This window comes from Pantherophis guttatus, chromosome 4, assembly GCF_059756535.1.
Source record: "Pantherophis guttatus breed Tessera chromosome 4, ASM5975653v1, whole genome shotgun sequence".
Lineage (NCBI taxonomy): Eukaryota > Metazoa > Chordata > Lepidosauria > Squamata > Colubridae > Pantherophis > Pantherophis guttatus.
This window is the reverse complement of record NC_142066.1, coordinates 48994462-49066550: the sequence shown is the minus strand read 5'-3', so window position 1 is coordinate 49066550 and position 72089 is coordinate 48994462. Positions and strand designations below refer to the sequence as shown.

The following is a 72089-nucleotide window of genomic DNA, read 5'->3' as shown; positions in this document are numbered from 1 at the left end:
TTCAGAAAATCCCACCCTCTCTCTTTCATTGGTCAATTCAAGGAGCGAAAAACACCTGCCCTTTTTACATCTGTCTGTCACAGCAAACTTTTTGCTCTAATTGGCCGAATCTGTTGAGAAGAAAGCTTCAAATGCAGAAACACAGGAAATTTTTACAGCAACTCAAATTCACCCCATATTAAAACAGCTCTTATAGTCTTTTAAAAGCTGGTGGGGAGATATTCAGACTGGAATTCTTCTGTCATTTCCCCTCCATTTTAGAATTCATTAAGAACAGGAGATGGCAGTGTTTAGTTCAGATCTCCCAGCATTTTTTTATCAAAATGCTAACTCATCAGTTTTCATAATTACAATAGTGTAGAGAGGCAAGTAAAATAAAGGCCAGCCATACTCACACCAAGATTCATTGAAGGACTGTGAAGAAAACAATTTGCTTCCTTTTGAGACCTAAAAAATTAATATGAGGAGGAGATGTATTCTTTTAATTAGCATTTTTAAATCACTAAGAAGGGCAAATCATGATCACTTTAAACACTCAGAAATCAGGCCCTATTCAAAATGGAAGAGCCTAGCTTTCCTTTTTCATCTAATTGTGCCTAATGCTGAGGAAAATAATATTTTAGGTCCAGCCTGAAGCCAAGCAAAGGAGCAGCTGATTCATAGCTCACACTTACCTCATGCTGTCCCAGACAATGTATGATAGCACTTATACATATTTTATGAAAGATAACTGCCATACTCTATAAACATACAATAAAACAAAATGTATGTAAATATATTCAATGACTGGCCATAAATCATATACTGTATTCTAAAAATGTTAAATGCAAATAGAAATGTTTTGGGTATGTCTTTTAGCGCAATTCAGAGCTGCCACTGCTAACAAGCAAAGAGAAGCAAGCACCACAGACAAGGAATAAGGAAAAAAATGATGGCGCAGCTGGGGAAATTTATATTCTGGAGTGAAGTATCTCAGTTGTTAGTCACCCATATAGACCAGAGTTTCTCAACTTTGGCAACTGTAAGATGTGTGAACTTCAACTCCCAGAATTCCGCAGCAAGCATGCTGTCTAGGAAATTTAAGGACTTGAAGTTTACATATCTTCCAGCTACAAAGGATAAGAAACACTGATGTAGAGGACTATTCCTTTCAAGATGAAGGATACAATTGGCACTGTTCACATCATGTCCCACCCCCACCCATCCCCAAACAGTTCTGTGCTTTATTATTGTTACACTCTAATTTGCAAATATGATTTCTGCACACTATTTCCTGTTTGAAATTTATTTAAAACAAGTACCATCACTCCAACAGGAATAAAACCAGAGTTTACTTTTGCTTTCAAATATTTTTTTCTCAGAAATAAAAAGTTTTGTTGCAGGAAGTGCAATTATTCTTTTAAAGGAATAATTGTTGGACAGAATGATGTAACAGCCTTGTAGTCTGTGCCAGATTGGAGTTGGTTCAGGTGCAAAAGCTGGAGACTTGTTTCTCCTAGGATCCAGATCTGTTCTTCTGGGGAAGATTGAGGGATTTTACTGGACTTTGCTATAACTATGCCACTGGGCAGTCATGCCCCATTGTCAACTTTCCAGCCTCAAAACTCTTGAATCCGTGCAAATAAAATACAACCTTCCATTCCAAACTCACCCTATCCCTCAGCATCTCAATATCAGTGGAAGACATTGTTGCTTTAAGAACAATATCACTCTGATTAGCATCTATATATAGATGGGGTGAGCTGATAAATTTCTCTTCCAACAGCAAAGGATCTTGGTTCACTCTGATAACCCTAGGCTCCAGGACTTTTTTTCTATACATATGTGCTACAAAACACTAGGCATAGAAGAGGGAAAATAAATATAGCAACAGAAAAAGTTGCCCAAAAGAACTTATCCTTAGGAGATGAGCAAAATAATACAAAGATAAAGGTATCTTTGCTGGAAAGCATGTAGGAACAGGTGGACATAACACACGAGACAAATCCAGCCTTAGAGATTTACATTTTGAATCCCTATTCCAGATCCATGTCTACCTATTTTTGGAAGCAGAATGTGTGGACACAAAGAGCAAGATTTTTCCCCCTTTTGCAGCACCAAGACCACTCTGTGGAATAGGGCTGCTATTTAACATGTTTAAGGTTCATTTAAGGCTATTTTAGATGAAAGTTTTCTGTAATACCATATGTATTGCCTTCAGTATTTTTATAGAAAACCTAGAAAACCTATTCTAATTTGTAGTGATAATACTAGAATTCTGAGCCAGGATGAGGAAGCATAGTATGTTTGTTGAATGCTTTGGGTTGGGGTACCCTACATGCAGCGAATAGCCTACAGGTTTAGTTAATACATACCTCAAATATTGTGCTTGGTGCAGTACAATAACAGAATCTGCAGAGAAAAGATGCAATTGCAATACATGAGCAATAGATGGCAGCAAAATCAGACAACTAGCACTTCCTTAAGAAACAAGGCAGTGAAACTGCTGAGCAGGATATCTGAATCCTTTCCAACCCTTTTACCAGCAGAGGCCAGAGAAGGCATCTGTATTTTCCTTTGGGAGATGTTGGGGTGTGTGCATTTTCTCCTCATGAAACAACCAGGGTGTGGCATACAGCCTGTCTCTGTGTATACCATGGTATGTAGACACCATTAAAGTGTGTACTGTGAGGTTGCTTCCAAGTGTATGAATTATAGGAAGTATAATCAGGGTGTGTAAATATGAATTTTGTCTGTATTCTTCTGTTTTCACTAGTGCTGTATCTATGTGTGCAAGTATGTGTAAAGGACAAACTGCATTTGCTCGACTCTGTGTGCTCTAACAGATGGGAAAGGGGCTTAGAAATTAACAAGCTGCTCTCCAACTGCTTCTCCCATAGAGAAGTATTGAACTTTTTTTTTCCAATTTTCTCTGTAGTCTCCAGTCAGATCTGCTCTGTCTTTGATCTTGATTGTCCTTTTACCAGCTTTGCTTAAATTTGGTGCTGTTCTCATTTCACAGTTATTACTGGGATGAAGAGAAGTTAAACTCCTCCAACATCATTTCTTTCCAACTTCCCATTGGGTTGGAAATAATTTTAAAGGTGCAAAGGAAATAAAATGACACTCTCAAATCAGGCTCAATATTTATTGATTATATACATGCATCCTGCTGAGCAGTGTGGCCTTCCAGTCCCAATGTATTCTAGTTGCAGCCCTGGAATTCCCCCACCTCATCCCAATGCTAAAATAGTCCCTGCTCGCTTTCTTTCTCACCAGCTAAGGTCAACTAAGTACAATCAAGCTGAGGCTGAACAAATTAGGCCAGTAATTAATAGCTTGATCATACTCCATGATTGGTTGATGAATGGCACAACTGTCTAAAATAGATGATGACATTTGCTCTGAAAGTGTTCAGGTTTTTTATTTCTTTTCCTCAAGGCTCTTTTCTGGAGAGATTTAACTCATTAAACCTGTTAGAATTCTTTTTGGAAGCTTCTCTCTTAGCAAGAAACGCAGCCCTTTTATTGTGTGTACCCATGTGAACTTAGAGAAGCACAAAAAGTTGTCCATAGAAAGATTGCATGCATGTTAAACATGCTTGTCTATCACTCTTAGATCAGAAAATATGAATACAAATTGGCTAATATTGATAACATGCTTGTCCTCTCACATTTATAATACCACTCAAACCTGTCACTACTCAGCAGAAAGTTTATATTTGTTTTTAAATATTAGCCTCATGACCAATAGCTTTTGTTGAGGAATATAATACTGAAGGGTTTATTGGTTTTCAGAAGCTTCATTGTGGCCTAATAATCAACATTTAGTAATTTATGAGCATACAAACAAATGGTGTTCATTGGTTTTGCTGGTACATTTTACATTAAGATTATAGCCTGACAAGCTATAGGGCAGGATGGCAGATATGACTAAGTTCAAATTATTAGTAATATTTAGTATGTCCAAGTATTATGTTTATGGATAGGAAAATTCTATTTGTATTATTTTTACATTATTATTTAATAAATAATTTCTATCCATTTGATTGATTTTCTCATAATAAACTAAGTTTACACAATAAAAATACAATTCCAATTCAAAAACAGTTGTATAGCCTTCCTAAAAGTCAGTAAGGAAGATGTAGGCAGAGGCATTCTAGACACATAATGTCATAGAAAAAGCCATGTCTTGTCATGGGAATATAATTCAGTGATGTAATGCCTGCCTTATTTGATTCAATGTATCCACAGCAATGGCTCTGATGTTATCTGGCTAATGTTATTATTTTCATGCTTTCTTACATCTGTCACAAAAATGTAAATCATGGTATTTGCACACATCTCTCTCCTCCCCTCTCCCCCCCCCTCTCTCACACACACCCCATGGATACATGTTTTCACTTTTATCTTTTGTAATACTAATCCTTATTTATTTAATAGCAGAAGAAGACGAGCAAGCAAGGAAGAAGTCAAGTCAAATTTTCTAATGTTATTTTGAACAATATGAGCTCTCAGATTTTTATCCTTAAAAAAAGGTTGATATTTGTTTCATCAACTATTAAAAAATTAAAATATTGTGCACCACCTAAAGTCTCACAATGGAGGTAATCAACCAATATTTTAAATAAATAAATAAAAACTGTGCTGGACTAAATTACAAACTCAGTGTTCCGGAATGCTGATTCCATAATAGCCAACAGAAGCAGAACATGCATGTAATAGCAATAGCACTTAGATTTATATGCCGCTTCACAGTGCTTTACAGTCCTCCCTAAGCAGTTTACAGAATCAGCATGTTGCCCCCAATAATCTGGGTCCTGATTTTATCAATCTCAGAAGGGGAGAAGGGTGAGTCAATCTTGAGTTGGTGAGAATTGAAATGCCGAACTGCTGGCAATTGGCAGTCAGCAGAATTAGCCTGCAATACTGCATTCTAACCACTGCACCACCACAGTTCATCCTTAGCAACAGATACTTTAGTGCATATTTTAATGATGGAGAAAACATCCTACTCAGTTTCTTCACCTAATATAATGTTATGCATCTCTGCTTCAGGCCAATGGCAGAATTAGAACTCACAGTCTCCTGGTTTCTTGCCTGATGTCTTAACTACTAGTTTGTTCTCAGAGCATCTTATAGTTTTATTTTTTTTTTCCACTACTTTCCAAGGCACGTTTCATTTTCAAACACAACTCTTTTTTTGATCTTCCAACGTATCAACTTTCTCCCATTCTGTTCTATTTTCAGCACACTGTCTTGCTGAAAGTGAGAAGACAGACAAGCAAATGGAGAAAATCGTGAGCCCCCTTTTTTTTCAGCTGAAAATCATAAAAAAAGAATATCAAGCTGGCTGATTGGAATTTTAAAGCAGATACTGTAGCAAGATACTTATAACAATAGTTTAAAAGTATATCAGTGTTAATATCCCCTTATATGCAGTATTTTGATGCCAAGTTCTTTAAAAGTTTTACTTTACAAAATGTTTGTAATTGAATGGCATGGATGGTTCCTATTCACATTTACTATTGGAATAGTGTACCAAACCTGACCTGTTTTATTTTGTAGACGGTATTATGATTAATCAAATACATTCCCTTAATCCTCCCCCAATTATCAAAACATGTTGAAACGTAGCAGGGCTTTAGGGCTACACCCCGTTAGATTTGATTTTAGGGAGAAAAGCATTGGCTTTCCCATTGTTGATGTTAACAAAATGCACAATAATACAATGAGTAACTTTCCCAAACCTGGCTGAGTGTGGGCAAGCAGGAATTTTAACAAAATACAGAGACAACAATATAAGTATGAGGAATCCAATCCTGTGGTAGTCTGGAGATGAACAGAGTTGCCCAAAGCCTTTTTGTCTGCTCAGAAGAACCCACATATATGGGTCCCCATACATATGCATCTGCTGCAACCCCCTTCAACTGGCCCTGGCAAGTACCATTTTAAGATCTTTTTATCCATTATTTGGTGACTCGATTTTTAATCTTTCATTCTCTAAGGAATAATAAAAATAACGCTGCCACAACAGAGGGATTTCATAGTGTCAAATAATATATTAAATGTCAAGATGCACCTTATTAATAGTAAGAGTGCTGTATAAACAAATAATATTCATTTATAAAACAAAATATGGTAGAAAATAAAATTTAAAAATCACACATTGAATAGTAAGAGAGAACAAGGACAAATACAGTTATGAATGTTACAAATATTTTACTAAAAATACTGAAAAAGGAGCATAGAGCTTTTCCAAATAAAAATCTAACAGCTAGCAGCATCAGAGGTGAAAGAAAATATATATAATTTCTATATATGACCAACATAAAATAAATAGTACTGGTAAATGAAAATTCTATGAATGATCAGGATATAAATGAATGGAAAGGAAATATTTTTAAGGATTAGAATGTTAAAATAAGAACTGGTTGAAAGAATGAAGACTATTGAGGAAAAGCAAGACACTGGGAAAATACAAAATTCACAAGCAATTTGCTGTTACCACCTTAACCAAAGTTCTTCAAACATTCCTGTTCAGTTGAGACTGAACTAGCCAAACCACAGAAAGCTGAATAAACCATTGTGTAAGATTCAGCATGCTTTCCCCAAGCATCATGCAGCCCCTAATAAAGTATGATTACATAATAGATTTCTCGGTTATTCCAGTTTTCCTTCCCACCAACGATGAATGGATTCCATGTATGGGGGGAAAGAAGATAGAAAAAGCTTAAATGAGTGCCACAAAGCTTCAGGACACTTAAATTTAGTTCCAATTGTTTCAGGATGAATTCATTTTACAAATGAAAGGTATTTGGGACAATAGGCATATCTGGAATTTCCAACAATGGAATGGAACGGAACGGAATGGAACGGAACAGAACAGAACACAATAGAATCAGTGGTGGGTTTCCACCAGTTCGCCCCAGTTCAGGCGAACCGGTAGTGACAGTGGCGGGAGGCTCCACCCACCCACCCACCCAGATGTCATCATGGACGCTTTGTATGCGCAGAAGCTTCTGCGCATTCGCAGAAGTGCCGCATGCAAGCGAAGCAAGCGCGTGAGCATGCACGCTCCCAATTCCGAATCAATAGCAAAGGTAAGTAGAACCCATTACTCAGTAGAATAGAGTAGAATAATAGAGCATTCTTTATTTGCCAAGAGTGATTGTACACACAAGAAATTTGTCTCTGGTGCGTAAGTTCTCAGTATACATACAAACAACAAAGTAATATAATCAAAGGAAACCAGTAGGAGAAGGTAATAAGAATGATGAGAAATATAATAGTGATACAGCCCTAGAACATAGGTAAATATTCTTAGATACAATACAGTGCTGAGGGAAATTAAGACAGTGGAGAGTGATGGCATCAGGGGGAAACAGTCTCTCTGTCTTGTTGTTTTGGCTTCCACACTCCAAGGGGAGGAGTTGAAATAAATTTTCTCAGTCCTCTTTCTGGCTGGTGCAGTATACTGGTCCTCAGTGGAAGGCAGGCTGGTTGCAATGTTTTCTTCCGCAGTCCTATAACTATCTGTTGAAATTTGCACCTCTCCTACTTGGTTGCTGTACCAAGCCAGACAGTTATAGAATTACAAATGACAGACTCAATAATTCCTCTGCATAACTGCAGATCCTTGGGCAATCTGAGCTTTCTGAATTGGTGCAGGAAGAACATTCTTTGCTATGCCTTTTTAATAATGGTTCTAATGTTAGGTGCCCGTTTCAAATCCTGGGAGATTATAGAACCCAGAAACTTGAAGGTCTCTACTGTTGCTACTATATTGCATAATATTATAAGAGGTGGTAGAATAGGGAAGCTCCTCCTATAATCTACTATCATCTCTACAGTTTTAAGTATGTTCAGCTCTAGATTGTTCCATGCGCAGCACAGAGGCAGTTGTTCAACCTCCTCTCTGTATATTATTACTATATTATAGTATAGTATATTATTATATTGTATTTTACTTATGGACTACATTTACATCCTGTAATTTAGGAAATGTTGGCTCAAACATACCCTGTGTATATTCCATGAAGTATATTCACAAAATAACTGCCACTATCAGCAAAACCAATCATATTTTTTTTATTTTCTAATAGTTATGGGGCTTGTCTTATGTCCAGGAACATTCTTAGAAATAAAGAATATGCTGAATATTATGCTTTGTTTTCCATTAATTTTTAATTAAAACAATATTTTGGTGGCATGGAGTCTGTAAATTGCAAAACAATGTCCCTATGGGTGCAGTGCTGTTTCCCCATGTTACCTACCTTGGCTTAGAAAAAAATATCAAGTCTCACCACAGATCCCCAGTTTGACTTGGGATCCAGCCAAATAAAATATACACCCTTCCTAGAAGCATAATGCAAAATTTAATCTCGTTCCCCCACAGGGCTCAAATTTTAAGCAACCAGATACTTTCCTTTTCGTCATGTAGCTCTTTTCTTTCCCCACTTTTCCAAGACCTGTTTGATAATGTTCTTTAAAAAATATGGGGGGGGGCAGGGATTATCATTTGGATTTGCCAGAAAAGGAGGGTGAACAAGCTAAAGTGATGGGGTCAGAGCATTATGTGTGAGAAACTCACACAAAATAGATAGATTAATAGATAGATGTAGAGATAGATATAGAGAGACACATGAGGGAAAGGGGAGGGGGAGAAGAGAGAGAGTTTGGGCATCAGAGGTGGAAGTGAATAGCACTTCCTTCACTGAAATCAGCAGGCAGTAGTAGCTAGTTCGTTTCCTAATAATTTCAGGCACCTTCTCAGTTGTTCCTGCCCTCTCACTTCCCTCAGAATGTGTCAATAATCACCCACAGGTTTACACCCACTCACCCCAGTGGCAATTTTTTTAAAGGTTTTGGAAGTCTAGCCTTTCTGAAAGCTGCTGTTTCTGCTTCTCTTTAGAAATGATAATGACTCACTTGATAATTCAGAGGTGCTCCTGATTTATATTATAACATGCATTAACTGCAAACTTGTCTTATAATTACCAAATTGTTTCTTTTGTTAGAAGGGCTTTGCAAGTTTCAGACATAATTTATATATATATATTTCCAAAGGAAACAGGATTGTTACTTCTGTGCTTTAGTCTGGGTTCACATACTGTAACTTGAAATCTTTTATATAAATACACAGTTCTAGCCATCAACATCCATGGCGCTTTAAAAAATGCAGGCAGATAAGCCACTGTCCCAAGTGTTTGCAATGTAAGATAGGTATAAAAATAGAGAAAAAGTTGTTCCAGAAAAGTAAAAATTTATATTGAGACAGACTCCAAGCAGAAATCATCATATTATGTCAACAATCTTATAAAGGGAAAAATCTGAAAAATAAGGCATGAGAGAAGGTAGATTAAAGGCCAAGGCTCAACAGAGAGCAACAGAACAGACAATAAATAAGATTGGCCTAGATCCTGATATAAAGCCTCCAATGAAATCAAAGGGAATTGAGTTTATTATATATAATCCATTGGTTGGGTTCATTCAATATGGCTAATTCAGGTTACTCAATCAATCATTGTATTTATATAAACATTACAACCAAATATATCATATTATGACTTAACCTAGAAGCCTGCTATATCAACATACCAAGACCATGGCATGATACACTGAATCCCTGACTACCCATTCCCATTTAACAGTCTTGTGTCGTGTTGTACAAATCGTCACAGAAAGAGAAAATTTTATTATTGAAACAAATTTCAAAGCAGGTTTAAGCACGCATCCTCTTCACAGCATTTTTTTTCCTCAGCTTTAAAAAAAAGTTGCAGTGTTCAATAGAAATATTACAATTTACTTTTAAATAGGATTAATTTTGAGAAGGAAAAAATAACTGGATTAATATGTAGTAGCAAATACAGAACATCTTTTTGTATTTAAAAAACCAAACACATTTGTTATGACAGAAGGATGTGTGGAAAAAAAAGAGCACATGCAAAGTCAAGATTTGTTGCAATTCATTTTTGGTCATTACAAATAAATGAATCATGGTATCAACTACATTAAAGGTTAAAACAAATATATTTATTTATGTGTCAAGAAATGGGATGATTCAACGCTGCTAGCTCAGGGTGGCCAGCCTTGGACTGCGCCACTCTACAAGGTTTTTTTACTCAACACTTCAAGAGAAAAAAAAACTGGTAGAGCCACAGGTCTTTAAAAAAAACCTTGTAGAGTAACACAGCCCAAGGTTCAGAGGCAATTGCAGGTGTTGTCAAAATAGGAACCCCCTGCCTGTCACTGGCTCCCTGCCCTCCGCCCCATCCCTCGCTGCAGTGGAACTGCCGTTTCAGCATTTGAGGCAGAGCCAACCCCGCCACCCTCTGAAAGCCCATTCATTCATCCGGTTCTCCATCCAGTGCCCACAGTGAGTTATTCTCGCAGCAACTTTCTGGTGTCAAGATGTCCTGCAAAGAAATGGCGGTACCGATTTAGCAGAGGAGAGTTCGTGCTAGTGAGGCTGCCCCAAACTAGCAGTGTCGAGTCATCATAGACCCTACCTATCAGGTCTGGGACAAGGTAATTTTAAATTGGAGCAATTGCCCAAAATTCTGATTTCAATGCATAAATTACTTTGTGCATACTAATATTCCATTACAGGTAGTCCTTGACTTACCAATACAATTGAGCCCAAAATTTCTGTTGCTAAGTGAGACATTAGTTGAGTGTTGCCCATTATGCTACTTTTCTTGCCATAGTTAAGTGAATGTCACTGCAGGTGTTAAGTTAGTAACATAGTTGTTAAGTGAATCTGGCTTCCCCAATAACTGTCAGAAAATCACGATTCCGGGACACTGCAACTATCACAAATATGACTCAGTTGCCAAGCATCTGGATTTTGATCACATAACTGTGGGGATGCTGTAATGGTCCCAAGTGTAGAAAATGGTCATAAATATTTTTTTCCAGTGCCGCTGTAACTTTGAACAATCACTAAGTAAGTGTTGTAAGTCAAGGACTACATCTAAGAATGACACAGCCTATTTACCATATGACCTCATCTTTTCAAGAACCAGCTTACAACCTACAAACTCTGTTCCACTGGCCCTTCTTCCTGCAGCCTAGGTAATGGGTAACAGATTCAAAGAGCATCTGGTAAACAAGTCCTAGACCGGGATTGTTTTCCCCCACAGAAACAGAAAGAAGCACAAGAGCGTCTGTCCCAATGATAGCCTACCAACAAATTCTTCCAGAAGCTGGAATTGATCCATTAATAGAAAGAGCCATTTCTTTTGATTTCTCTAGAGAATTAAAATATCCTTGAGATGGATAATTGTGAACTAAGAATGAAGCAATTTGGATTATGGAAGAGAAAAAAAGTTTTAAAGCTCAACTAGTTCCCAGCACTCTCTATTGCAACAGAACATGTTGCAACAGAACAAGCACACATATTGAAATGTTTGCTGTCTCATTCTTTTTTTTAAACATAGGCTTCCGACTGGTTGCACAGTTCACTCTGTCCCTTGTAAACCATGTACAAAGAAATACCCTCTGTTCCCTCTAAACTATGTACATCATTTTGCAACACCAGAATATTCAAATTATGCCAGACAAATCTGATCAACGGAGAGCTTTTGAAGCATGCACTCAAAGCAGCCAACCTGTATTAATAGAAAAGGGAGAAGAGCCTTATACTCTATTCTTCTCAAATGATCTACTGGTCCCCATATAGACTGTCCGTTTGCAAATAACTGGTTTAGTGTGTTATTAATATAAGATACTTAATTCTCAGCCTGCTAACTGGGTAATTCTGGGAGTTGAAGTCCACATATCTCAAAGTTGCCAAGTCTGAAAAATGTTGATACAGATGGTCTTAAAGCATTTTATTAAAATGAACATATTCCTGCTAACAAGCCTTCATAAGATACCCGGACAATGTCCTCCACATCCTTCCCTAATCAGCTGGTATCAGACATTTAATCTACCACTTCTGTAGGATGTTCAGTTTGCATTGGAAAAACTGGCTTTTTGACTCCATTTTATTCTTTAACAACAATTTTGTTGTTAGTTCATTTTTTTGGTTTAAGTCATTAAAGCACGGCTACTTTCTGGAAATTGTGTGCATACCTTTGAGTTGAGAATGGTCAGATTGATTCTCCTCCAGCTAAGCAAAAGTAGAAGGGAATATTTTAAAGGACCTGAGGTAAAGTTGCAGTCACTGCTATTGTATAAACCTTCCCTAAATCTCTCCAACGTGTGGTACTCTCCAATATGTGGACATCAATTCCTACAATTCCTCAGTAAGCATGCCTATTGCTGAGAAATTTGGAAATTAAGATCCATAAATCTGTTTAAGGAAGATTGATATTTACTTTTGGTGGATATTTTGAGGTTCAGTCCAGTGATGGGTTTCTATCGATTCTCCTTGGTTCGGGAGAACCGGTAGTGGAAATCGTCATAGGAGAGCGAATCGGTTCTCTCTGAACGTCAGTTGGGTCCTCCTCCCTGCCCCCGCACTATACCTACCTTTATTTCTTTTGCTTTTTGGTCAGATGTAAGGCACGGCAGAGTGGATTGCAATGATTCAGCTGTTTTTTTAATCAATGCACTTGCGCGAAGTGAACCAGTGGTAAAACTGATTAGAATCCACCACAGATTCAGTCCCAGCAAAAATTTTGTAATGTTGGAATTTATCCTGGAAGATTAAAGAGACAGAGCCCATAGACTAGCATGGACCACAAAAGGCAGCAGAGTCAAATGTGTGGATCTAGTAATTCCATGAAAAGGAAGAATCTGATATTGATCAGAGATGGGAACACCAAGCAGCTTCAAACTGGAGTATTTCAGAATTCTAAAATATAGAGCTAACATAATGTAATGGTTTTGGTGCTGAAATGGCACTGAAGAGGCTTAGGTTTAAATTCCATTCTCAGCCATGAGAGCTCACTGGATGACTGCTAATTCTTTTAGCCCTCCCTACCATGCAGGTTTGTTCTGCAGCGGAAAATAAAAAGAGGAAGCACTATGTGTGCTGCCCTGAGCTCCTGAAAAAAAGGCAAGAGATATATCAAATAAATAAATAAATTTCCCAAGAGGCAGTTTGTTTATAGAAAACTTTTCCACTTTTGTGGGTGGAAAGCCTTTGAAGTTTTATAAGCCAAAGGGATAACAGAATAAAACTACTACTCTGATTTTAGTGGATGGGATTGGACTTCAGCATAATTGAAGAGGAATCATTATAGTGGGGAAAAAAATATACCAAACAGCAAAATTGATTAAATCCCAATGATTACAACAACAAAGAACTTTACCTAGTAACTGATTCCAGAATTTGGCTTTTGGAATGATCTGTTTTATAGTATTTCTTTTTCTGTGTTTCTACATCTGTGTTCACCCTCTTCTCTTTTAATCCCCCTCATCCATCCCATTCCCTCAAATACATTTTTTAAAAAAACACAAGACATTACAGGTGACTTCAACTGCTTTAATAGGTAACAGCAATTAGCTGATGAGGAAAATAGGGAAAAACTACTGCATATTAGTTTCAAAACAGGGTTTTTTGCATTTTACACAACAGCAACAGCTATAATTTCACAGTTTCCAATAAAAAGTGTTGTTTTTGCACCCTCTTGTAAGGTTAACACATCAAATCAAGGCTCATTCTTTAAGTGCCAATGAAGTGCCCTGAAGTCTTCACGTGAAACACTTTCAGAAAAGTGCACATTTATCTAACACAACATAACACAACACTCACAGCATAAATTTACATCTTACAGAGGCATACAATACTAGATTCATTCCTGCATCTAAACACGGACAAACCGAAGGCAGATGTTACCCTCAAGCTATTCCTATTTTCAAGGAGAATCTGTCCTAAAAACATATCTGCTGCTATTGCTGCTGTCAAGTTACCACACTCTCTTGAACTGTTCAGCTGTAGACGTGTCAAGAGTAGCCAAGTTTTTCCCTACAGCAGTAATAGGTGTCAAGGTCATGTGAGAATGGAGGTAAAAGTTTCTGAGTTTTGTTTCTTTGAACAAAACAAGCAGTTCAGAGCTTTAACCAGTGCTATTAAATGTTTCCTTATTAATTAATCATGTGGAGCCAAACAGAGGCCAGCTATAACAGGGTAAACAAATAATTTGCTCCTCCGTCTGCTCTTTGCATCTAGGAAAATAGATTTCTGACAATGGCAAGATGCAAAGATTTAGGGGTCTTTTTTGGGGAGGGGTATCACTTTTCCAGAAAGCAATTTGTTTTCCACTTACATTTTATGGTTTACACTTCAAATATTACCAAAAAGAGGTTTCCAGGGATGAAAATTACATTTAAAATATGGAAAAAATCCTGTGCAGGGGCAAACACTTAAAATGTCTGTCAAATGATGGTGCGGTGTCTTTCTGGTACATTGTCATCCCTTTCGTTTGTGATTTAACTGAGAAAAAAAATGCAGGATTACTAGCATTTAAGCAGGCTATTGCAAATAAGTTTTTTGAATTGCAACCTTTATACTAATCTGTAGGAAATATAAATGTCCTTTTGAAAGTCTGAAAGGAAAGTGTACATGTTGGATAGATGAATAATTGAGCCCCCTTTAATCATCAAGTTGTCAGAACAAATGTATGCAATTTAGGTGTTTCCCCAAATGTGAAGTAATTCAAAGAATTAGAAATGTGAATTTTTCTCTTTTAGTTACCATGGTTTTGGGGAACAAGACAACTGTAAACCACCAGGACATTGTCCTCCATGATCACAAACATTCCTGTCAGCACTTGTAGTATAAAACCAAAGACTCATTCAAGACTTGCTAAAAGTATAGTTTAATTTTGCTAGCAATCCCTCCACCCCTGAAATTCTGAGTATCCTCTTAGGATTTTTTTCCTTCAATAAAAACTTTAAATGAAATATCAAATTATTATCACTAAAATATTATGGACACAACGGAAAACTACACATCAGATTATCATTCAGGAAGACATATATATATGCACACATGCAGGTAAAGGTCTGGATTTAGTGCCACACTTCCAGGCATTATGTCTCCAAGATGTTATTCATCAAATTTCCCATCACGGATGCTGTCAAATGAGAAAGGAAGAAACTTGAACCCAGTACCCATGTAGAATTTATTCTGGAATTCCACCCTGGTAAGAAAAAGACAGATGAAAAGTAGTCATTAGTTGCACACTATCATATATATTAGAAATTTTTCTAAGAATTCAAAGTAGCACTGACATTTTATTTTCTAAACAGAAAGTCATCATTTAGCAACTGCATTGGATAGCAACCATTCAAAATATAACAGTAATAAATGATATTATATTGCAAGCAGTGTTCATACTTACACCCTGCACCTTACAACAATGCATGCTGGAGTTAGAATAATGCTGGTGTTACTGAAGAGAGAACTTTATCTGAATGAGATCATAGTAATCACCAGTAATCTTCACTCTGTGTCTCTGTCTCTTTCAGTCACCTGGTTCGTTTACCAACTGCTTCACTAGAACCTATTGTGATTGCTAAATGAGGCCTATCTGTAAATTCTTCCTATGATTCTTACATTTTGTTGCATTACATACTGTTCCAAATATCCTGAGTTACCATCAGTTCATTTGCAAAATATTAAAGTTGCATGAAATGCCAAGAGAGAACTACAAGCAAGGACAGATGTAATGGCACTGAGGACAGTGACAACTTATTCAGTAATGCAGTTTTCTCCAATGAGACACCCACCAAATATGCTGATATTGCAATTTCCAGAATATCTAGTAGCATGGCCTTGCAGCCTAGGAATTCAGGAAGTTGCAAAACCAATATGCCTGGATGTTACCAGGTTGAGAAAGATTGTTCTATGATCTAGTATGTTAACATTCCTAAAAGATCCCTACAGGACTGCCAAACGTTGACAGGGCCTTAATGTTATTCCCCAGTGAGAAAAAGTATAAAGACTTTATTTTATAATGGAGGGTAAGAACTCCTTTTTAAAAAATTAAATGGACACATGCAAAGCACACCTATTTGTGCAAACTGACTTGCATAGGCAGACTGTTGCACTTATTGTCTAAATTATTATCAACGGAATGAGATAGTCCAGTCACCATCTTCAGTCTCAATTCATTGTTTCTATAAAAAAGAATCAGTAGTTCTGGCTCATCATCTACTCACTGGCTAAGTAAATCCAACCTTGGGTACCCTCCAAAAGTTTCTTATATGACATTATCAGAATAATCATTGGTTGGTTCTCTCTGCTCCCATATCAGGTTGACCACTGCCACACAGTATCATATATGCATGAATCAATATCATATATGAAAAAATGTCGGCAGACGGCCTCCAGGAGGAGAGCGTTCTCTGTGGGAGCCCCGACTCTCTGGAATGGATTGCCCACCGAGCTCAGGACAGCCCCCGACCTCCTTTCTTTCGGTCGTGAGCTGAAGACATGGCTCTTCCGTCAACTCAACTGATCCGTTTGGGTGTACACTGTTATAATTTTAAACTGTTTTAATTGGGCTGTTGATTTTAATTTAATTTTATTGTGATTTGTATTGGAAATTGTCATTTTGTAAGCCACCTTGAGTCCCTCGGGAGAAAGGCCGTGCCCTTCCAACAAGCTGGGCTGGCCTAATTCTTTTTAAGTGTTTTTAATTGTTTTGTTTATCGTTTTAATTAATGGGGCCAAATTTATATATATTTTTTAACTGTATTTTAATATTTGTATTTGATGTTTTTATTTGGCTGTTCACCGCCCTGAGTCCTCAGGGAGAAGGGCGGTATACAAATTCAAAATAAAATAAACAATAAAATAAATAAATTGCAAAAATAAATAAATAAATGAATGAATGAATGAATGAATGAATGAATGAATAAATAAATGAATGAATGAATGAATGAATGAATGAATGAATGAATGGCAGTGCATATGCATTCATACACATACGCACACGCGCGCACACACACACACACAGAACACATATACACACAGACTTTGTAGATTATGTAAGCATCAGTATTATGATTATATTTGTTTGTTGTTTCCATGTACACTGAGACTTTACGCATTAAAGACAAATTTCTTGCATATCCAATCACAATTGGCCAATAAACTAATCTAGTTTATTATTCTGTTCTGTTCTGTTCTCCATTCTTTCTACTTCTATTTTATTTCTATTTCTATTTTTTATTTTATGCAAATTATGGTACTTTCCTGGAAATGAAGCAGGAATAGACGAGTCTTTATTTTTCCAGTCCTGTTTCACTCTGAGTTTACCAAATAAATTATAGGATAGCTAGATACTCCAACAATCAGGAGGCAAATATAATAAATTTCATTTTCCATTTTAGTTCTTTCAAATCACCTCACCCAAGAACCTTTGCAAAAGTGTTACATTTTCTCATTATAGTAATATCATCAGTTAGCCAATAAGTCAACTCAGGATCAAAGCTACATTTGCTCCTTAACTATAGGTTTATAAACAGACACTGTAACCATTAGTTATCCATAAAATACATTTGAAAAATCAAAAAAATACATATTTTATATTTTATAAAAATATAAGCAATGCTAGAATGGAATAGGTCAAAGTACAAGTAGTCCTTGATTTATGACAACAATTGAGCCCAAAATTTCTGTTGGCAAATGAAACATTGGTTAAATGAACTTTGCTCAATTTTACGACCTTTCTTGTCACAGTTGTTAACTGAATCACTGCAGTAACATAAATGTTAAGTGAATCTGGCTTCTCCATTAACTTTGCTTACAAGGTTGCAAAAGGTGATCACATGATCCAGGGACACTGCAACTATCATAAATATCAGCCAATTGCCAAGCGTCTGAATTTTGATCACATAACCATAGGGATACTGAATTTGTCATAAATATGAAAAATAGTCATTAGTCACTTTTTTCAGCACCATTTGAACAATCACCAAATGAACTGTTGTAATTCAAGGACTACCTGTAGGATCACAGTTTGTTTTAGGATCAGAGGTGTATATCTCAATTGCACCAGAGAATTGCTATGCCCATCTAAAGTTCTAGGAAAGAAGAATCTTAAAATCTCTTCCTAACTTTTCCTTCATCTTCATGTCAAAACATTTCTCTGCTATTCTACAATTTCCACTAATTTTAATTCCACTCAGAATATAAAGAGAATTATACTGAAAGGCTGCCCAATTATAAACAGGCAGCAAACATGGAAAGAAAAACTCCATGATTCATTTAAAAAACAGGTCTGGTGATCTTCTTTTGGCCCCATGGTAGGAAACATTTTCCACCCTTTTTGCCTGCCAGGTTTTAAGAAAATTCAAAATATTATTTACTGCTTTTCCACCTTAATGGAACATTTTAAATACTGGCCTCTTTTTAGAAACAACATCCATCTCACTGCTTGTATTAAAGTACACATGCTTTCTCAGGGACAGAATGTAATGAGGCTCTAAGGAACAAATAACACTTTCAGTTAGTTTGTAGTTAAATGTGAAACTACAGAAAAGAAAACAAATGGGAGAGACTTGATTCATTAATGTATCAGTTTGAATTACTGCTTATCTTTTGCAAACTCTACATTTGGTATTTGTTTTCAAGGTTTGCTAGTGTCACTTAACTCTTTTCACTACAAGGATATTAAAGGCTAACATGGCTGAATACTTTATTATGTTAAAAAAAATCTGTCAAAAAACAAAACAGCTTATCAGAGGAATGATGTTCAACCAAACTTTTCTTCCTATATCTTATTTTCATTATACATGGTTTTTATTTGTTAAGAATCATTCAATTGTATAAGCCCCCACTTGTAACCTGAAATGAGATGTTCCAGATGCATATTTTCCATCACAGCCTATATTCAATAGCCTAAATCAGGAACCGGGTTGAACATCCTCCCTGAGGCCAAGGATGAAAGTGTAAACTGTATAGGTAGTCCTTGATTTAAAACCATTTGTTTAGAAACCATTCAAAATTAAAACAACACTGAAAAAAGTGACTTACAACCAGTCCTTGCACTTATGACCATCATAGCATCTCCTGTCACATGATCAAAATTCCCAGGGTCATGGGAACACCATTTGCAATCTTTCTAATCAGCTTCCAACAAGCAAAGTCAATGGGAGAAATCAGATTCACTTAGTCACCATGTGATTCACTTAACAACTTCTGTGATTTATTTAGCAACTGTTGCAAAAATGGTTATAAAATTGGCTACAACTCATTTAATGAATGCCTTGCTTAGCAACAGAAATTCTGATCCCAATTAGTGGTTGTAAATTGAGGATTACCTGTACAGCATTTCTTATTTTTTGCAGCCAAAATTCAGTAGTATAATTACTAAAGATTATGAAAACAAAACAAAAAGTGTGAGAGTGAGAAGCACATTTGACTAATTGGCTACCCATCCCTGCCTAAATCAAGGGATCAAATTAATCAGTAGTCGGATCAAAGTTGTCTTTCCATACTCAGTACAGAAGTGTAACTTTCACACTGAACATCTATTGAATTCCAGCTACAAAAACATGTCGTTGCTTAAGGCAGCAATCAACAAGGCAAACAATGAAGAGTGGACAACCAACTAGTAAATAAGGAGGGTGTGGAGTGCAAAGAATGTGATAGAAGGATTGAAAATTTATCTTACTGGATAAAGTATTTTGCATGCAACTTCTCATGAAATGGGAGGGGGGGAATCTTTGCAGAACAAAGGGAGGCTCCCTAAAACAGCCTAGAGTCACCTTTGCTCTCCTACCCCCACCCTCAGCATTCCCACTTCTCTGTTGCCATCTCCACCTTCTGTTCAATCCATTAAGGTTATCAATTTCACAAAGAGGAGAATAGCTCTGCTTACAACCTAGGGGGAAAAAACCTACATTTTACTTCTCTTCACTTGTTGAAGCTGCTGATTGGCAGAGTTGGGAGAGGGAGCAAGAAAAATAGTCCCATTTGTCAACAAAAATTGGTGCCACAAAACTAAGTGAACTTTCAAGACCAAACATCTGTGGCAACTAGCATTTGTGATTGAACATCAGACAAAAATGGTATGAAATGCAACCAAATAGGAAGAAAGGGATGTTTACTACCAAAAGGCAAGCAGCAATCCAGTTCAGAAATATTTAAGAATTGCTGCAATTTTGCTGACAGAAAACAGTTAGTCCTTGACTTACAGCCACAATTGAGCCAAAATTTCTGTTGCTAAGCAAAAAATTGTTAAATGAATTTTGCCCCATTTTAAAACTTTTCTTGCCACAATTGTTAAGTGAATCACTGCATTTGTTAAGTTAGTAACAAGGTTGTTAAGTGAATGTGACTTCCCCACTGATTTTGACTTATAAGGTTGCAAAAGGTTACATGACTCCAGGACACTGCAACCATCATAAATATGTATCAGTTGCAAAACGTAAATTTTGATCATGTGACCAAGGGAATGCTGTAACAAGTGTGAAAAATGATCAATAAGTCACTTTTTTCTGTGCCATTGTAACTTCAAAAAGTCACTAAACAAATTGTTGAAAGTAAAGGAATACTTATATTAGAGGTGTCAAACTAAAGGCCCACAGGCCTGATCCAGGCCACAGAGTGCTTAGAATTGGCCCACGTGGCCACCCTGGAAATAGCGAAAGACCAGCCTGCAGTGCCTCTGCCAGCAAAAACGGAGCTTGGGAGGGCTGTGCATGGCCCTCCTGAGCTTCGTTTTCACTGGCAGGGGGTTGCAGGAGGCAGTTACAGCCGAAAACAGAGCTTGGGAGTCCATATTTGCTGGCAGAGGGTTTGGGCCACCATAGGAGTGAGCTGGCCATGCCCACACTGGCCACTGGCCCCCGAGGTCAAACACCACCCTGATGCGGCCCTCAATGAAATCGAGTCTGACACCTCTGGCCTATATCTAGAAACAAGGATCTCCCCATGCCCCAAAGAATGACACTGATTATTGCAGATTTAATCTAGAGATTTTTGTACTATTTATTCAAAGATAGAAAGAGCATACGGCAGTGATGGAGAACCTTTTTGGCACTGAGTGCCGAAACCAGAACATGCATGCATACATGTGCATGTATGCACGCCGGAGCGCCGTAAACCTGAAGACCAGCTGGGTGGCATATGCATGCCTGTTTTTTGGCCATTTTGGGTGCTGTTTTTGGGCCATTCTTGGCCTGAAAAATGGTCCAAAAATGGCTGCAAAACGGCCCAAAAAACCAGTCTGGAAAATGGCTGAAAAATGGCCTGGAAAATGGCCTGAAAAACAGCGTAGAAAATGGCCCAAAAAACCAGCCCGAAAACGGCCCGGAAAAGGCTGTAGTGTTCCGGTGCCCACAAAGACCAGCTGGCCAGTGTGCATGTCCGCACTAGAAACCAGAAGAGCAGGTGGCGATGGCACAGGTACCCACAGAGAGGGGTCTGCATGCCATCTCTGGCATGCTTGCTATAGGTTCGCCATCATGGGCATAGGGCAAGCTCCACAATCTTACTATTGGAAGAAGAAAACTCTTTAAAAATAATAAGAGCAGGGAAACACAAATTCTCCGTTTCTGAATCCGATTAAATTCTGGATCATTGCAAAATCCATAATTGAGAATATTGACTCCAAAAACTTCACCTCCCAGCCCTTCTGCTTATACACAATCCTCAATAGAATGTGTAGCTCCTTTGTGGCATGAAATGTATCATATCCCATTGGCACCAAGTTATCTGCTGCTGCTGCTCCCACTCCCTTGGCCTAGCTATCTGGAATAGTAGCCATTCCTTTCATTTATCCTGGAAATTCCAGAGATCTTGTCCTTCAGGAACAAGTTCTTTTCCAACTCACTATGTACCTTTGGTGAATGAGGTGAGCTTTATTTCTGCTCCTGGTCTCAGTTATTTTTTGGATTTTCACTCTTAACTTGAAGGGGGTCTATAACTTGGTTACATAAATACATGTCATGAGAGGGAACTGATTTCTAAATATTCCTTTTTTCAATAGCATAACTGTGATCATTTTTGGATTATTCTCTTTCTAGCTGCCAAGGCCCTTGTAGGTACAACTCCACCCCTGCTTGTCTTCTTCTCCAATTCGTGCATAATCTAAACTAATAAATTGAACCACCCCAGTCTTTCATAAGCTGTGAACTCACTGGCAAAAGGATTTTTCGTGTGGTATAAGAAGTAGAATCTAATCCACCTGCAGTATATAATTCTAAAATATCCACTTTCTTCTCATGGAGCCATATAAATAAAGGAACCCAGGATTTATTTGAAAAGTTGTTTGTGACTCAGCCAGGCCAATCATCTCCCTGGAATGTACAGCTGCCTAAAAATTATAAGATAAACCCATCCCAGCCAGGAATGGCAAAACAGGGAGAAATGGAAAGTATTTTTCCAGTGGTTTAAAGAATTCATTCCATTCTCCCTTGCAGCAAACACATTCACAGCTCATGAATACTAAGAGAAAATGAGGTGACTCATTTCATAAACCAGTCCTTCACAGGCAGAAGGCTGCCAAGTACAAACTTTGCACCTCTAAATAAAAGGATCCCAGAAAGCAGGATGTATCAATGCTCTGACTTAATAGGAAGATTTTCATATATATGGTAAGACACAATCCTAGTTTAATAAGCCAATGAGAAAGACCCAACAGCCTATGCTTAATTTATACATTCAAAGGAAGCTAAGCACAAGGTGGACCAACTGCTGTATGTTCTAATAAGAGTTTATTCTATGGTATATTAAGCCAGAATTCCTAGGTAATTACTGTATGCCAACTTAATGCATAAAGTGAATGTGAAAGCTCATTAAACCAAAGGACTCTTTTTTCCCTATTTCTTCATCTGTCACCATCCTGCAAATGGTGGAGAAAAGATCTACTGAACATGCAAGTCTCCTAGCCAAACATTACGTTTATTCACCTTAATTCTAAAGTTCCAAATTCTTTATCTTCTTCAGTATGCCTATTACCCCATGCCTACTCTTTAAGAAAAGTGTGATACTGTTTTAAAACTTCCCAAGCAAGCTTTTATTTCAATGGAATTCAATTTCTTTGCAGTTTGGAAATGCATTTCTAATTCATGGGCAGGAAGAGTATTAACTCTGGTTTCAGTGACCGACCCAGATTGGATCTTGCAGGAAGAGTATTAATCGTTTTGTTCCTCCCAGATACAAATGATCTATGTGCAATTTTGTGCACAAACTGAACATTTCACAGAATATTATTTTTACTTCAGCTCACTAGGAACTATTCAGATTATCTGCTGATGCAAAGGGAACCTCACTTCTTCTTCCCCTGTCCACCATTTATTCTGTTTTTATTGACAGAAACATCTTTTGAAAAACATTTGGTTTTTCTCCCAAGCAAAATTTTCAATTTAAGGTCTCAGATAACCAGCAGAGATTTCTGCAAGCCTGAGTATTGATGGTGAACTTTGTCCTAACCAAAAATGCTTCAACGCCTCCTATCTTCAAATACAGCTGGTCATGTGGGAAGCTTTTGTGTTTGGAACTTGGCACAAAGAAAAAAGGGCAGGGCAAGGAAAGTGATCTCTGGGCCCTCCTGCAAGATTGAGATAGTGGTTGATGTCATGATTGCAAATTGTGTAGCTTCTATTGTTCTGTAAAGCTGGACTTCCCTGACAAGAAAAGAAACCCCCGCCAACAAATAAGCAACTTAATATCAAACAGGCAAGGAAAACAAGTGCTACAAGCTATGACTCAGAGCACAGCAAAAGTACCACTGAAGAGTCAAAGGCATGCTACATAAAGCCAAGATAGATTCTGGAGAATCTTTGCTTGTTGGATCTCGAAGAAATAGTTTTCGCACCCGAAAATAATTGCATGCAAACTTATAATCCATTTGATTAATCACTGTGATGCTTATTCCATAAATGTTGGCAAAATAGTCCAGCACCATTTCAGAATCAAGAATACCCCTTTAAAACTGAGAGAAGACTTATGCAAGGAACCAGTAGAAGGATGGAATTATGTCTCATGCATTGGCGCTCTGGACCGCTGCCAAAAATAATACCTAGTTTTACATGTCTATGCTTCTACATGAGAAATGCTTCTATGTAGGTAGGTTTCTGCTTTGCCCACCTTTGAGAAAGACTCCACTGTGATACAATGCACACAAGGGAAGAGGGAGAATCATAATGTAACTATTTTTCCATTTTTCTCTCAACACTAAAAGGCTCCTGCACATAAAGGGAAGCTGTTTTCTCTTCAAGCTGAACACTAAGGAAACTAAGGGAGGGGAGGCAATTCAATTTGGCAATTTCCCTATCAGAATAGCTAGCATCCTGCAATGGGTCATTGCTAAAAATAAGATTGACAAGAGGTTTCTTCAGATTTTCACCTTGAGATAATTATTGGAGTTGCAACTGTACATCAAGCAATAAGTTACTAAGCAACCATTTGTATATCATTCTTAGTAGAACTATGGGTTACAAATCAAATTAACTGGATTCCCAATTTGCCAAAATGACAACAATATGTGAATTCAACCAAATGAATTGCAGGAAGAAGGCTCTTTCTCCTTTATGATCTGAATTAGCCAGTCTGAAATATGAGATCTGCAATACTAATACAGACAGCCTCAGTTCATTGGAAATGGACTGAACATGATCAGTGGTGGGTTTCAAAATTTTTTACTACCGCTTCTGTGGGTGTGGCTTGGTGGGCGTGGCATGGCTTGGTGGGCAGGGGAAGAATACTGTAAAATCTCCATTCCCACCCCACTCCAGGGAAAGGTTACTGCAAAATCCCCATTTCCTCCCAATCAGCTGGGACTTGGGAGGCAGAGAATAGATGGAGGCGGGGCCAATCAGAATTTTTACTACCGGTTCTCTGAACTACTTAAAATTTCTGCTACCGGTTCTCCAGAACTGGTCAGAACCTGCTGAAACCCACCTCTGAACATGATCATGCTCATTGGAAATTTTATACAACCTTTGAACTCAGTGCATAGAATCACTAAGCATGAACTAAAGACTAGCTGAGTAAAGAGGAAAAGACTCGTTACTCACAGTAAGGAGTCAGATAATCAAGACACATAGATATTAGTGTCCAAATAGGTATTAACACAAAAACAGTCTTGGCTCTACCCTGAACTGAAACCTTCTAACCCTGGTCAAACTATTATTTGCTCTGCTTGATAGCAACACTACAAAATTTTACACTGATTCCTTCTTAGCTTGTTACCTATATTTCATCAGAAGTTGGCAGGGATCAAAATTTGAGTCTTTACAGATCTAAGATTGAAACACTCTTATTGAGTTATGACTTTGATTTTTTTTGTAGCAGAAAATCAAGTACTTGACACTCACCAGTGCAAACGGAGGGCATGCAGGAAAGCTGAAAGACCTTCCATGACTAATAAGATGGCCACTGTTAGGGTAGCAAAGATAGCAAATAAAAAGAACAAGGCCAAACCACCACCCAGATTATTGATACTGAGACCCAAGTGAATCACCATGGTCCAGAGGACTTCAGAAAGCTCTGTGAAGAGAGAAAAAAACTGTAAATCAACAAAAACAAAAGGACAAAAGGGACCAGCAGCTCCAACTATTCCGGCTATCTTTTTAAAGATATCTAAGGATCATGCCTAGAAAGTGTGGAGATGCTAGTTGTTTAAATTAGTCATACATCGGAAACACACCCCAGGAATAATTTCCTCTAAAGAACTGCCCACCCATTCCACAGTGGAAAGTACAAATCCTGATTCAAGGGACATTTTACACTTATGTAATCAATAGTACTTTAAATAATTTTGATAAGGAACTAAGAAATAGTGGGTGCACATGATCTTTTCCAACACTAACTTTATATCCAGCATAATAAAAGGAATAGTGCAAGCCATAATCTCCCAGTTGTTTTAGATTTCAACTTCCACTTTAGTCAACATGGCCAAAAGCAAAGGGTTATCAGAATCATAATAAACAAAGTATGAATTATGATTAATAAAGAATATTCTGATTGCCCTCATTTACACTAATAATAAAAAGGAAAAACTGATCTTTGAATTCATGGCTGGAATTTGCCTTTCCTCTTCACTATGTTCAAATAAGTCAGGAAGAAACTACTCACGTGCATGAGCCAGACTGAGTGCCCAGAGACGCAGGTATGAGGCTGTATTGGAGATGCATCCTAAGCAATATTCAATGGTATGGATAGACTGATTGATAACAGTATCTCCAAAATTAAACTGCAGAAGAAAATGAAGTTAGTTCTAAGTGAGAAACAAAGCATGAAGCAATTAATAGATAATCTTTACAAAGTCAGGCAATAAAAGTAACAGTAGAAACTAATACTATTGCATTGCAAGGTTAGTCAAAATTCCCAGGTAGCACTTAGGCCCTCATAAGTCTATGACAGCAAAAGCTCAGAATAATTTACTTAATGTGGGCTTCTGGGGATGGCAAAATGAAAATTATTTCCCTAGACTATTTATCTGAGGACAAGGCTTTACGGGTTTATTTACAGATAAGAGATAGGATTATGAGAAGAAGGGATCATTTGGTGGTGATAAGTTACTAAATTATTTATACTTGCTTTGATGAAGAGAAAAGTAGTTTCTTTATATATTTCTTTTTATTTTTTCTTATTATTTTTCCTTTCTTTTATTTTTTCTATTTTTTCTTTACAATCTTTAATTTTTAAAAATTTGTATAGATTTTATATTTTTAAATATAGCTTCTAATAAAATTACTATAAAATGATTGTTTACGCAGTGTAACACTAAACTGCAAAACATGGTTGCTTCTCCAGAGCAAGATGCAATATAGGTTCAAGCAAACCATCTGAAAACTATGATTTGGGAGTAAAGAGCACATTAAATTTGGAAATACTTCTTACTTTTACATCTCTGTGGCCTACATTTCCATGCCTCCTCAATGCCCCTGTTGTACTAGGAGACAAAAATTATCAAACAGCATGGGCTGCCATGAAACCTGGTCTTAGTAATACTTGAGCATTAACAGGCATTATTCATACTTTCAAGATGCTGTGGATAGGAACTTATCTATTTCATCATTGCATTTGCTAAATTTTCCACTTTCTTACCATTTGCCCTTTAGAAGAAGAGCCATTCATAATTCTGGCTATTTAAACAATCATGAAGAATAAGATTTAACAAGCAGTAAGAAAAGGATGAATAGTCACCAGACAGATTATAACATTATAAAAGCAGTAATATTAAGCCATCCCATCTATTTTGGCTGATTCATTTTAGAATTCTGGAGCCTTTTCAAAACTTTTAGTGTTTCGCTGCTTCAAAAATGTTCTAAATTACATGAGAGCATATTTCAAACTACAAAGATTAAATGAATTCAAGACTCTTCTTTGCAACTATGGAAGATTTTAAAAGTCTTAGCCAAAGCTAACCTCATGAATATGCTAAATAAACACTGAAATTACTGGGGATTTCCAGTAATTTCCAGGATTTCAAGCTTGTTTTTACATAATGCTATCTACATTTGTCTTCTAATAAGTACCATACATGTTTAGAATAAAATGTCAAAGTTTCACGTGACTTGTCAGATGGAAAGGGCAAAAGCTGTACGCTAAATTGATGCCTTCTTGACTTAATCTATCTGGCCACCTTTCTACAGATTTTTCAACTTCAGCAGACATTTGACCATGTACTTTCCACATACTACTCACAGCAAGGAGGTTTAGAAATGTGCTTAATTTGCCAAGTGACCATAAAAATCTGAGGAAGCCGAATTCTGTGCACAAAGTCACATTCCATACCCCTACAGAGCACATTTACACAATATACTGGAGATGCATGAAAAATACTGAAAGGAAAAGAGCACAATGGTCAAACTGGCCGGTCTATTTAATCTGCCTCTAAAGGTACATATTCCATACAGATCCTCAGAGGTTTTGCATTATATGTTTTATATATTCAAAGCCTGGCACAAAACCCTGCAGACTTATAAAAATTATCTATGGTTATAGTTAATCCTCACCTACCAATGAAATTGGGACCAAGAAATCTACTGTATAGCAATATGGTTGCATGGTGCAACATCATGTAACTGCACCAATTTACAATGGCAGTTCTGGTTGCCCCAGTTGCCATTATTAAGCAAATCCGGTTGAGTTGCAGCATCCATCCATGGTTATATGATCCCCATTTGCAAACTCCTGTTAGCTCCCCATTGACTTCACTTATTGGAAGCTGACAAGGAAGGTTGCAAATGATTATCATGTGACAGTGATGTACTGCAACATTGTAATTGTGACTTGTTGCCAAGCACCCAAATTGTGATTACATGACTGCGGGAAGTCTGTGATAGCTGGAGCCACAAAGACCTATGATAAGTCCCCCTTGTTCAGGCTGTTGTTACTTCAAATGGTCACTGAATGAGTAGCCATTAAGGGATGACCACAGGTATCCCTCAAGATATGATTGGTTATTTAATGATCATTAAATTACGACAGCTCAGAAATCAAGCTTTATAGCCAATGAAGCACTTCCAGCCATCATAAAATGTCATCTCTCCCCCCCCCTCTCTCCCTCCCTCTCCCTCTCTTTCTCTCTCTCACACACACATACTGGTGAGGTGATCACAAACTGAATTCTTGGCAACTTGTTTGCATTTACAAATGGTTGCCAAGAACTCTGAGATCAATCTTCTCTTCCGGCTTTCCCAGAAAGTTAATGGGGAGACTGGCAGGGAAGGTTGTAAGCTGCAGAGGGGGGCTGCAGAAATGAAGACAAAGAACTTTGAGACAAAAGTTCCCTTCCGTGAATAGAGTGGAGAGGAGCTCTTACACTATGCTGCAGAAATGAAGCAGAGATTACAATGAAGATCCCTGCTTCATTTGCTCAGTGCAAGCCCTTCCAAGCAGGAGGGGAGCTGCCTGTCTGCCTATAGCAGACACGTGTTTTGCTCAGGGGTAAAATCTGAATCGGTTTGCTACCAATTCACTGGCCGCGCATGCGTGCTTTGCGCCAAGCGTGTGCTGTGCATGCGCATATGGACCAAATGTGCACTGTCTGCGCATGCAGTGCTCAACAAATGAGCACTGCATGTGCATGCACAGCAAATGTGTGCTGTGTGCGCATGCGCAGTGCACACCAAACACATGCTGCATGCGCAGTGCACACCAAACATGTGCTGCATGCACGCGCAGTACATGCCAAAAGGAGGCTTGGAAAGGTTAATAGAACAGTGAGGGGGGATCAACTGTGGCTCGCAGTTTAGCTTCGCTAGAAAGCAGAAAATCCTGCTTTCTAGCAAAGCTAAACTGCGCGGCAAAGTGATTGTCGGATCGTAGCTTTTTTTAACTACTGGTTCAACCAAACAGGTAGCTATTTTTTATTACCTGTTTGCCCGAACCAAGTTTTTATTGCTACCAGTTCGCCTGAACCGGAGCGAACCGGTAGCATTTCACCCCTGGTTTTGCTCCACTCTTTTAACAACCACAACTGAGTCAGGATTGCAGTCACTGAGTGAAACGGTCACCTGGATATCTCACTCAATGATCGCTTCACTCTGTGACTGTGATTCAGGTCCCAATTGTGGTCACCAACCAGAATTTCTGAATCTATTCAGCATCATAGCTGAGAGGGGGGAAAAAAACAAGAGTAAGTCTGGAGAAAAGATACAATACAAGAACTGGACTTTTTTTTAAATTTCTTGGGAAACTGCTTGGTGTTAGAATAGTGTTTCTCAAACTGTTTCTCCTTCTGCATTAAGCAATTGCTTAGGAAGACCAGACTAACTACTGGATTAATACAAAGACTCTGAGCCACGTAATTAAAACTGTGTTTGGCTACAATTTTTATTAGATGCACGATGGCAACCCACCATTTACTCATGATTTTGTATGCTAACATCATAATATACATTCTGTTGAAAAAAGCAAAATGGGAAAAAAAATCCATTTTAAGCTATGAGTATAACAAATCTTTTGTGAAGCAGCAGTCTTTCAAAGGTTAATGAGTATGCTTACTTTGTACCTTTGTATGAAGGGTCTGCCCTAGTCAGCACATCGCAGATAAACTGAGAGCTATATTTGGAGGAAAAGCTGTGCTGCATGTGCTCTGTCTTACATTTCCATCAATGAATTTGGATTCATTATCAGACCCTGTTATCAAATGGCTGCTGTGGAAAGGTTCTTGCTCTTCTCTTGGCAGAGGCATGGAAGATAATATGATCTATTTTTAAGTACTGCAATCATGTACTGCCAAGATCTAGCTCTTTCCAAAAACCAAAAAGGACATCAGGTCTTTCAGAAATTGGACAAACTAGAGGCTAACATACTTGGGCAGGGGTGTCAAACTCAATTTCATTGAGTGCCACATCAGGGTTGTGTTTGACCTTGGGGAGCCGGGGTGGCCATGGCCAGGGTGGGCGTGGCCAGCTCGACGTCATTTGTCAGGGGTGACTGTGGTGGCCCAAGTGCTCTGCCAGCAAAAATGGGTTCCTGAGCTCTGTTTTCGGCTGCAACGGCTTCCTGCAATCCTCTGCCAGCGAAAACGGAGTTTGGGAGTGCTGCCCACGGCCCTCGCAAGCTCTGTTTTCAGCTGTGACGGCCTCCTGCTTCCCTCTGCCAGCAAAAACGGCGCTTAGGAGAGATGCCCGGAGCCTACGTGAGCTCCATTTTCGGCTGCAACAGCCTCCTGCAACCATCTGCCAAGGAAAATGGAGCTCTGGAGGGCCGCACATAGCCCTCCTGACCTCTGTTTTTGTTGGCAGAGGCACCGCAGGCAGGTTCTTTGCTATTTCCAGGACAGCCCCATGGGCCAGATCTAAGCACCACACAAGCCAGATCCGGCCCCCGCGCCTTGAGTTTGACACCCCTGCACTAGGGACAAATCTATTAGGAATCTCCTTGGTTACAAATTTTCAAAAAAATTTCCAGTTGATTTGTCCAACATGGTCTATCCTGAATTGATAGTTAAGCAAATATTAACACATTGAGACAGATATTCATTCTCCTTATTTCAATTTTCTTTAATATTACTCATTTCTGTATTCTGAGATGCAGTTTGAAGAACTTAGTTAGGTTTAACTCTTGAAACTGAATGAGCACTAGGCAACCTGAGCCTGAACACTTAATCTATGTAAGGCATTGTAGCTATCAGGTATTATGGAATAAATCCATGAAGAATTAAATATAGCTTGGATGGAAATATTTTTGGAGAAAGGTTAAAATGATACTTGCTCAGGAGAAGGCATATCTGAACTTTTTTTTGTTTTTTCATTCATTTCTTTATTCAATTTTTCCTAATTGTTCTTAAATTAATCATAATACCTTGTTTGTTTTTTACTTTACTGAAAAGCTCTCTCTCTTTATACACACATAAATGATCTACATATGTTTTGCTAGAAGGGTCCAGCTCAATTTCTAAGCAGGGTAAAAGACATTTTATTGTTTTCTATATTCCCAGAAAGTCAATAAAACTAAGGTATTTTCTGCATCTGCGGGTGGAACAGACCATTTCACTGGAAGATAAACCCAGCAATAGTAATTACAAAATGAAACAACAATTTCTTCTGCAGAGATAGCCGAGAGGAAGGAAAAAAGGGAGACTAGCTTGGTCTGCAGATAATCTCTTGCTCTTATTCATTTGCCTACTCTCTTTAATCACATAAGGTTCTATCGGAGTCCCATTATTAAGAACACAAATAATGATAATTATATGCCCCTTTCCTTTTCCAACTTATTATGTAGCTGGTTAAAATGTAGTTTTGTTAAACAAAGATTTAAAAAAAAAAACAGATTGCTACAAACAATTCTGGCCATTGTTGCGGAACTTTGATGTCACATAAGTGACAACATGCAGCAGAAACTGATTAGCTGCGATGTAAGTGCAGGCTTGTTAACTGAAGAGCTTCTAAATGAATGATCTTGTGACATTTATTACCTTTACGCAAGAAATGAAGCAGAAGATTTGAAAAGCCCAGGGACTCAGAAAGACAAATGAAGAGCAAGTCCCTATAATTAGTAATCTGTGCAATTCAAAACAGTAATTTATAAACTAAATTTCAGCAAAATTCAGAAAAGTCTTTCAAGTATATATAGTGATTCATACACATATTTGTTTTTAAGTAGATGATGGATACAAAATGGTTAATAATTATCCACAATTATAAATATTTTATCCATATGATTAAAATAATATCTGCCGAATCACTAATGTGAGTCCATTTAATTCTATAAAATAATTTAAATTCATGGAATATTTAATCTGGATAAATAGAGTAAGAGAAATTGGCTACAGGCTTACCACTTCCTCCATGGCAGGCTTGAAAACACAAAAGGAATACAGAGCTTGTCATGTATAGTTTAAGAACACAAAAGCATCTCTTCATTTGAGCAACACAACACTAATGCTCCATTGTCCAGGAATGTTAAGACTATATCCCCTATCTCACAGGGTATAAGAAGTCAGGTTGGATAACCTCATAAACAATGAGGTTACCCAGCTCATATCCATAGCATTATTATACGTTCTGATCAAAACATTAGGTTGTTTATCTGAACCCCCAATGTATACTACACTGTATAAAGATAACACAAGTTTAATAAGTAGCTAGCCAGACTTGCAGTATTTTAGCATTGCTCTTTGAAAAAGAGTAAGACTATCAGCCAAAACATATGGTTAATTTAAACAGTATTTAAAAGATCAACTTTTTAAGGTGCAAAAAACACATTCAAATAATGGAATACATTTTTAAAAAGGGATAATGTAAAAAATATCACAAAGCAAGCCATGTATATACATAACACACTTTAGCTGATTGCTATTGGAACTTGTCTAAGACAGAATTTGTTAGTGTTTGTCTTTGAACAAAGCCAAAGCCATGAGAAAAGCAATAGAGGCTGTGTTTGGCCTATTAATCTTGCTAGACAAATCTTCCCACGGAAAATTTTACAGTACTAAAAAGGAAGACTTACCTCTTCACCCTCCTCAGAATGGGTAGAGAGTTGATCATGCTGGATTATCTCGGCATCTTCCTCAGTTGGCCCATTGCCTACACGAATCCCACCAAAATTGACTGTTCCCTAAAGCATGCAACACAGGAGAAAAGATATGCATACACACAGACATATATATATATTTGATTCCAGAAAAAGTTATCATGTACATTGGAACAAGATTGTGCAAGCATTTGTTGGATGACAGGTAGTCCTTGATCCAGCAGCAATTGGGACCAGAATTTCCATTGCTAACCAATGTGGTTATAAAGTGCGTATCCCTGTAGTTCCGAATGCTGCTGTTAAGCAAATACCATGGTTGTTAGGCCTATTCCTGTCAGCTTCCCACAACCAAATCAAAGGAACTGTAAGTCTCAGGTCTGCAGGCAAGTAAGTATGGAAAAGGGAATGAGGGAGTGCAGGAGAAGATCTGAACGGTGCAAGGGAGCACACAAGAGGTGCAAGTTAGGGAGAGTTGGCGAAGGTCAAGGAGGATACATGAGAGCCCATCATGGCTCAGATGCACGAGAGACATTGTGCAGAGAGCATTATGAGGGTGTGCAAGAGGCACCAAGTGGGTCAGAGTGGGTTGGGAAGGATTTGCAAGAAGCATGGCATGGGTGAGGTAAGCAAGTGGCATAGATCAGGGAGATTGCACAGGATTGTGTGAATGGCTGTTGCAGCACAAACACAGAGGGCATGAAGGAGAGTGTCTAGATGGAGGAGATATACCCCAGTGATTTACTGGCATGGAAGGTTGCAAAAGGCAATCAAGTGATTCTGGGCCTTTGGCAACTAGTCTTAAGTGTGAACTGGTATTCACGGGGATGCTAGGACAGCCAGAACTCCAAGAATTTGTCATAACCATCATTTGTTCAGCACTGTTGTAATTGGAATGGAACTGACCAAATGTCATAGATCAAGGACTGTCTATATTTTATATTTTCCAATTCACTGACTTATAGATTTGGATCCATTAAGACTCAGGCCCAGCTCTGTTCAGCACAAAAATCCAAACTGAATAATTACAGATGTATGACTGCTTTTCCCTTGCATGAAAATGTTCAGTGATGAAAAAACCATCTCCTCTCTGGATAACATATTTCACTGTCAAATTGCTTTTATTATTAAGAACAGGGTTTTTTTTCATTTTCTTTATATTAAGATCATCATTCTGTGACTTGTGCCTTGCATTATGAACTTAGTCATTGGCTTTCCTTACTAAATAAAAAAAATCATTTATCTTTGGAGCTCACTTTTCTGTCTTTTAAAATTAATTAAATTTGTATCAGTCTTTTATCTATTCCACCAAATTCTGCTTTATCTATAATTCTGATAATCTTTCTGTCCACCTTTTCATCTGAGCATAACCTAATATTAAATCTTGTGATATCTCATTGATACCTTAGGCAGCAGGATAAAGAGGTATTGATAAATGTTGACAAGTAGTTTTCAGAATGATTATGGAATCACACAGACACACTATGCAGCTTGTATAACTAACCTGGAAATCCGAATGTTATTAAATATTTTATCGTAACTTTACTCAAGGTACATTATGTCTACAGTATTCGCACAATCTACTAAGGAAGTTGCTTGACCAAAACTGAAATATTAACCTGACAAGACTTATTAATGATAAACACTGGTTTCTATTACTGATAATTTCACTTCATTTTTTCCCAAGTACTTCCAGCTTATTTATTATTTGCTTTAGCATATTCTCAGATATCAATGTCAATCTATTGTTCCTTGAATCCTCCTTTTTTTCTCTTTTTTTGAACAAAGGAATACTTTTCATTTTTCAGTGATCTAGTACTGTTCCCATTCTCCAGCATTTCTCAGATAGTAGAAGTTAAGCCAATCTATCGGTAAATTCTTTCAGTATCCTAGAATGGAATGTATTAGGCTCAGGCGATCTCAATTCATTCAGCTTCAGTATACATTCCCTGGCAATATTTCTATCAAGCTGAACTATCTTCTATCGGTGCCTAGTGGAAAACATATTCTTCTCTCAGAAAAACTGAGCTAAAATAAAAATTGAACAGTTGCATCTTCTCTATTAGCTTTCTACCATATTCATTAAGCTTTTTACTTGCCATCTTTTATCATGAACACACCAAAAACACTCTTGCTTTTTAGCATCCTTTGCTACAGCTTCAACTAACCACTTAAACTAGATCATTACAGATATCTCATTTGAGGTAATGTGCATTATAAATAAACCTGAGGAACAGAAGAAGTGCCACAGCCAAGACACCAATCAGATAAAAGAAATTTGAGTTGAAGGCAGAAATGTAATTTGAGTAAGCATCTTAAACTTAACCTCCTTAGTTCTCATAGAGACAAAGTGGGGTAGGGAGTTCATTCAGAATTGTAAGATTCAGTTACTGTAACATAATAAAAGTAGTATTCATAAATTTGGATTTCTAGTTTGGTCTACCCCAAAGGGCTGGCGTTTGCCTGTCTAATTTATAAAAAAGAGGCTAAAAAACTGAGCCTCTTCTGGGACAGCTTTTTAAAAAAAGATCTATACATTTCCCACTAAGTTCTGTAAACCTAGAAGAATTTGCAATATTCAGCAGAAAGAGGAACAGATTCTATCTTGCAGTGCCTGGAGGCTGTTAGGGGCTGGATGGGGAGCAATGGGTTGAAACTGAACATTGGAAAGACTGAGTGGCTCTGGGTATGGGGTTCTTTGGCCCATGGAGAATTTCTACCTTTGGTCTTGGATGGGATGGCACTAGATCCTGTGTGTAATCTGGGGGTTCTCCTGGACTTGCAAGTCCTGCTTGAAGAGCAGGTGGCAGTCATGGCCAGGAGGGCCTTTGCGCAACTGCGGGTTGTGCGCCAGTTACGCCCTCTCCTGGACCAACAATCCCTACTCATGGTCACTCATTCCCTACTCACTTCCTGTCTTGACTACTGCAATGCACTCTACATGGGGCTGCCTTTGAAGAGAATCCGGAAGTTCCAGTTGGTACAAAATGCAGCAGCCCGCATGGTTTTGTGCAGACCTCAGTGTACACATGTGTCATTGATTTGGTTGCCGATTTGCTTCTGGGTACAATTCAAGATGCTGGTTGTCACCTTTAAAGCCCTTCATGGCTTGGGATCAGGTTATCTGAGGGACTGTTTCTTGCCAGTCCAATCTACCTGACCCACTAGAGTGGGGAGGCAAGGAATGTTGCGGGTCCCATCCCTTAAGGAGATATACTTGGTGGGACCCAGAAGAAGGGCCTTCTCTATGGTGGCTCCCTCTCTCTGAAACATCATTCCACCAGAGATTAGAATGGACCCCACTCTAACACTCTTCCGGAAGGCGCTGAAGACCTGGTTCTGCCAATGGGCCTGGGGAACTCAGAGCTGGATGAAGCCCATTAAATAGTTTGTGTGATGTGTTGTTGCCAGGGTGAGGGGGGAGGCTATTATATTATTTTATTAATTTACTATTTTATTACTTTCTTTTATTAGTTTTATTTTTTATATATGTTTTTATATTCCTGTAAAATGCCTTGAGTCCCCATGTGCAAACAGGCAGCTATATAAATTTTCTAATAAATAAAAAATAAATTTATTAAAAGACAAAATTATTAGCTAAAATAATTATCCGCTAGCAAATAGAGGAATATGGCAAGATCCAACCAGCATCTCATATGAAACATGGTTGTCACTAACAGGTGCCTGAAGACAAAAGCAGAAAAATCCACATAGCAGGCATATGCAACTATCCCCAAATTACTAGAAAGCATTGGTTTATCTGTTAGATCATTACAAAAGCAATAACAAGAAAAATCACTTATGTGTTTTATGTTCCATTTAGTCTTAAAAATATACTTTTCATAGAGTTACCCTGATTGCCAAGCAAACTCAAATTATTTACTGAGAAAAGTGAGGAAACCCACATTTCCTTAGAAAAATGAAATATCACATTTCATTTAGCTTCACATGATAACCTCATTAGCTGATCACCGAAAATCTTATCTATAGTTAATTCTGTCCTACTTCAGATGATTCTGATTAGAATCCTGCACAGCTAGAGGTAACTATTGTTTGCAAATCGTCACACTGCAGCGACCCTCTGAATAAGCAGACACTCTAACTTGAAAACCAAATATTGAAAAAGCCTCCACTTTCATGTCATTCTCATAGCTTCGATAGATACCTGCTTGGTTAGCAAGCAGGATACTACAACTTGATTTGACTCAGTAAAATAGTTCTTATGTACTTCAGCTTGACTCTGTACACTTGAGATTGGAAATAATCCTTGTTCCCAGCTAAAATTAGAAGAATCTTAAGATTTAATATGTTACTTTGTAAATTTACATAGGAATATTACTGGTTAGCAAGTAGTACTGAGTTAGTAGTACTAACTCAGTAAAGCAGTTCCAATGTTTTTAACTCCGTCTTTGTAAACTGAGTCTGAGAAATCAGCCTTGATCTCAGATAAAATGAGGTAATAGTTTTGGGTTTTATATACATTTTATAATTCCAGTTCACAAAGTAAGACTGAAAATACATTGTATTCTGTCAAATAACATCCCTGATTTTTAAAGAAGTGATCATATGATTTATTCCAAGAACAAAATAGTGCAACAAGAAGTCATGATATTCACATGATTTTTAAGACAGCCAGGAGTTTAAAACAAAGGAAGCTACATAAGAGTCAAAAAGCTATCAAATTATATAGAATTCTCTCCAGTGAGTGACAGCTTCAATGCACCGTCACAAAGATTCCTGAAGTATACTTTCAATGGACAGAAAAATAGTGATGACTGCAAAGGTAAACTCAGAATAGATGATAGTACTGCAAAGACTGTAATATAACTGTAATTTTAAAAAATAGTATGAAAAATTTAAAATATGTTGGAAAGAGGGATCCTGGGTTGGATCGTAACAGAAGGAGGAAAAAGCCGTCAACTATGGAAAAACCAGAGGCAAATACAAAACAGGGGATATTCTTTCCAGATTGTGATGACTTTTAATGAAGTACTATAATGTGTTTTTCAAATTATTTTCTCAGGAACTCTGAAGTTTTTCAGCACGTTATGAGGGATCCCACAATAAGAAGTATAACAGCAGGCAAACTGCCTTTAAATGCACTTTTTCATTGTTGTCCTTTTCCTTTACAATTTGCATTCAGAGAGGATGTATGCAACTAGGAATAAGGGTACAAAGGGATAATTAATTCCAAAAAGCCCTGGCTGGCACTCTAAAATAGTGAGCACATGCTTTAAAACATGCATAGAATCTTCTGCAATATATTGTAACTGAAGGATCCTCCAGATATAATCTTAGACTGTATCATTTCCTATATGTGTGTGGGTAGAATAAGATTATTGGACTGTATCTTTTTGAGCAAAAGGCAGCTGTGCTATTCCTCTTCCTCAGGGTAGATACTTTCCAAAGTTCCTGACACCTTCTGTTTTCATCAAGTGTATAGGTGGCATCTTTTAATCCACTCACTGTTGCAGCCGCTGCTGCCTCTATTGCCTGCGGACTCTGGGTTGGGCTGACATGGGGTTCCTCAGGCTTCCCTTCCTGATAGTGAATGGAAGGAAAGAAAGCAGGAAAGGAGAAGAAAAACAAGAGAAAAAAAGGGAGACAAATGGAGGGGTCATGGGAAAATGAGAGGGTCAGAGAAGGAAGAGGGAGTGTCTTTAACTGGGCTGCACTTTGAAGGGCAGTTGCATCTTAACAACGTACTTGCCACAAGAACAACAGATCTGGAAGCCAGAGTCAGATCTTTGGAGAATCATGGGGGCAGTCTGTCTTTTAGGCTGCCTGGCCCATTATTTCAGTAACATGCCAGTAAGACAAATTTCCCTTTATAGTCCTAGATTTAGAAAAAAAGACTCAAAACATATTCAAGGGTTTGTGAAGGCTTATTTTTCCTTAAAAAGTAGCATCCTTCTCTATGCAACTAACATTTTCTAAACCAAAAGTAGAGCCCCAAAATATTTATGACAGAAGTGTCCACTGTTTAAAAGAAATATCAAGAATCCCACAGGGCTGGGCATATCTTTGGATTCCTATGTGGCAAATGCATGCATACAGATCAAGATTTCAGGAGACAGATTCAGACAATACTAGGCAATTATGGGTGTACCTGTTCCTTAGCACAGAGCAGAAAAAACCCGAGGGTAATATTCATCTGCATGCAGTTCTTCACTGTAGAAAATTGGACCAAACCTCCATACTTGAATAAATAAAAAGATTCTTAGGGAAAAAAATCTTATAGTCACTCACCAAATGCTTTCTTTGCAAATATTGTTGGCGAAGAACCAAGGGCTTAGCAATCAGCATCCATGGGATACACAGAAATGCTACTACCACCAGGAAGCACTGAATACCTTTCTGTAAGAAAAACAGGACAATCTATGACATCACTACTAAAAGTAAATAAGATCTTAATGACAGTAGCTGCATTGCACATATGGGAGCAAAATATTCAGTGTCAATGATAATTGTGGGATATAAGGCCCTTCAGTTGAACTTGGTTAACAAAATCTAACTAAGCTATCCATGGGAGACACTGAACCATTGCTAAAATGTCTATTAACCTGCTGTTAATCAGAATTTAAATTCTAGATTATTGAAAGAGGACTACAAAGTTTTATGACTAAAAACTTCTCCCTGCCAAATGTCCTAATACAAATCGCACTGAAACAACTGGGGGTTGCTTTAATATATCTTGCATAGTATTTTCCAAATATCGGTATTGATTTTTCTTCCTATCTAAAGTTTTTCCAGCAGGTGCAGGGTCCTCTTTTCAGATCAATCAAATGTTGATTCTATTAGTTGTTACAGGAATTGACCAACCAGCTTGTTGCTCATAGTCTAACACTGTGGGCTGTGACTGTGATCACTGTGACTGATCAAAAGCCACCCAGCTGGCTTATATATGTAAAGGAGGCCTAGACCTCACACTCCCCTTGGTTTCTAGCCTGGAGTCTTAACCATTAGAACAAGCTGGATCTCTTTTTCCCCAAGGACTGTATTAACTGGTATTGTTATGACATCAAACTCAGGTTTGACATTTTGCCTCTCTCCCCATGGATAACTCATTTAAAACCCCCAAATGAATAAACAAAAAGTGCCCTACAGAGAAGGAGAGCTCTTTACTAGTTTACCTACCTGCCCGCTATAAAGCATTTGGGCATTTTTTTCATAGGAGAAGAGGAACATGTTGATGAGGTGAATAAGAAGACTTGGTGCATGCATGGAGTTCTTAGCATTGTATGCTGCCCACTTATAGAAGATAAGGATGATCAAATATCCAAACAATGAAGACATGAAGATAATTTCAGGAATAAAGCCAAGGAAGATGTTCAGAGGTTTCTTAAAATAACTATAGAGGTATGGAAAAAATATTTTAGGAAAAATATTAAGAAATATTTAGGAAAAAATCAGGAAAAATTAGACAGTGCTTTCAGCCAACAAATTGTGAAATTAATTGTTTAGTTAATATGCATAGTCAATCGCTAAATTAAATAAGGTTTATTTATTGAATGGTAAATTCCAAGCCCCCTTCGATACTTAACTTCCAGCAATTTCATGAGCATGTTCATTTAGTTATCTTGGTAACAATATGTTATAAGAAAAATTCTTCATTTTTTAAAAAAAATTTAACTGCATGACTTCTGGCAGTCCATAAGACTCTATTATTCAGAACAAAGTAAAAATAACTTGTAATGAATCTTTTCCATATCCTTTACTTTTTTATAATTTAATTAAATGGAACACACTCACATATGGTTCAGCAGACTAAGAGTGATACCAAACATCATGTGGATGATGCCCAGAATTACTGACATCTTCATTTTGAAGGAGTTAAGGAACGTCAGCTTGTTGGTAGCAATATTCCAGATCTAGAGAAAAAAATTTAAACAAGATAGGGCAGAAAGTAGACCATGGCATCTGAAATTCTTTCCAACCCCCTTCCAGCAATGGCCATAAGTTCTATTCATATAAGCACTGGGAGGCACTCACTTTGGGTCATGTGACTTGAGGAAAAAGTTTAGAATAGAGCACTCACAACATGTTGAACCACTGCCCAAGTGCCTCTCCCACAAAGATACACTGGATGAATTTTTAGGAATGTTTTCTTCTGCAATTCCCAAGCCTAGTTTTTAAACATGATCTTTCCTTTGTTGGTTTTTCTCCCTGGGCTAAATGGGGCCCTATTCTACTTAGCTATCAGAGAGTTATTGTGCTGATGGGGAGATGAACAGTAGTCCTTTCATACTTTCTTTCAAAATTCTATTTACCTACAAAGAATAAAGTGTAATAGTTAGACCAAAGTAGTGGGACAAAAAAACCATTCTTTAAATAACCTTTAAATAACCAATTAAACACCACCAGTTTATGGACCTCATGATTACAGAAACAATCTGAGACATTGCTATAAAAGGATTTGAATGTAAAGGAAATTTTGGTAGTCCAGGTGAATGTCCCATCCATTTTAGACATAGCTAGGATTGCCTGTATTTTCGGATGATTTCAAAATATGGCAAGTCAGCATTTCAGGAGAGCATAATACAAGTTGTGTACTACTGATACATGTAGAAAACATTTTAAAAATGTAACTTTTAAAGACCAAGATGAAATGTAAAAGTCTATCATCTCATTCTGCATAATGTAATGCTCTCTTAACATGCAGTAAACAGCCTATCACATTAACAAAACAACTGAATTAATTATCTTTTTTTCTAGTGAATCACATATTTTTGATATTTTGGTATCTCTTTTAATTTATAAAGGATAAAGTGGGAATGGGGGGAAGGGGAAACAACATGAAGTAAAGGAGAAGGGGAAGGGAAAATAGAAAATGGTGGTTCATACTGGATCAATTCCAAAGGGATATGCTCCACCAAAGACACCATCAATGGCGGGATTAAGCTGAAGCATAGGATACTCCTGGAGAAGATCTTCTCTGTAGAGAAAGGAAAAGAAGCAAGTGCATTAATATCTAAGCAGAGCAGAACAGATATGACAAAATCGCTCACACAGAGAGGGCCTCCTCAGGGTGCCGTTGGCCAAACAGTGTCGGCTGGCGACCCCCAGGGGGAGAGCCTTCTCTGTGGCAGCACCCGCCCTCTGGAATGACCTACCCCCTGAGATACGCACAATATCAGACCTCCGGACTTTTCGTCGGGCCCTGAAAACACACCTATTCCATCTAGCTGGGCTGGCTTGATCCCATCCTCTCAGTTTTAATTGAATTTGGTTTTAACTGGGTTATTTTTAATACCTTGGGCCGAAATTATTTAATTGTTTTTTAAATTGTTTTTAAATTTTGTACGCAATGTTTTATCCTGGCTGTACACCGCCCTGAGTCCAGCAGGAGAAGGGCGGTATAGAAATAAAATAATAATAATAATAATAATAATAATAATAATAATAATAATATAATGTGCTCCTGTCACAATTATAAAAGAGTAAACATTCAATGATGTTATTCTGCCATTTTCATGTCTTTTATTGACTCATCATTTTCCAAACCTCCTGAAGCCATTTCCCAAATATTTTGCTATCCATTGCCTTTGCAGGCATCTCATCACTTACGTCCAGTTGGATTTCTGAAACATTGGCCGGACACTCCAGGATGAGCCAAACATATTGAGTGACTTTGAGAAACAGTCATTATAGATCAGGCCAGTATAAATGGAGAAAGAACCCATCAACAGTATAATGTAGCGGCCACTGAAAATAATGTTGAATATCTGTCCAAGTTAGGAAAGGAGATTAGGGGGAGGGAAAGAGAAGAGAAATAAAAAAAAAAATGAACTGGAAATATGTGACAATACTGTTATACTAAGAATACAAAAGAAGTATACTGTCAAGAATCTTCCTCTGACTCCCGAATAGACAGTCTTTTTCAGCTTTATATCATATTATAGACCTGATTTCTTTAAGGGAAGGGGCTTTTTTTGCATTTCTCTAAGAAGACATAGGGGTTCAAAGAATGAAAATGATTCCTCTGGCCCTGCAGAAAATTAAGACACATATTTACCCCTTAAATCTTCATCCCAAATTGGAAAGCTTGGCTTGATGTTTAGAAGAGGGAGATTTTATGAAGTACATTTTGCTCCCTAACTGCCCCTCTCTCTCATCTGAACATTTAATGACATAAATTCCATCAAGTGTGGAGGCTCTATATGGCTTCTGGGCTACCTAACTCTGCTTTATCCCTTCAAAGGCCCAAGCCTTTGATCTCATCATGATCTCATCTCCGATTCAGAAGAACAAAAAGCATAGTAAAATATCTGTCAATTGTCAATTGTTTTATATAAAGACATATAGCAGAAAAATCTTTCACACAGTAGTTCCAAAAAAACCAAAGCATTTTTCTCCAACTGAATATAAAATAAAAAGCTGAGAAATAAAAGCTTCTCAAATCATAAACTATTAAGAAAGCTCCGTGAGGGCCTGCCTTAAATTTACATATTAACTTCTCAAGTCAGTGGTCAAATTACCTCATTATCACTCTTTTGTGACAGAATGCGGCTCTCTCTGATCACCATCCAGACAGCAAAAAGTGTCATAAGAATGCCGTGTCCAAAATCTCCAAACATCACAGCAAATAAGAATGGGAAGGTTATGATTGTATATGGAGCTGAGAGAATGGGAGATTGGAAATTATTTAACAGAATGATATAGACCAGTTATTGACTTCGATGATCTACTAAGCATGCCTGGACTAAGCCAGTTTGGTTTATCTGTGGTTAGGAAATGTTTTGATACTGGTGCCTTAAAAGATATAAGAAACTTTTATAAAGCTATATAAATGTTAACTGTATAGAATCTTCATAATTTTGGAACTGAATCTATATTTTTCCTTGTGCAAGTAAGTATAACTATCTTTTTCACATCAGCATTCTGGGACAAGTTATGTATAAAATATAATGGGTAAAATATTGTCTGAGATGGCTAAAAAATACTACTCAATGGATATAAAGTACTAGAAGTAATACAAAAACCAGAAAAGTGAGAAAATGAAATAGGTGGGATATAGAACATCAATAATGCAACTTTTCCCCCTCTATACCACTTCATACTGCTATGGTTTCCAGAAGCTGATAACTACCTAGTGGTTGTAATTAACATTATTTTTTAGTTCTGGAATTATGATTGAGGAAAAGTTTATTTTCTCTCTCTTCTGCCTTTTTACGTAACAATTTTCTAAGGAAACAGTCCCAAATGTTGCAATCCTTTCTCAAAGGATTTCTGCTCGTTTTATTATTTTGATTGCACTTTCCGACTTTATAGTACTTTTAATATTACTAGAACCGTAGCCCAAAGTTTTAAAGATGGTCATATCATGGATCAGAATAAAAAATGTTAAATATCCTATAAGAGAACATGTCTTATCTCATGACTGCCAAATTTGTTTAAGATCTTTATTGTATCAATTTCACTTGATACATTTTGAAAATGGAGGAAAATGTTGCTTACCAGACAATTCTATACATATATTTACTGGAATTCAAAATGGTCTCTCGAGGAGGAGCTGGCAGACAAATTAATTTAATGCCTAGTTTAATACCATATGAATTTTCCCAAGCTACACTTCAAATCTACCAGATAATTAGATGCTTTTATATGCTTATCTACTTTTGGTATAGTTCAACATTTATAAAAAACTCTAAAATGTACAAAAGGCTTATTAAAAAATGTATTATACTAGGGAAAATTACAGAATTATAGGAAGGCATGTACAGGGGGATTTGATTTTAAAAATAAATTTGCCAACTTAACATGAAAACAAAATGTCAACTTTCTTTTTTAAATAGATTTCTTCCCTGGAGCTCAAAACCTATTATATTAAACTTCCTTAGCAATTTTCCAGTAATATAAAATAAAACTGGGTCAATAAATCAATAGAATTGATATTTAGAATTGATCAACAGAAATATTGACTTTTTATTTGTTTTGGTTTCTTTCAGCAAGTTAAATTGATGCAACAGAATAAGTCAGAAAGGAGACAAATCAGACTCTTAAAACAAATTATCAGAAGCTAGCAAGTACCTGGATTTATCTCACGATAGGTTCCAATGCCATAAGCATCTACAATGTTTTGAAACCCATCAGTGAATTTGTTGGTCTTATTGTATGTAGGTGGAGTCTGGTTGGTCTGCATCCTATTCAGGATAGAGGGGACAGTGGATCCACTATGCTCCTGTTATACACAAACACACTGAAGGTCAGAAAAACTACTTTTTCAACTGAGTGTAAACCCAGACAGATTTTGCAATCTTTCACTCTTGCGCATATTCAAGCATACCTTTTTATTTAGCTATTTTAGAAAACACTTTTCAATTTTGGTGAATACAAGTTACACAGGATATTCTTTAAAAAAAAACAAATAGCAAAATAGATGTTTGGATTTCCTTCTGAATTACAATCAGAAAGATACTGGATTCTATCTCTCTTTAAATCAAATATATAAATTATGTATGAAAAAATTCCTATAAATAAAGTCAGAACTGTTACAAAACTTTTGCTTTTAAAAACCCAAAGGATTTCAAAAAAAGTGGGCTATCGCTTATCTGAATTCAAGACTATCTGTATTTCTGAGAGAACAAAAATCAAGGCAAGCCTCCTCTCGAGAAACAACTATGAAATGTGAATTAAAAGTTATATGCTTTCAAAATTGGGACACATTTCAAGGAACAGCATAGCGCTTCTCTCAAATCCAGATGGAAAGGAAATGTTTTAACTAAAAAATTCCATTGCAGTCTGTTTGCACAAACAGATTTTGCTTGCAAGACTCAGAAAACTCCATGTTTTCTTGAAAGTCAGGGCTAGCAATAATGTTGAACGTTATAGAAGAGGTTAAGAAGTATGAATTCTGCTCACCGTGCCACGCCTGAGAGCAAACTGAATGGAATCAAGGTCAGCTACAGGACACCAGACTTCAGCAATGAGGCATTTCTGGGTCACATCAATATTGCAGAGGTTCAGAGTATGGTAAATGGCTTTCATCTTGCGCACCTTTATGAACCAAACACGGACATTCTTTGCAGCAGCCTGAAGAACCCTCTGACGATGATCTTCAGTTTGGTTCAGTACCTGCAATGGGAAGGAGAGACTTTGTTATTAAAAAGGGAAATTGAGTCCATACTGTATATATCATCTGTGAGCTATGGAAATTCATATAAATTCACTCTAATTTGAGAATTTCAACAGTTTCACACCGTAGCTCAGCCTTCACACAAACTACAAATTTACTCCCTCGCCTTAGAAGCCAAAATTAATACAATGATTAAATTTAAGCCATGTACTGATGTCCAACTCTTCTACATGAAGAGTAAATAATCCTTTAATTCCAGAAACAAAACAGTTGAAAGAAGAATACAAACTACGCACTGGTGAAAGCAAAAGAGTTATCTGGGCTACACCAGTTCCTCAGTTCCAATCCTGTCCTTGTATTTCCAAATCTTAATTTTATTTATTTATTTATGATTCTTATTTCTTAATAGTCTATCTCCCTCAGAGAAGAAACAGACAAAGCACATTATTGGCTTATCTTCTTATCTCCCCTTAGACTATTTCAAAAAGAAAAAATAGTTTGCTTATATTACTAGTAAGTAAAGGTTCACACTTCTTTAATTCTGTTTGTATTTACCAGAATAAAGCAGGAAATAAAAAAATAAACTGGGTGGCAAATTGTGAAGTCTAACTAGAAAAGAATGTAATTTGAATGTATCTAACCCTAGGAGATTTCTCATGAAAAAAGCCAGATTGTCCCAAATCATTTAAAGTGTTAAATTTTATAATGTAACTTTACCTCATTGGTTTATAATGAACTTCACCCTATTTACAACATTAAAAAATAGTCTGCTATGCAAAGTTCAGGAAAAGCCTATAGTAATATAACAACTTTAGAAACTACACTAAAACTTTCTATTTTACAGATGGTTAATGGTTAATTTATAATAATAATATTTTCCACACTGCTTTGCCAAAAACTAACATCCTGGACACAAGACACATTGTTCCACAAAGGTTCTAATTTTTGAAATTTCAATATAGCATCAGATCTTGAAATATACCTAGAAGTTCTAGAAGTAAGCAAAATAATCAAAGCCAGAATAGCTAATATTCTGAATCAATAGAGCTTTGAACAGAGCTTTGATCAATAGAACATCCCACAGAAATCAGCTATAGACAAAGCAGTTTTAAAGCTTTTATCCTTGAATTTGTGAAAAGTATGTAGGAAAATTCATAATAGCCTTATCTAGTGTTTAAAGGCACCAGGCTAGAAAACAGGAGATCATGAGTTCTAATACCATCTTAGCCATGAAACCCAGCTGGGTGATCTTGGCCCAATCACTCTGTCTCAGCCAACCCACCTCATAGGGCTATTGTTGTGGGGAAAATAGGAGGAGGAGAGAGTATTAGGTATGTTTGCCGCCTTATTTGTAAAAATAATAAAGGTGGGATATAAACAAACTTATTTGTCAATTGTACTCCAATTCCACATTGTTACTTCTGAATTAAACTTCAACCTACTCTCTTCATCTATTTGAGCAGAGTCTTTCAATGCTGGTTCAGAGTGTTTTAAGATGTCAAGTAATACTGGGCCTGAAAGTTATTGTGTTCGAATTGACATAGAACAAGGGTGTCAAACTCAAGGCCTGCGGACTGGATTCAGCTTGTGGGGTGCTTAGATCTGGCCCATGGAGCTGCCCTGGAAACAGCAAAAGACTGGCCTGCAGTGCCTCTACCAGAGAAAACAGAGTTCGGGACGGCTGCATGCGGCCCTCCTGAGCTCTGTTTTTGGTTGCGACAGCCTCCTGCAGCCCTCTGCCAGCGAAAACGGAGCTCGGGAGAGCCACATGTGGCCCTCTCAGGCTCAGTTTTTGCTGGAAGAGAGCTGCAGAATTTCGAGCTGGCCATGCCTACCCTGGTCACACCCACCCCAGCCACACCCAGTCAACCCCACCCCCGAGATCAAATGCAATCCTGATGCAGTCCTTAATGAAATTGAGTTTGACACTCCTGACATAGAACATCAGACAGTGAGAAGTATGGCCCTTAATACATACCATGTGACAGGTAATAAGTTCATTACTTAGTACTTCCCCAAAAATTACTTCTGAAGTTCATCCAAAAAAAATGTAACCAGTATAGAGCCAGCACCAAATCAAAGACAAGTGCTGTAATAGGAGGCAATTTGTGGCTCTTCAAATGTAATGAGATTCTCATTACATTTGAGAATCTCAGAATCTCAAATGAGATTCTCAGTATTAGTCAATAGATATAGGATATAGGCAATTTGTGGCTCTTCAAATGTAATGAGATTCTCATTACATTTGAGAATCTCAGAATTTCAGTACTGAGATTCTCAGTATTAGTCAATAGATATAGGTTACTTGGCTGTTCACCGCCCTGAGTCCGAAAGGAGAAGGGCGGTATAGAAATTCGAATAATAAATAAATAAATAAAAATAAATAAATCAAATTCATCTAATTAATACGATCTCTGCAAATTACAGCATATGTACATAGGTAAATTTACTATACTGAATTACTACCAATTCAGAAATAAAGACAGTATAAAAACATCAAGAACTATCTCTTCCTTCCTTATCCTATCATTATTATACCATCAGAAGATCATCAATCCTTGTGTTGACTCCAGCAGCCATTTCCTTCCTTTCCTGTGGAGTTTCTGGACAAGGGTACAGAGAAGCCCGGAATCTGAAAGGCACACAGAGGTGATTCAATATAAATAATAATAATAACCTGATCATGAGATTAATATTCTGGCCTCCCTCCAACCAACCATATGTTATACATGTAAAGGGATGGGAAGGTTAGAAAATAATGTAAAATGAATCACATGAGTTGCAAATCAAAAATCTTCTTATTCTGGTTTGCTTACCCTTCACAGATCTTCTTGACTCTGTTTTTCAGCTGGTCACCTTGGAAAAAAATAATGAACACAGACTTGTGCACATAGTCACCCTAGAAGATAAAAGATAGAGAAGGTCCATTTGGAATTAAAGCTATCTAGCTGAGAATAGTTAAAGTATTAGCTTTGGATCATGAAAATCCTGGTTCACATTTACCACTTAGTCAAAACATTTACTGGCGACTTCTCAAATCCAATCTCTCTTATTATCATATCCCTACTAACTAGAAGCATATATATTTACTGACTTTCCTGAAATATTTTTCAAGATTTGAAGCAGCCTCAGGATTGGTGAGGAGAGAGGGTGAAAAAAAAAAGCCTTTCACTTTTCCTTAACTAATTCAGTATGCCTTTGAAAATGGCAAGAGCTAGGCCATACTGTACAACAAATGCATACAGCACAGAATTGCAAAACATACTTATGAAGCAATAGCTCCAGAAGCTCAAGCTAACCTACCCAGAAAGTAAGAAAAAAGAAAAAAGAAGAATTATTAATAATCAATTGGGTTTAATAATAGATATATTGGATTAGGAAACAAAAATATATAATTCAACATCAGTGATCTGCCTAGACAAAAAAATCCAATCAATCAAATTTTTTAAAACACTTTTGAACTTGCATTACCCTTTTAGGCTCAAAATATAATGAATTAGATCTTTACTGAATGTAAAACCTTCCCATACAATTGTCATGAATAGCATTTTATGAATACACCTCTAGCTCTAACTTTATGAACTTCTATGCTCTCAAGTAATTCAGGTTTAAATAAGTAGGATTTCAAACATTAAATTTTCCTTCAAATCATTCTACATTCCCTCATAAATCTTCAACCAAGATCACCAAGTAGCCATAGGATAATGGAAGATGGGGAGGGAGTATAAGATAACCATCCCTTTTATATTCTGAATAATGTATTACCAGGAGAAACTGTAACAGAAGCAAAGAAGCCACAAAGATAAGCCAAGGCTGCTGATTAAGGAGATAATCTGAAGTAAACAAATGGGAGGTAAAGAATAAATGGCAAGGAACTGATATCAACAATATACTTTTGAATCCAAACCCTTGAACTTTCCCAAGAGGCCAGCAACATTTTTTAGACAGATGGCTAAAATCGGATAGCAACTCACCCTTCCTGCATTTGTTCAAATGAAAACATTTTTCATTAGTAATTTTTTGCACAAACTTAAGAATAGAGGCACTTGTTACGACCAGTTTTGCTTTTTTTTGTAAACAGAAATATAGAAACAGAAAACTGATGACAGGAAAAAAAACCTACTGGTCCATCGAGTCTGCCCTTTGAGAGGGTTTTTTTCTTTTTATTTATTACTAGCTGGACACCCATGCTTTGCTAAGAAACTATGTGCTCGGGCTTGATAAATTGACACTTGCAGCCTGAAACTTAATGTAGAATGTGTAACTCCATAGCATCAGAGTGTGTTAATATTTATTATTTATTTATTTATTTAATTTTATTAAACTTGTATGCCGCCCTCTCTCCCAAAGGACTCAGGGCGGCTCACAATGATAAAAACACATAAAATTCAATATACAAATATAAATATAAATATATTCAGTCCAATCCGGCCAGGCCAAATAGCCATGTTTTGAGGTCCCGGTGGAAAAAGTGAAGGTCAGGGGCCATCCGGAGCTCCAGGAGGAGCTGATTCCACAGAGTAGGCGCACCCACAGAGAAGGCCCGCTCCCTGGGAGTCACCAGTCGACACTGTCTGGCCGACGGGACCCCAAGGAGGCCCTCCCTGTGAGAGCGCACCGGGCGATGGGGAGCTGTTGCTGGCCGCAAATGGTCCGCCAGGTACCCCGGGCCTAAGCCATGTAGGGCTTTATAGGTGATTACCAGGACCTTGAATCTCACCCGGAGGGCAACCGGTAGCCAATGCAGGTCTGACAGGAGGAGTGTAACATGAGAGTGTCGGGACACTCCCATCACTACCGCGCGGCTGCATTCTGCACCAGTTGAAGCCTCCGGGTGGTCTTCAAGGGCAGCCCCATGTAGAGAGCATTGCAGTAGTTGATCTGGGAGGTGACGAGCGCATGAGTGACTGGCAGTTGGAACAGAGGGGGAGAGGGAGTAGAATGTCCCAGCCCGAAGCATCCATCAGTATTCATCTGGCTAGCATCCTGTCAGCGTGTGAGAGAGTTGAGGGGTGTTTGGAAACTCAAACAGTATTTGCTGTGTGAGCAAGGAGACAGGAAGGAGGGTTGGTGTGGCTTAGCTCAACTGTTCTGTAGTAAAGCTGTTTGCTGCTGTGAAAGTAAAACTGAAAGTGAAACTCCTCTGCTAGTGTTTTGCATTTGGAACAGATTTCTTTTCAGGTGGGGAGGGGAAGTACAACTCCTTAGCATCGGAGCATGTTAATAATTATATAGGAAATACTACTGCTCTGATGGTTATTTCAAAAAATCCTTTCTTAGTGAGCACCTAGAAGCCAAGAGGAACATATGTAGCAAATTTCAAGTTTGTAGGCTTTACGGTTCTGGAGATTTTGTGATTAATGTGTGAGTGGTTTTCGCTTTTATATATATAGATTATGTATTTATTATTTTTAATTATTATTTTATTTATTTCATTTTTTAATTTTTGTCAGATGATGGACATACGTTTATCCCAAGCATGTTTAAATTCAGTTACTGATGACCAACTCATTATCTCCGTTGGAAATGGGTTCCAAGGTTCCACTTCTCCTTCTGTGAAGTAATGCTTTCTAACATTATTGTTGATCTTCCCTCCTGTCACCTTGAGATTACGTCCCCAGGTTCTTGATTTTTGCTTAATATTGAAAATACTGCCTTATAGAACCTTATTCACACCCAGCACGCCTTTTTAGGTGGCTCAAGCTGCATTCAGCCTCCTCAAGTTGCTGCAGGCGAGTGTATGCTTTGTAGGCGCAGAAAAGGCCACTAATAGGCTGGCAGCCTTTTCTGTGCCTGTGCAGCATTCACCCCACAGCCGAAGCAGGTTGAAGAGGTGGTGGTCATCTCAGGAGAGGACCCTGGCTCAGCCACTCACCATAGTCTCAGTCAAAGCACAGCCTTGAAGGGCAGAATGCAGCAGGGAGCTATTGGTTCGGCTCTCCATAACAATCCATAACAATTGGGAAAATTAATTGCCCACCCCTGGACTATAGCCTGCTGCTGCAGAAATGGCCACTATACCGTTACTGGGTCCTCTAGAGGATTTTCAATTTCAGCTTGTCGTAAGAAAACATTTCCACGACACACCCTCCATAGCATCCGCTCAAAGGTCGGGATTCGCTCACGGTTGATCACTCCAGCGACAAATCTAAACAGAGGAGAAACAGAATAAAACAAAATAAAACAGAAGTATTAACTGTATAACTGAATTATGAAAAGAACAATTAGGATACTCAATTCTAGAGACTAAATGGATCAAGATATAAAATGTGCTTGTGATCTAAAAATGAAATTAAATCATTTTTTTCTTCATTAGAGAATAATTTAACATACAATTATGTTAATAATTAATTAATTAATTAATAAAAATTAATGTGCATTGCTTTTAAAACATTACCCTCAAGTAATGTTTTAAAAGGAATGTGCATTAATTTTTTATGTTAAATTATACTCCTCAAAAATGGAATTTGTCATAATATAGCCTTTATTGTCATTGTACATCATGTATACAATGAAATTGGTCATCTCATAAATAGCATGGCAAAAAGAATAATTTTATATAAATAGAAAAAAACTATCTTTATTTTAAGGAATGGATCTGGGATGTGTTTGCTACCTAATTTTGAAAACCTAAGTTCTAAAAAATCAACTAGCCTCTGAGTGAAGTGAAACTGATATGTGTATATCTGAATAAAATCAAACCATAGTTCAATACAGGGGGGGAAATGGCCTGAAATGTAGGGAATTGTACAATTATTGCCACAATTCATAGTTTAGGTTACCCTTTCCGAACCAGATAATCCTTTAAATGTATGAATTTCAATTTTCAGAATTGTGACCAATGTTATGCTGGCTGAGAATTCTGAGATCAGGTTAGAAATAGTTAATTTCTGATTTTCCTGAATTGAATCTATATCTGTGAACTTCAATCTATCTCAGAAATTTATGAACTATACAGAAAATCTATATTTTCTATGTTGCAATCTATGATTAAAAATAGGACATAAACAATTTGTAATTTTTGTATAATGCTTACCTACCATATTTTAATTTAGATTCTTAATGGTCAACATAAACTAAGGTTTGGTTTGGAGCAATGTATGAGCTATCGAGGAATGAATGCTACTGTACAAAAAGATCAATACTTAAATACATGCATTCTTAAATTCTTGAAGTTCACTGAGAATACCTGTTATCAAAAAGTACTTGGGAGTTCACTGATAATACCAGTTATCAAAAAGTCTTGATATACATATAAGGAAATTCTTTGAGATAAATCTCTGAAAGGAGTACAATCAGAACATAAAATTTAAGGAAGATCTAGATATTAGGGAAAACATTATAAATTGCAAATGTCACACATCAGCATTTGAAATTAATACATGTTTATCTGTATAAGTGGGTCTTCTTCAATGCTTAATAGCATATTAAAAATTAAGATATGTTATAGAAAAGACAACTAGAAAACATCAAGACATTTATAGAATAAAATTACCCCTCACTGACTTTTTGCTGAAGAAAAAAAATACTTGGATTTATGGATTTGATAATTTGGAAAGGACAGATTATGGAAAGAATGATATAAATTTAGAAAGGGGGTAAAATATTAAATACATTTATAACCGCTTTTTAACCCTTTTTCCTCCCCCCCCCCCTTTCTCCCGCTCTGTTTCTTCTCCTTAATTGGTCCCTTGTTTGTCTCTTCAATTTATCAAGGTTGACTCAGCCTTCCATCCTTCCAAAGTGGGTAAAATGAGGACCCAAATTGTTGGAGGCAATATGATGACTCTGTAAAAACTGCTTAAAGAGGGATGCAAAGCACTATAAAACAGTATATAAATGTAAGTGCTAAGTGCTATTGCTATTTATTCATTATTTTTCTTTATTTCTTTTTTAAAATATATATTTTATCATTAAAAATAATAAAATTTATTCCAAAAAGAATAAAAATATTTTTAGAAAATCCTTGTTGAATAAAATTGATAAAAGGAAGAATTTATCAAAATTAATGGCAACAGCTGTGGGAAAATATGTCTCTAAGTTAAACAATGCAGTATATTACTTTAAAAAAGATTAAGGAATGCAGATTGAAGCCCATGTTCGGGCATGGAACTCAATAAGGAATTTGAGTCAGTTACATTTTCTCAAGTCAACCTATTTCTGAGGATGGTTATGGGAATAAAATGAGAGAGAGGAGTAATATATGCAGTATACATTCCTTCCATTCTCTGAGGAAAGGGTGGGATATACATCAACAAAGGTAAAGTGAAATAAAACAAGCATACTGCTGTTCTACCCAAAATAAATTAAAACTATTTATTTTCTTGGCAACTTTCCTATGTCCTAATAGGATTTCTAATTTCCTAACTTTAGAAACAAATGAATCAATTATGATTAATATAAAATTATCAATTATGGCTGTTAGTAAGCCATACCTGATTATCTTCTCCAGATTTTTTAATCAACACCTTTAGAAAATGAAGTACAATTGATACTCTAGAAATATTGTAGATTATCTGTTCAAAACTATGACAAAATTGTTTTTAGTTTATTACATTCTACTAGTCATAGATACAGAAATCAAATCCACACTATTTAAATTAATATATACTTATTATCCAGTAACTGAATTCACAAATTCAGCTGATATAGAAAAGGTTAGGTGCAGAGGACAAGACTGCCAACTTGTATTTTCCTATGCAAGAAACCAAGAATAATATTACAGTATACTGGGGCAACTCTGGTCCTTAACATCAGTACTACATTTTTTATAAAGTACCATTAATTCTGAAAAACATACCCCAATCGCAGTGGGGCCCCTCTTCCGATTTCGCTTGGTTCCAACAGCGATGAGGACTCCTCCAACAACTCAGGATCCGCCATCTGCTGATGATGCAATTCAGCCTGAATTCACAAATCAATTAATATCTAATGAAACTAGTTAGTGGCATGCAGGGGATGAGGAACCAGGAGATGGATGAGAAAAAGAGAAGAAAAGCAGAGAAGAAGAAACAGTGCAAAAGAAAAGAAAGCTTAAAGAAAATATGAGTGAGAGACAAAGCATCTTTATATAGCCAGAGAGGGGGGAAAGCAAAACACTCTTGATCACAGATTTTTCAAGCTGGACAACAATTAGCATAGATTGCAAGTTAAGCTCCAAAGGAATATGGTAGAACAAGAGCAATTCTCTATTTTTGTTGATCTGGAAAGGGGTATCTTATTTTTTATTTAAACGACAACTTACAACTTAATCATGAGCATCTACTCTGTACTAGGGAAAACTGCAGGAGAGGTTACAACAAAGAATACTATGGGTAATCTAGAATCTGAAAATAAGACTAAAGGAATCACAGTAATTGCTAAAAAATGAGAAGTTGCCTGGTCAAGGATATGATGCAACATATACAAGGCAGTGTATATTCCATTTTTAAAAAGTGATTTCTGCCTAAATTATAATTAATCAATCTATGCTTGTTCATTTTACATAAATATTTATATTTGTGTTAATCCCTAGAAGAGTAAAGAATGGGCACTGATGCAAACTACTGACAATTCTTGTAGATTTTTCCATAATTTTAGCAGCTATTTCCCCTACATTTTTCTTACTTAAGTGATTAACAACTAAAAACATCTATATAAGGAATGTAAGATTTTTTTAACAAGATTCCTTATATGACAAGCATCAAAACACATCCAAACAAAAATCTGCAGTTCAAACCACACACTGCATAAAATACTGACCCTCTCTTCCCTTTAGATTTCAGCATAGTTAAGCTCACTTTTTTTCGAAACATATATCATATTCATCCAAAGGGTAGGCAGAAAAAATGATTAATGCAGTGGGGGGAACTATCCAGTCTCCCCGTCTTTTCAATTTACGGCTGACAACTCCACTGAAATCAATTTTGGAGATTTCCCCACTGACTCCGTAATCATGTGCACATGATACACTTGTATATCTGTGGAAATATTCACAAGAGTTGTGCAGTGTTTTAGATTCAGAAGTTCATGTGGCTATGTAACAAACACATTTTAAATCAAATAAATCTTTTCTTAGGCTCATGCTACTGCAGCATCATTTAAAAAAAGCACAACTCTTGTTTCCAAAAGATGCTAACATAATATGTTAATTGTGCTACCCATATAACTTCTCCTTTGAAACTGAAGGGCAGGGTCAGAATAAAAGCCATAGTCTTATATTAATGGACTATATAACTAATCAAACTTAAATGCTTGTAAAATAAAATAAGTCTATTTACAAGGTTAACTGTTGCTCTATAAAAAAAAATTCTCTCATGAGAAAAAATAAAACAGAATTGATGCTTTTTCCTTCCACCATATGGAATTGAAGGAGTAAGCAAAAAAAGATGAACAAGGCAGGAACCAGCAATTTCCCCTTTAGCAAGATGTTAGAACATAAATCAAAAGCTTTTCCAAGGCTACCAAAACAACTCTAGAGCACATGCCTATAGAATGACTGATTTCTGCTAACTGTAATGGACACATTTTCAGGGTGTATATGGCTTCATTCCTATCTGCAATAAAAAGTTTTGCTGATGCGCAGTAAACCAATTTCTGAATTGGGGATTAAGTGCCTAGAGAGCCAAGATTTATAGCCATGCTAATGTGAGGCCTGACAGCAAGAATTAAAAAGAGAAAGAAACACAATGGCAATGAGAGTAAGGGAAAGAAATAACTGAACAAGGCAGGAAAGAAAAAAGCCCTACTCAGATATAGAAAAACGGTTAAATTCATCAAGCAAACTGCCTCTTCCAAGCAGTAACTAATCTTCAAAATCCTTTCTCACCAATTCATAGGTTTAAAAAAATATATTTGCTTTTCAAAATGGAATTCAAAATTCTCATGGAATAAAATACTTTAATTACTACTATATAGCAACAGCTATTATAGAACTACTGTAATTCTGTCCAATATTACTGACTGTGATTATATGTAATATACACAATCCTCATTAAATAACCAGGTTATTTTTGCAAAAACAACACATGTATATATAGTGCCTTTGTAAAGAACAATTTGCTTTTTTTTACACTACAAATAAGCATATAAAAATATTTTAGTTTAGCATGCACAACATTCCTTGCTTAGCGTGACTTCCATTTTTTTATATAGTGCATTCCATCTCTCTACAAATAGGATGGAATTCACAGATAACCTTTGTTTCTATAAATTGTTAATTAGGAGTCCTGGGAACTTAACTTGCAGAAGCATTAGTGATATAGCTCTAGAAGAATGACAATGCCACACCTCTAGGGACAACATTACATGGAATAACCAATTTTTTTTTTCACAAACCATACAGTTAAAAACACAGTTAAAGAAAAGCAAAAGCAGATGAAGCTTTGGAAGGAAAAGTTCTCACCTTCCAATGCATGCAAAGCATTCCTGCAAAATAGATGGCTTTTCATACTTATTTGAAGTTGAAGACACGTACATCTCAGAACAAGCAGCAGGCCATAAAAAAAAGAGCATGGCCTAGCAAAAAAGCCCATGGAGTTACCAATCTCAGCACAAAAGTATCTACTGAAGAAAATCTCTCACTGAAAAATCTATACAGTTTTAACATAATTGGGGGAAATACAATATATGTTGATTCCCAAGCCAAATACATTCCTTTTGCTTTCAAATTCTTTTCTCTACAATTATATTCTTCAAAATATTAACATTCTTTAAACAAGAAGCTCTTTCCCTGCAATGGACTTTGCATTAGTTTCAAGCATCAAAGGATAGCCACTTCTCAAAAAAATGTCTTTTTTACATTCCATGGGGCAAAACATTTTAAAATTCCTGCACAAGTGTACACAAAGATATATACAACTCTGGATAGACAGCAATGCATCATGTGAATAAGTGTTAATCTTTGTGCTAATATTTGTAGTAACACTATCATTATCTGTCATTCCACACAAATGTTTTTTGTTAAGGTCCAATTTTCCTCCTAACATTCCAATATCCGTGTCCATTATCATGCTGAATTTCAGCTGCGGAAATATACCAAGAAATACAACCAACTGAAAAGGCCAGCCTTCCCTCCTGTAAAATACCTACTCCAGCACACATACAAACGTACATGCTCAAATGAAAAATCTTGAATTGAATTTGAAATAAAAATTATTATAGTCATTATTGTGTTTCAAGAAGCCTTTCCAAAGAAAAGTTAACAAATAGCAGGGAGGCTCAATTCTGACATTTTAAAATCAGAACCGAAATGCTACTTTAATACTACCCACCTTTAATGGAATAGTTTATTTTTAAAGGCGGGAAGGTAGTATTCCCAAGTGCCCTTCCGTAAGAATTATGTATCTCCTCTGCTAAAGCAAGAAACATTTTTTTTTGTTTCATAAATTTTCAAAACAGTGGAAAGTAAACCCAATTTATGATCATTATTCATAAGCAACTATATAGGAGAAGCAAGTCAAGATCCTTCTGGCAGAACACATAAAGCAGGAGACATATTTTCACAGTTTCCAGCACCCGCAGCAAGGATCACCGAGAGAAGGAAGAAATGACAGATGCAAATGAGAACTAAAGATGGGACATAATGAAAAAAAAAAAAAAAAGAAATCAGAGGAAAGAAATGGGAACTGCATGCCATTAACCATTACTTTTCCAGTCTTGTTTCAGTCTATTCTGAACACTTATGGTTTATACATTCCGAGATATTATTCCAGTTCTCACTGTGCTCTTTACAAGATAAAGATATGAAGAATGAGAAAATGACTAGCAGTTAATAGAATCAAAATCATTGTGTTCTTTTTTGACATGCAACAAATGGCTACACCGGCAGAGCAAACATTTTCATTCAGTGAGGTACAAATTCTCCTATAGCTCCACCTCAGCTAAATCAAAGTCTGCAAGCCTTGCGAGCCATTTCTTGCCATTAAACAACAAATATTTTAAAAATATCTCCCAAAAGATTTATAAAGTCTTCAAAATGTTGAATGCAGCAATCAGTGTGGTTAAAAAAAGGAAGATGGAACAACTAGACCATGCCACCTTAAAAACACACCCTAAATTTGGAGTGCTGCTAGCTGGTTATGTAAAGCTTTTCAAAGAATGATCATGAAATAACTCATAACTATAAAGGCTACAACTCAATGTAAAGTTATATATAACACAATATATGGAATCCACAGTGATCAGTCTGTTTAAAATAGTTCCAGATATAGACATTTTTTTTCCCTTTAGTGATACTATTGACCACCACATGCTATTTAAAGTACGAAGCTAAAAAGCCCAATTCGTACAAATAACAGTATAAATACATCAATGTGTCAGGACTGTACCACTTTAAAATGTATTGGGATTTAAATTAGGGTAGTTCTTGCATTAAAAAAGATATCACATATATAAAAAATCGGCGATGTGCTTTAGAAGAAATTGTCTTCATGTAAGAATGTCCAGCACAGGCTGTTTCACATCATTGATATGTTATGAATTTTATGTTGATAAAATTCAAGCCAGTATTCTGAGCAAACTGCAAGGATCTAAATTACATAGTTAATTTTCATTTGCCCTTGGGGGGAAAATCATTTTACCAGTCACGCCCAAGAGAAAAAACCTCAGAGAATATTCAGCATGGTACTGGACAATCTACTGAAAAGGAAATAGAACTGTCATTATATGCAAGACTAATATAAAAATAATCACATGATTTAAAGTTAATATTCACAGCTGATGTTGTCCAATATAACCTGGATTCAAATGTTCTTTAAATTAGCTCTTAAGCAACTCAAAAAGATCAAATACATGCATGTTGACAAGACAAAGAAAAATTGGACAAGCACATGTTCCACCAAGGTTGGATGCTTTTCCAAGCACCACCTTTTCAAAAGACATTACATAACTGATATAACTAAACTTTTGTTTTAAAAACAGTAGTTGACCTTTCTTGTCATGGTGGCAGTCATAAAAATTAAATATTTACTTGCATGTGTACACAGAAGTCAATAACTCCAAAACCACAATCTGCAAGCTGATATTCAACATCTGAAGTTAGGCACCCAGAACCATTATTGTATAGATTCACCACATCATTATTCACAAAGCAAATGAAAGCAGCCATATTGCAAATACTTTTTTTAAAAAGATATATAAATCATTCTGTTTACACAACAAATTTCTTCTTGTTTGGAGCACTGCATTAGATTTCATATCTTTAGCATATTCAAGTAATTACTGAAAATGCACCCAAAAAAAACGTTTTTATATGTTTGTAAACTGAAACATTACAACTGAACAACCTAAATCTAAATGCATACCTGAAACAAGGTATAGCCCAGTAACAGGATTTCTGAATAGGAAAGTTTTGACTTAAATTATTTTTTGCAATGAAGATATTTGTAGATACAGATTTCTTAAATTCCTCCCTTTTATTTTTTCCTGAAGCCAAACAAGACTGCAAAAATCTCAATCAATTCCTTAATCTAGATTTGGAAGAAAAATGCTCCAGATAAGTAAGTTTAGGACCTCAGGCCATTAAAATTGTGGCTTATAGCAATGACAGGTAATGTGTTGTTCTTCACAATTCTTGGATTATAATTTTACTGACCTCAGGCCAGTAAAATTATGGCTCACAGCAATGATAAGTAATGTGTTGTTCTTCACAATTCTTGGATTATAATTTTACTGTTAACTGCTTGAGACAGTAAAATCAATAGTCAAGGAGCATAAGAAATGTGGGAGAAAAGCATAGAAGGCGATTGTCTTTCCCTGGTTTAGACATATAAGAATATTCAATCACTTCTGCTTTAATATTGTGCTCTAAAAATATAGCACTTTATGTCTGTACTTCTGTAAGCTCTCTTTTCTACCTAACTGTAAAACATGCTTAGAGATATTCTAAATCCTTGTGTGCCTGAAAGATGTCCTAGAAACTAGGAGTACAAACAGATTTTTCTATGACCAATTCCCAAATTTTCATGAATGATGAAAAACAGTTTGCAAGAACTCCTCAGAAGCAAATAGAGCGGCCAACCCAAATTGCAACTTAAGTAGGCATTTGTAAGAAGGAAAACAGTGGGTTATGATGGGCTGGCCCAGATGATAAGAATTGAAAACATTCCGATATTCTGACCTCATCAAAAAATTGTTGAGTTTTTCGGAGTATGAATTTCAACTCTGTTAGCTCTAGGAAATTTCTTTTCAGGGCTTCCTGGTTGGTGTTGATCTCTTTGAGCTCATTCTCTATTTTCTCAAAGTTTGCCTAGAAAGTGATAGTGGAGGAAACAAGAAAAAGTAAAGCAATTATCAATATACTTCAGACATGTTTATTTTTTCAGTGTGCAATTAATGTAAACTTCAATGAAGAATCATGATGCAGTGTTGGACAGACACTAGCCTCAATATAAATGCTGCAGCATAGGCCTCAATATAAAATTCAATAACTGTACATTTTATATTATTTATATACAAATTATGAGATCCTGACACCAAAATGTTTGAGAATCCCTTGATTTAGGCTATATATGTATGTATGTATACACACACACATATACATACATACATACATACATACATACATACATACATAGTATTGTATCATTATTAACTATGATTTCATCTGGCAATATCAATAAGAATAAAATTATTAGTTTTGCATCCAAAAGTGAATACACATAGTCCTCAGCTAACAATAGTAATTGGGATTGGAAATTCCATCACTAAGCAATGCAATCAAAAAGTGCAACAATAAATGATCACACTACTTAATGAAGGCAATCCCAGCACTTCCCATTGCCATTGTTAAGCGACGACTGTGGATTATTAAACGAGTAGCAGATGGCTTACAGGAAGCAGGCCAGCAGGAAGGTAACATGTGGTGCATGGAGAAACCAGGTATGGCTATTGCCAAGTTGGGGAAGATGTATGATGCCCTGTAAGATGCAGCATAAGTGCAACCAGCTCCTGCCACATATGGGGAAATGTGCAAGTGGCCCTCAAGGCGCAGCAGGACCTTGGTGACTTTTGCTAGGCAGGCAAGATGTGAGTGACTTACCAGACCTATTTGCAACCTTCCCTGCTGACTTTGCCATTGACTTTGCTTGTGGGAAGCTGACACAGAAGATTGCAAATCACAATCATAAGACCAAAAGACACTTCAATCACTGTAAATGGAAGCCAAATGCCAAGTACCCAGATTGCAACCATTTGAGTATGGACTGCTGTGACAGCTGGAACTTTGAGAACCACTCGTTTTTTTCAGCACTGTCGTAAGTTTGACAATTGCTGAACAAATGATTGGTAACTGAATGTGTATAACTACATCAAAATTGCATCAAAATATGTTACAACTGTTTCTCTTTCTATCGTGGCTTTTTACTTAATATTAAGGGCTCCTATGTATTGTTACTTATTATTTGTGCATATGGAAAAAAGAAAAAGATAGACAAAGCAAATTTGTCAACAATGACTGAAAACAGAAAAAAGGAAAGAAAAAAAGAAAAAAGATGGGGGAAAAACTTAGTTTTTGTGCTTCTTAATTTTTGTGCTTTTAATTTATAAATGTTTATAAACATTTAGGTCCCTTAGAAATCAAACTATAATTTTTTATACTTGCTATGCTGTGATATAAAGGGACGCGGTGGCTCAGTGGCTAAGACGCTGAGTTTGTCAATCAAAAGGTCAGCAGTTCAACGGTTCGAATCCCTAGTGCCGCATAACAGGGTGAGCTCCCGTTACTTGTTCCAGCTTCTGCCAACCTAGCAGTTTGAAAGCACGTAAAAAATGCATGTAGAGAAATAGGGATCATCTTTGGTGGGAAGGTAACAGCGTTCCGGGCACCTTTGGCATTTAGTCATGCCAGCCACATGACCACGGAGACATCTTCGGACAGTGCTGGCTCTTCAGCTTAGAAATGGAGATGAGCACCATCCCCTAGAGTCAGGAACGACTAGCACATATGTGCGAGGGGAACCGTTACTGTTATGCTGTGATATATACATGGGAATCAATCTTGCTTAAATTTTGTTGAAGTTCTGTTGAAAATGTATACTGTTAATTAATACATATTCTCCACGTTATAGTTCTGAATCAGATACAGGTAGTCCTCCAGTTACATCAATACATTTAAAGGCCATTTGTTACAACATCACTGAATGAATGATAATTAGAAACATTCCTTGAAGCTCCAGCTATTGTGGTGCTACCACAATTATGTAATCAAAATGTGGATGCTTGGCAGCTGTACTAATTTATGACACTAGTAGTGTCCCACAGTTTATGTAATCTTATCCTGTGTGAATTGTTTCTGCTTCATTCCCCCACCCCCCTATCTCTTCACCTACCTCTAACCTTTTGTCCACCCTATACTTTGCTAGCTACCCTGTCTAATGACTTCAGCTAGCGACCATACAGTCCTTGTTTAACATCCACAACCAGGACTGCAGGAACTACCATAGCTAATCAGCAGCATATCACATGATGATGTGCTTAATTACCACTTTGCTCAGCAATAGAAATTCTGGTCCCAGTTAGGGTTGTAATTCAAAGACTTGTATTATCCAAATTGTATCTTTCATCCGCTATTTTTCTTAATCAACCCAGAATTTTAACATTTGAAATACTTCTCCCTGCCTCCTCCAAATGCTAATATTCACACAAACACATAATTCAATATCAAAGCACCAGTATTTCATAAGAGGCTTAATGGTAACTATTTACCTATCTCTTTTGGCAAAAAAAATCCTGCATCTCACAAAAGTGAACTAGAATGATCTCTCAATTCTAAGCTGCTCCTTGGCCTATTTGCTTTTTCTATTTGCCTTTGCTACACACTCACATTCTGATAGAAAGGAGTAACAGAAATATGAAATACTATCAGGGAAACAAAAAAGAGGCTTTGATGGTTTATGAGCAATCAGCGCTGAATCACTATATTGTAACAAAAAATTGAAGGAGGTAACAAGGCAGAAAATAAGATACAGGGAATGGAAAAAGAGCTGATATGGGTATGTCACAAAAAGTAGGAAATAAGGGTACATTCGGGTCCTAGAATTAATCTGGGTCAATATGCACATGCATTTCCCTATGATGTGATATAAATTTTTATACCCAAGTGCCAATTTTCACTGGAACATATCATGAAATCTTTTTATTTTCCTCATTTTTCGTATATTAGCATAGTATACAACTTGTTTCTATGCTATAACAATCTGTTTAGTTTTATTATCAAAGCCTTGCTATTTATGATGTTGTAGCCTTTATTGAAAATATATTTGTGGCTTTATGTATTTGGTAATGAAAAGCAGAATACTTATAGCTAAGTGTATAGTATCCAAATTTACCATAGCTATTCACTAAAATCAATACTCAAGGAATTTGCTCTTGAGAGAAAGCAGTTCAAAACTAAGGAAAAATATTGTATTTTACATTTTTTTCTAAGCTATTCACTTAGAAGAAGCTTATATTAATACCAGGGGGAAGCATGGTATTGATAATTCCTTTTTATATCCCACTGCAGAAAAATTAGTTTTGCATTGTCACCATACAACACTTTACATAATGTATTTACCTCCAAGTCAATCATGTCTCGAGGAAATGGTACTTCTGGATTCTCTCCAGTGTCTGTGAGGGGAATGTTGGCCTTCTTAATTTCTTTTTCCACAAATCCTGAAAAAGAGTCAGAGTGGCATTATGATTGAAGATATGCAGTTTGTATCAGAAAACAAATGAATCAATGATTCCCAAATCCAAATCCATAATTTCAATTTATTCCTCCATTCTCCAGATATCTCATTCCATTAAAAAAAAAGATATACAAAGGGGCAAATATTAAAATTCAAAACTGTATACTCTTTACTTATATTTGTACAATGTCACCTTGAGTTCCTGAACAAAAGTTAGAAAATAAATAATTAAATTCACTATTTTAACTAGCATGTTATCGTAGTACAGGATGCACTTCTTTTTCCAGGCAAGGACCATATTCATACTTTGCAAGTATGTAGAGATCACAATCCCAAAAGCTGGGGGACTAAAGAAAAGCCTGTTTTTATATTTGTTTAAACTGAGTTATAATTAAATATAGCTACTGAATACTTTCTAGTCATATAGTTACTGAACATTCTTGTCACATTAAAAATACAATTTATAAGAATTTCCAATAGCCTTTGGTAGCTGCATAACAGACCTTCAAGGCATTTACTCAGCTCTGTGTTATTCAAATCTGGATTATGGAAAAATTATGCTTTAATATATATTTGTAATCAAATTTGGTAAAAGAGTTATCTACCTTTTCTTTTGTTCCTCATCTTATTAGCCCTAAATCAAAGGGTTAGTTTGAGGTTAATTCTGTCAACACATAGAGCAAGCACAAAGAGACTCCTATACTCCTAGGCCTTTTTCCACAGCCTCTACAGAAGATATCACAGAGATATAGAAATATAAAGTAGGGAGAGGAACATACACAATTTCTCCATTCTATTTTTTGTTTTTTTTTAAATTAAATGCAGTAAAACAGGAAGCAGCTGGCAATATTTATAAAGATGTTCAAGATACCAGGCAAATGGTTGCTAATCAATGTAACAGAGTGGGTCTCAATATGTTGTATCAACTTGATCCAAAAAATGAATAAGCACAAAAAATAGTCTATTGTGAAAGGGGTATTTTATTTAAGATACACCATAGGCTACGATAAAATAAGATTTGTCTATTTTTGGCTTAGTGTGTTAGGCTAACTCTGCCATTTTTTAAAATAAAAAATAGCTTATAAATTAACATTATCTATGAACCCAGTTAATTTTAATTCACAGGTAATCCTCATTTAATGTCAGTAATTGGAATCAAATTTAATGTAAGTAATGTGATCATAAAATATAACTGAACCATTTAGTAATATAAATTCTGGCACTTCTGGTTGCCATAGTTAAGTAAATCACAAGTGTTAAGCGAGGATGTCACATGATTACCATTTGTGACCTCCTGTCATATTATCCATTGACACTGCTTATAGGAAGCCAGAAAAGAAGGTCACAAATGGCCATCACATGACATGATACTGCGATGACATAATTGTAAGCAAGACACCACAATCACATGACCGTGTGTATGCTTGCCAATTTAAGTATGAGTTAAGCATGAGTTAAGTTAACTTAAGCATCATAAGTGCCATTAATTCAGTACCACTGTAAGTTTGAATGGTTGTTAAGTGAGATCCACCTGTATTCAAAAATCAGAACTGGCACTAAGTGTGAATCTAGCGTATATACAAATATACATGTAGAACCTAATTTACTCTTATAAACCTATACAAAGAGTATAAGTAAAAGAAAACAATGACATACTGAGCTTCCTGTCCATCTCTTCACATCTTCGGACTTCGTTAACAAATTTACGTTGGAACACATTCACATCAGGGTTTAGCTGTCAATAAATGCATGTAATTATAATGGCATATACTAGTATATGCAGAAACATGAATAGACTGTCACTCTCTGCCTCTAACTTCACTTCAGAAACTAGTTCAACAATCTGACCCTTGAACTTTCAGAGGACAAAATGGCGGACTGAAGACAGGGCCATAAAAAGCAGAACCAATGATTGCAGCAAAGAAGCCGGTGATAGAGTGGCTCTTCACACCTTTCTAGACAAAGAGAGGACAGCAGATTGCTTACAAGTGCTCATACGGTTTCACCTCAGGAAGCTACAAGAGAGCGGATTCTGGCAGGTTTTGAGCATTGAGAGACAAGAAAATAGTCATCTTGCTCAAACGGTTTAACTTTTAAAAGCAGTTGGCACTTTTAAAAGAACACCAATTTGCAATACTTCCTTTTCTAATCTTATCTGGAAATTGCTTATTAACTACTTTTCTGCTACTAGAATTTTCAGGAAGAACAAATCTGAAAATATGTGATGAGTCTTCTTTCAATCCTTAATGAAAGAAATTTTTAATTATGAGCATAAGAACTTTTTTTTTAATTGAAAACACCAAAAAGTTAATTAAGACTTTGATTTTAAAAGTTGTAAATAGATTTGTTTATTTATGTAAAACATTTATACAGTTGCCCATCTTATATCAAATTCTGGGCAGCTCTCAATTAACAATTAAAACAATGTATGCATGTATGCATGTATATATGTATGTAGCCAAAAACATTAAAAACCTGGCACCAAAATTGAGCATCTACATGTACTACTTTGTTAATTCCTCTCATCCACCTCACCCTATCCCAGTGCTTGAAGGAAAAGTCAAGTCTAAAATACTTTTCAGAAGGCTAGTAGGATGGAAGAATGCCAAACCTGAAGGGGAAATGTGTTCCACAGAGCAGAGGCTGCTTTTTGAAAATACATGCTACCTAGATCCTATAAAATGGCTACATTTAAGGGAAGGATTTAGGAGCATGTCTACCATGGCTGAGCCATTCTGTCTTGCTAGGTTGAGTCAAAGGATTAGGGGTCCAGATAAATTTGAAATAAGGTTTTGGAATTAATTACAAAGACTCCTTCCTGTGGAAAAATGCTTTCCTTTGAATTATTTTTTAAAAATAAGACAGAACTTTAAACATTGGACACTAGACAGACAAAAAAGAACTAAATACTAAAGGAAAACAAACTCAATTTACTAATACAGAATGAAGTAAAATATTTTAACATTGAACACATTAATGGATATTTTTGAACAATGGACTCAGAAGTCAGTTTTAAGAGCATCTGCCTCTATAGACTGCATTTAAAAGATGCAGGAAAAGAAACAAGTATTACCTGATAAGACTGAGCCTTATTTCAAAAAGAGTTTCAAAATGACAGATTACAAGAAAGATATAAAAAAAGACATTCCGCTGACATATTGTACAAAAGAAATCGGTATCTTAATAATTAAAAGAAATAGACAAAACAATGACCTGGATAAGTTTGCTGTTTTGGATTTACAAAAGAGGCTTGTTAAAACTTTAAAGAATGTGTGAGATGGGACAAAATAAATAAATAAAATCAATTTCTAGGACATAATTTGAAGAAATTAAAGATCAAGATTGTTAAAAGTAAAAGGAATATAGATTTAGTACATTTGATCAAGATTAAAAGAGATATGTTGTTATCTCTGGTAATTTTTAATGGACTTTTGCTAACATCAGGACTGAAATGGCAAAGTTTTATGGATTTGTATGGATGGGATACAGAAAGATCATTTGTTGTATTTTATGAGGAGGTGATAAATTATTAAAATTGTTTATACCTGTTGTGATGAAGAAGGGGATCACTTCTTTATATTTTTTTTCTTTGTTATATTTTTATTTTTATTTCTTTTCTGTTATTTCTGTTCTTTGTCTTTTTTCTTTTTTTCAGCTTTTATTCTATTTTTTTTGTTTGTATTAGTTTTTGCTACTGTACAATCTTTAGTAAGATTAACTTTAAAAAGTGAACCTTATCAAGTATAGCTGTTATCAATCATAGGTCTGAATCCTCACGTACTTAATTGAAAGATATCCCATTAATGCTCTTGAAAGAAACAAAAATTCTGAGCACAAAATCATGTTTTTGGAGCATAATAACTATATTAATGAACAAAGCAAATACGTACATCTCGAAACTGGACCTTCCCAAGTTCTCCCAATTCACTGACACAGCAGTACGCTGCTTCAGACTGAAGGAAAAGTTGCGCAAGGGTCATTTCCTCACTTCGAAAGAGCTCACCCATGGTGAAAAAAAGAAGCCAATCAAACTAGGATGAGAATCTTCATATACCTTAAGGGGGGAAAAACATTAAGATAAGTTAAATCCTTTCTGGGGTCTATACATCTGAATTAACTTCAGATTTGAAATTTTACAAATTACTCTTGAAGAAGGGTAAAAACTGTTTAACTTATGTTATGACTTTAATAATGACAAATTATCATGATATTCTTAGGAAATAAAAATGCTGAGTAGGCTTTATGTTAATTAGGGGAACAAAGAATTGGAAGGCCAGAGGGATAGTAGTGAGCAACTTCTATATCACTAGTTTACTATCTATTAAATGACTGTTTTGTTCGTGGCTATGTCCATTAAGAGTCTCATTTTCTGGCATGCTCAGTTTACCCTCAATATCAAGTCTAACCAACAATTTCCAAAAGACTGCCATATCCGATCTTAATGTGCTATTCCGCATTTGGAATGTGTAAATATCCATATATCTATAATTATTTCAATTCTTAGAAACTGCAATATAACATTACCATTACTAGTGACTTCTATGTACTGTTAATGCATCTTATATGCCATTCAAATAATCCCAATTTAGGTAGTTCATCTGTAGTTAATTGTTTCTGAGATTAATCATTCAGCCTTGACACTATAACCCTATAACATTAAACAGTATCTTCTGTCTTAGAAACACTATTGGCGATTTATAGTTGACAGCTATTTCAGTGAAGGAGCTTTTTTTCGCCCCTATCATACTGCAGCAGATTCACCTGTAGCCTAAGGATTCCAAATTCAATTTTCAGTAAAGAACACACCATATCCAGAGATCATAGACTAGTGATCTATGGAAGCAAAGAATACTTGGTATTGTGGCATTTCCAATAAAGGTCATAAAATGCAGAGGCACTAATTATATGCTTATAGACATGAAAATGCTAAGCAAACAGAAATAAGTCTAAGCAAATCTATGAAATATTTGAATTCCCATCAACCAAAATGCATTGTTCTCTATCTATAAAGCATCACTTATTAATTTCTAACACAAAACACTTTGTAGAATGCCTTACTATGCTTCCTATTAGTGAATTAAGCATGTCAATAAACAGAATTATATTATCCACCTGAGAATCTGTAGAACCTGAAGTTTTCAAAAGATTTGTACTTCCTCTTTTTAGACGATAGGATGCACAATAAGTTTTAATGTATGTGTGATAGTGTATTTTGCATTAAAAATGATACATGCAAGCTACCACTCAAAGTTAACTGGACACCACAAGGAACAAAACTACATTTCCAACCTCCTGCTCATTATATTGCAGGCTGGCAAACACAGAATAAGAAGCCTTGTAAAAAAACACAACGAAAGCCATTATCCAATCTAAAAGAGATTTAAAAAGCAAATTATTATCATCATGATTGAAAAATGTTTAGTTAATATAACATATTAACAAAACCAGAAAGATCTAGCAATTAGATTAAAAATCAGGGTAATAAATAATCAACAATCCTAAAGCTAGAGATTTAGGTTATAAAATTCCACATTATCACTAGATGGTAGAAAAAGAAACAGATTCTTTGCTGCTGTCTAATGGCCATCCAGATTTGTGCAGCCTAGATCTGATAACACGTCTGCAATGAATCAATGATATTTTTATTCATATATTATCCTCTGCTGCATAACCAAACCTTTTCCAAATCCCACATATAATTAACATTTCTGTCTTTAGTAATGGGAGGGGGGGGGAGAAAGAATGACACAATGATTTTTGAGAAACAGTCATTCCTTCCTATCAAATTAGTATTATTTTCAATTTATTTATATTTCAGATCCTGCCCCATCAAATCATCAAATGAATGTCAGAAAGCTGCTAGTACCTCTTGCCTACCCACCCACCCACTCCTGGCATATATTCTTCACAATTATGGTAAAGAAGAGGAAGGAAAAGCTATCCAATATTCCTCCTTCACCAACTGCCTCCCATGATCATCCAATCCCCAAATACTCCTTGATCGTAAGAAATAAAGCCCCATATACAATAATAAGAGCAAATATAAAATAATCTTTCCCTCAAAATGCCTGCCCTCTCGAAAATGCTGACGAAGAGTCCCCTCCTTTCAATGATGACCCAGGTATGATCGCAAGGAAAAATCTGCTCCCCCCACCACCACCATCACCACAATGTCCAGCTTCCCCAACCTCACACCGATAAAATCCTCTCTTTTCCTCCCCTTTTTAACCAAACAACACGGATTAAGAGGGCAAGAGACCTAAGCATTCAGTTGGAAGAACGCCAGCATCAAAAGCCCCTTCACACAACCATTGCATCCCGCGGACAGAGACCAGATCGCTCCCCTCACAATCGCCCACTGCTCCCCTCCCCCCAGAACTAAGGGCATCCTGTCATTCCCCCTCAGTCCCCCCCCCACTGAAAAAGAACCTCCTCCCAAAGGACCCCCCCCCCACCTACCTCCCCGAGGGTGACCCACAGCCTCAGTCCAGCGCTGCCGCCTGAGCTTCCGTCAAATGACGTCACCACGTCACGACGTAACTCCCTCCTTTACCGGACGGGTTGGTTCGGCCTTGGATCTGTTCTCTCGCTGGTGGGCGGGGCGTCGTTGGGTTGCTTGTGTGGGGAGATACTGACGGCCTGGTTCTTTAGTGGTTCCGTCTGCACGGAGAGACACGTTATTCGTCGGGAGTCTTTTCCTTACGAGTGGGATGGACAGAGGATTTAATCCGGAAAACGGGGTTCATCCCAAAATCGCCCTTTGTCGGCAGGATCATGGGCAACGAAGGGGACGACTCTGATCGGGCTTTTTCAATGTAATGCACTGCCGATCTCTTAGGCTCCAACTCTCGCAATTCTAGTTCAAAGTATCTACAGAGCACCAGTTGAAGAAGACTGATTTATTATTTATTCCTATTTAATATATTTTTTTATATGTACAAAAATATTTCAGAGCCGTTTAGAAAATAGCATTCTTCTTCTTGTTGTGCCATACTGAATAGAATAGAATAGAATAGAATAGAATAGAATAGAATAGAATAGAATAGAATAGAAAATAAATAGAATAAGAATAGAATAGAACAGAACAGAATAGAATAGAATAGAAAATAAATAGAATAGAATAGAAAATAAATAGAACAGAACAGAATAGAATAGAAAATGAATAGAGTAGAATAGAAAATGAATAGAGTAGAGTAGAGTAAAATAGAATAGAATAGAATAGAATAGAATAGAATAGAATAGAATAGAATAGAATAGAATAGAATAGAATTCTTTATTGGCCAAGTGTGATTGGACACACAAAAAATTTGTGGTGCCTATGCTTTCAGTGTACATAAAAAGACAAGATATATATTCATCAAGAATCATAAGGTACAACACTTAATGATAGTCATAGGGTACAAATAAGCAATTGAATCATATTAGAAAACAATCAATATAAATCCTAAGGATAGGAAAACAGAGGAATCCTTGGAGATGCAGTCATTGGTATAGAGAGAGAAAAAAATAATGGAGAGAGCACACAGCCTTGGTGGGCTCCTTTGCTAATT

The 72089-nt window shown here is 36.6% G+C and overlaps 1 protein-coding gene and 1 long non-coding RNA gene across 20 annotated transcripts in view; one reads left to right on the top strand and one right to left on the bottom strand.

Moving 5' to 3' along the window:
- LOC117664601 (uncharacterized) overlaps positions 1-4642 on the top strand; it is a 13957-nt gene extending 9315 nt beyond the window's left edge. Inside the window, exon 3 of the long non-coding RNA XR_004591112.3 lies at positions 1-4642. This exon is cut by the window's left edge and continues 52 nt beyond it. This is a non-coding gene — a long non-coding RNA (uncharacterized LOC117664601).
- Positions 4643-13399: 8757 nt separating this feature from the next.
- On the bottom strand, positions 13400-71409 carry ATP6V0A1 (ATPase H+ transporting V0 subunit a1). 19 transcript variants are annotated; one of them, XM_034415685.2, is made up of 23 exons: positions 70999-71246; positions 68430-68593; positions 66196-66274; positions 64425-64522; positions 60990-61118; positions 54693-54775; positions 51914-52040; positions 48709-48791; positions 48431-48524; positions 45679-45891; positions 44848-44998; positions 43296-43435; positions 42385-42542; positions 41662-41752; positions 40570-40688; positions 39955-40168; positions 39067-39174; positions 38284-38358; positions 32797-32904; positions 32126-32143; positions 25966-26083; positions 25206-25377; positions 13400-15073 (listed from the first exon to the last, which is right to left on the bottom strand). In XM_034415685.2, the coding sequence occupies exons 2-23, from the start codon at positions 68544-68546 to the stop codon at positions 14980-14982; spliced, it is 2589 nt and encodes an 862-aa protein (XP_034271576.1). In that variant the 5' UTR covers positions 68547-68593; positions 70999-71246; the 3' UTR covers positions 13400-14979. The 19 variants fall into 19 exon arrangements, with proteins under 19 accessions (XP_034271576.1, XP_034271572.1, XP_034271574.1 ...); XM_034415681.2 differs by having other exon boundaries at positions 54693-54796; positions 70999-71153; XM_034415683.2 differs by having other exon boundaries at positions 54693-54778; positions 70999-71153.
- Between the last annotated feature and the right edge of the window lie 680 nt (positions 71410-72089).

Bases quoted from the DNA above. Each gene is read 5' to 3' on its own strand.
- ATP6V0A1 (XM_034415681.2), bottom strand. From the start codon at position 68,546: ATGGGTGAGCTCTTTCGAAGTGAGGAAATGACCCTTGCGCAACTTTTC. The intron at 43,436-44,847 runs GTACTTGCTAGC...CCATTCTCTCAG, and splicing joins CTATCGTGAGATAAATCCAG to CTCCATATACAATCATAACC. The intron at 40,169-40,569 runs GTGAGTGTGTTC...ATACCTCTATAG, and splicing joins CTTAGTCTGCTGAACCATAT to TTATTTTAAGAAACCTCTGA.